Genomic DNA, 72,089 nt, shown 5'->3' with positions numbered 1-72,089 from the left:
GTAAGAAAGGCATTATGCATCACAATGTGCTTTATTGTTAAAGTTCCCAGGGCGTATGTTCCCAGAAGAGTCAGCCATTATATTGATTCATCTCGCTAAAGGACCGTGAAGGTAGAATCAGAGGTGTTCGAGCTCTTACTGAGACTTACCAGAAATAATGTTTCCCATGAACCATTTGCGACTGGACCGAGGAAAGGGGTTAGCAGGGATGGCAGTTATCCCTGAAAAAATTATGAATCAACAACGACTAGCCAATCTCTCCAGTCTAAGAACTGAAAGAAATACACACATCAAAATAGGATTTCCATCACCTCGGTTCCGAGAGTTCGGGGACCTGTACAGAAAATTCGAACAGAGATCAACATAAACGTCATTTCGGACCTTTGTATTTCCCATGAAAATCACACATTGCTTGTTGTACCATCATACTGAGATACCTTAAAACAGGTGGTGGTCCAGGTTGCTGTAGACACCGGTACCTCGGATTCCCAGTAGCATGTTCTCTTGCATTGATGCTGGTCTGTATTCGTCGTGGCATACTATCCACAAGTTCATCAGGGCACTCTTGATCCAGAGTGTCCCATTCCTCAACGGCGATTCAGTGTAGATCCCTCAGAGTGGTTGGTGGACCATGTCGTCAATAAACAGCCCTTTTCAATCTATCCCATTCATGTTCGATAGGGTTCAAGTCTAGAGAACATGCTGGAAAGTGTAGTCGAGCGATGTCCTCATCCTGAAGAAAGTCATTCACTAGATGTGCATGATGGGGGAGCGAATTGTCATCCATGAAGACGAATGCCTCGCCAATATGCAACCGATATGGTTGCACTATCGGCCAGAAGATGGCATTCACTTATAGTACAGTCTTTACGGTGCCTTCCGTGACCACCAGCGACGTACGTCGGCCCGCATAATTCCACCCCAAAACAGCAGAGAACCTCCACATTGGTGCACTCGCTGGACAGTGTGTCTAAGGCGATCAGCCTGACCGGGTTTCGTCCAAACGCGTCTCCGACGATTGTTTGGTTGAAGGCCTATGCGACACTCATCGGTGAAGAGAACGTGATGCCAAACCTGAGCGGTCCATTCGGCATGTTGTTGGACCCATATGTACCGGGCAGCATGCCGTCGTGGTTGCAAAGATAGACCTCGCTAAGCCGTCGAGAGTGAAGTTGCGCATCATGCAGCCTATTGCGGTCAGATTGAGTCGTAACACGACGTCCTGTGGGTGCACGAAAAGCATTACTCAACATGGTGGCGTTGCTGTCAGGGTTCCTCCGAGCCATAATCCGTAGGTAGCGGTCATCCACTGCGGTAGTAGACCTTGGGCGGCCTGAGCTAGGCATGTCATCGACAGTTCCTGTCTCTCTGTATCTGCTCCATGTCCGAACAACATTACTTTGGTTCCCTCCGAGACTCCTCGACACTTCACTCCCTTGTTGAGAGCCCTTCCTCGCACAAAGTAACAATGCGGACGCGATCGAACCGCGGTATTGACCGTCTAGGCATGGTTGAACTACTGACAACACGACCCGTGTACCTGCTTCCTGGTGGAATGACGGGAACTGGCCGGCTGTCGGATCCCCTCCGTTTTATAGGAGCTGCTCATGCATGGTTGTTCACATCTTCGGGCTGGTTTAGTGACATATGTGAACAGTCAAACGGACTGTATCTGCGATACAATGTCCACAGTCAACATCTATCTTCAGGAGTTCTGGGATCAGGCTGATGCAAAACTTTTTTTGATGTGTGTATTTCAAATGAAATAGATTTGAAAGACATTATTGAGAACTCCAGTAAAATAAACGCAAGAAACCATGTATTGTAATAATATTAATAATAGCAATGATCTCGTATTAACGTTTCGAATCTAAGTGATTTTATAACAGTACAAGTTTCGTTTTCAGGCATATAAAGTGAAAGATAATTTTCTGTGCTGTGCTGTGATAGTGCCTGGGAAAACAACAAGCCCCCTCCATGAAAAACACCACACCATAACACCATCGCTTCCGAATTTTGCTGGTGGCACTAAACACGCTCGCAAATGACGTTCACCCTGTCATCGGATCGGTGCATTGTGTACCGTTATTCGTCACTCCACACAACGTATATCCACTGTTCAGTCGTCCAATGTTTACGCTCCTTACACCAAGTGAGGTTTCGTTTGGCACTTACCGGTGTGGTGTGTAGCTTATGATCAGCCGCTCGACCATGAAATCCCAGTTTTCTCACCTCCCGCCTGACTGTCATAGTACTTGCAGTGGATCCTGATGCAGTCTGGATTTACCGTGTGATGATCTGGATAGATGTCTGCCTATTACACATTACGATCCTCTTCAACAATCGGCGGTCTCTGTCAGTCAAAAGATGAGGTCGGCCTGTATGCTTTTGTACTGTACGTGTCGTTTCACGTTTCCACTTCACTATCACATCGGAAACAGTGGACCTATGGATGTAGGAGTGCGGTAATCTCGCGTGCAGGTGTATCACACAAGTGACACTCAATCAGCTCACCACGGAGCGCCCCATTCTGTTCTCTCACGTTGTCTAATGACTACTGAGGTCGCTGTTATGGAGTACCTGGCAGTAGGTGGCAGCACAATGCACCTAATACGAAAAACGTATGTTTTGGGGGTGTCTGGACACATTTGATCATATAGTTTATCTGGAGTGTGGACATTCCCCATGCTACCCTCATCGGTAGCCACCAGCAACGATTCTCCGCCTACGTAAGAGCGGGCATTGTCCAAAATAACCTAACAGGACCTTATTTGCTGCCTGCGCGTTTGCCTTGTCCACGTTTCCCGGTATTCCTGTGAGGTTTTCTGTCACAGTTCTCACAGAATGTAGCTTTTGTTCTCTGCGGAAGAACGTGATTTCATCCCGATGGTTCACCAGCCCACTTCGATGTTAATGTCCACGAACACCTGAACAAGATGTACCCTCATCGTTGGATTGGAAGGGAAGGTCCTGTCCCACGATCAGCGCGATCGGTTAATCTCACACCTATGGTGTTTCTCCTCTGGGCTTGCGGCAAGACGTTGGCGTAAGAAACCTCTTTGGAAAGGGATGAAGACCTGTTTGGCAGGATTGAAGCTGCCTGTTCCAGTGTACAACAGACACCAGGGATGCTTGAGAGAGTGTGGCAGAACTTCATGCGACGTCGCCATGCATGCACTGAGGCTGACGTTGTGCACTATGAACAGATACTACAAACTGCGTTGCTGTTGTGCGGTGTGCGCTGTGTATGTCCATAGCAAAATAAATATGCATTTCCGAACATTGATCCCTATCTCTTTGTAATCGGTTGTGGATCCACTATCATCACCTGTATCAGTTTGAACGCTAAGATTTGAGACACCCTATTTATTACGATTACTAAAATGTAGAGTATAACCATGGCAGAAATCGCCGGATGTGGTTTGCTCTTTTGTATCAGAAGGACGTGCCTGAAAATAAAATGGAGCTCCGTCTCTCTTCTGATTACTTCGCAGGCCAAAACAAAAATCACACTCTGATGCTATCTTCTGTAACTCAAGGACACATGCAGATTTAGGAAAATCCAATATTTTTTCCTTCCGAGAGGTCATAGTTTTTACCTCGTAACCAAGATTTTGGGACTGTCATCAAATATCCAACGAAATTATAGACTGTTGAATGTATGATGTTACTCGTCCTGTTATACAGTGTTCTTTGTCAGGGAACTTTCTGTCGAAGATGTGGCAACCAGAGATGTTTTGGATTTCAAAGGCTGTTGGAAAATCCACTACAAAAAGTGTGCCATTTCTGAAGAGAAAGAAAACAATTTAGAAACGAAAGAATAAAATTTTCTATCATAAACGTTTATCATTTTATCTAATTCCATGAAAGAAAGGGTTAAGTCAAGAGTATTCGACAATAAACTTTCTGGTCAGCCATACGTTCTTGGATCTTAGTTGAAAGACACATAAACCGCCATCGCGGTCATGGTATCCAAACTTTGAAGATCTGATGAAAATCGAAACCTACAATCTACAAGAGCATACGGATTTCTACATAGAAATAATTTCTTCCCTAACTAAACACGAAAGTATCACAGAATAAGAACAATGAAAAGATTTAACAGTATTGGTGTCACATTAATTACTGATTATTCTGTTATGAAAGGTAAACTATAGTTCTTAATAATATTTGTATTCCTTTGAAAAATCATTACAAGAAATTCAAAAAGAAAGAAAATTCAATTTAATTCTGCCCTTATGTATTTTATTTCAGTAGAAATTCTTTGAGAGGCTCTAAATGAATGAACTTTATGGTTCAATAAGATATAGTATAATTACTAAAGGAGAAGATCTCTTCGATTCAATCTCAAATTCTAAATTACCACTCACGTCAAACCACCAAATTACGTGTACACTACCTAATATCGTGCACGGCCACAGAGAGCACGCAGAAGTGTCGCAACACGACGTGGCACGGACTCGAATAATGTCTGAAGTAGTGCTGCAGGGAACTGACACCAGTAATCCTGCAGGGCTGTCCATAAATCCGTAAGCGTACGAGCAGGTGGAGACCTCTTCTGAACAGCACATTACAAGGCATGCCAGATATGCTCAATAATGTTCACCTCTGCGGAGTTTGGTGGTCAGCGGAAGTGTTTAAACTCAGAAGAGTCTTCCTGGAGACACTCTGTATCAATTCTGGACGTGTGGGGTGTCGCATTGTTCTGCTGGAATTGCCCAAGTCTACCGTATCTTCCTTCTTCGTCGGCGTTGTCGTTGTTACCGTGAGACACCGTTATACCAAGAGGAAAGGCGCGTCGATCTTAGAGCATGAGATATGATGACCTTAAGCCATTGACAACACACAACGGTTACGGTAGCACCTGATTCCAGAATAGCTGCAGTAGCGAAGATCTACGAACTATCCCCTGTTGACCAGGTCCCCAAAACTTAACTCGTAACGAGATCCCTTCAAAGCAAATTGTCATAACGATCGTCTATAAAGGCTTCGTACAACGAGAAGAAATGTTACGGTTGATGGAATAATAACAGATACGACCAAACTGTCTTGTCTCTTCTGCTTTATTTAACATAACTTTGTTCACAGTTTCATTTCGCATTCACCACTCATTCACCGAAACCCTTTGATGAACAGTTTTGGTTGCTTAACGTCAACAGTCAATGATAATGATACAGCTTTTCTCCTTTTTATAAATTGAAGCCCGCTCTCCGTGATATAATAAAAAAAAAAACGGTCTCAATACCGCGTCCCTCGTGAGACGCGAATAGACTTATCCCGGAATTGACCGCCCTGTAGGTGTACTCAATTTAATGACCACACTTCGCTGTCCGCTATTTCGCGTAACTGAATGTCCATTTGTTAGTCTGATTATACACTGTAGCTATTTAAAATTCGCCCCTATATTTTTCACAACGCACAATTAGCACTTCGTTATTTATTTGTTTTTTTTTCTAAGAGTAAACGGAAAAAAAGACGCCGTATCATGGGCTTAGTCGACATAAAGCAAAACACCTTAATATGCCCAATTTCACCTCTTCTTATAGGATCAGCTACCTTACTCATTAATTTACTACATATTGTTTCCAATAACACTAAACAGGTATCGCCATTATATTTTAATTGTATTCAAAAGCATGTTACTACTATTATGACCAACCAAATCGTCACAAATCGCGCGGCGTGCGTTTTTAATGATAACTTTACGCTATTCAATTAAATCGCGCGGCGTGCGTTTTTAATGATAACTTTACGCTATTCAATTTCCGTTACAGCTATCTTGACTCGTAATGTTACACAAGTCTGTAAGAATGCATAATAGACACGAATGGACGCAGGTGATCAGACACGATGCTTACGTACGTGTCGCGTGTCACAGTCGTATCTACACGTATCAGGGGTCCCACATCACTCCAAATGCATACGACCCACACAACTGCAGAGCATACGCCAGCTCGAATAGTCCCCTGGTGACTTGCAAGGTCCATGGATTCACGAGGTTGTTTCCATACCCGTACACGACCATCAGCTGGATACAATTTGAAACGAGACTCTCGTCCGACGAGGCAACATGTTTCCAGTCATCAACAGTCCAATACCTGCGTTGACAGGCCCAGGCGAGGCGCAAAACTTTCTGTCGTGCAGTCACCAAGGTTACACGAGTGGTCCTTCGCCTCCGAATGCCCATATCGATGATGTTTCGTTGAATGGTTTGCACGCTGACACTTTTTGCTGGTCCAGCATTGAAATCTGCAGCAATTCGCATAAGGGCTGCACTTCTCTCACGTTGAACGATTCTATTCAGTCGTCATTGGTCCCGTTCTTTTTTCCAGCAGCAGCGATGTCGGAGATTTGATGTTTTACCGGGTTCCTGATATTCACGGTACACTCGTGAAATGGTAGTACAGGAAAAACCCCACTTCGTCACTATCTCGGAGATGCTGTGCCCTATCGCTCGTGCAGCGACTATAACACCACGGCAAAACTCACTTAAATCTTGATAACTGTTCTGTCGTAACACCAAGCGCCGGAACGAAGACGAAGAACGCAAGACCAGAGAAGGCGGCGAAACGACGTCGGCCAGTGGTGCGCTGATTAGAACCGCACCACGACGGGAGCGACACCTGCAAGAAGTGAACATAAGCGCCGCTGCTGCCAGCCTCGGCCGAACATAAGTGGACAGTACAGGCACAGTTGTAGACCCCCACTCGCAGATCAGTTATCAGTGACTGTGTCAAATTGCAGGAAGTTTGCATACAGTCATGGACTGCATTATATTCCATGTCACTCAGCGCTTGTGACAATATTTTGTAAATACAAGTATTGTCAATCTGCTTTATAGTAATAAAAATACTAATGTTATTTGCTTGAATTGTTGTATAGTATTCTGAGAGCGCAGCACCCTTTAGTCTCCCTATACGAGACGAGTGGGCTAGACCCAACCTGCCATTGTAGCAGCAGTAAGCGATCAGACAACTGCGCCAGACGCTTGTTGTCTTATATAGGCTTTGCCGACTGCAGCGCCGTATTCTGCCTGTTTACATATCTCTGTATTTGAATACGTAAACGTATACCAGTTTCTTTCACGCTTGAGTGTATATTTATTACTATGTCTTTACACACGTTTTAATGCCCCCTCACGAATAATTAGTCAGCATCACGTATGCATCTTTGAAGGAGTAGATTTATATATATTTAATCTTCGATTAGCTTCAATTTTATTTCAACATAATCGATCTTGAGGCTTCTAGCCTCATCCTGAGATGTCCCTGGAAGCAGAGAGATAAGGTTCAAATCAAATGGTTCAAATGGCTCTGAGCACTATGGGACTCAACTTCTGAGGTCATGAGTCCCCTAGAACTTAGAACTAGTTAAACCTAACTAACCTAAGGACATCACAAACATCCATGCCCGAGGCAGGATTCGAACCTGCGACCGTAGCGGTCTTGCGGTTCCAGACTGCAGCGCCTTTAACCGCTCGGCCACTTCGGCCGGCAGAGAGATAAGGTTAGAAGCCTGAGGATCTGTGATGTTGCGAAACGTGCGAAAAGCGGCAATTGTCTCTCAATAAGGAAAAGTGTGAGATCATACACATGGGTACAAAAAGGTATCCGTTAAATTTCGATTACGCAATAAATCACACAAATTGAAAGTCTGTCAATTCGACTATACACATACGAAATACAATTACGAACAACTTAATTTGGGACGATCACATAGATAATGGTTTGGGCAGGGCAGGGCAAAGACTGCGTTCTATTGGCAGAACACTTAGAAGTTGTATCAGGTCTACTAAACAGACTGCCTACACTATGCTTGGTCGTTCTCTGCTGGAGTACTGTCATGCTGAATTGGATCCTTACCAGATAGGATTGGCGGAGGAGACAGGAACAGTGCGAAGAAACGCAGTTCGTTTTGTGTTATCGCGAAATAGGGTGGAGAGAGTATCGCGGAGATGATAAGCTAGGGTGGCAGTCATTAATACAATGGCACTTCTCGTTGATGCGAGATCTTTTCGTGACATTTAAACCACCTTCTTGCTCCTCCGAAAACGAAAATACTTCATTGTCGTTATCCTATACAGGGAGAAATGATCATCGTAATAAGACAGATTAGATCTCGTACAGAAAGATTTAATTGTTCATTTTTCCATTGCGCTGTTAGGTAGTGGAACGGTAGAGAAACGACTGCCTGTTATGCTTGAGCAAAACTACCAGCTTGCAACCTGAAGAAAGAACAATTATAAGCTGGCAAGAGACTTAACGCCGACTACAGTATATTGCCGTTAATGATAAATCTACTGTCGTAGTGAAGACCGAAGATTATGAGCAGAAGATCCGGGAACTGTTAGATCCGACGACTTACCGAAAACTAAGCATAAATCCGACGCAGCGGATCATGTGGGATACGAACTGGTTAATCAGGTGTCTACTGTCTAGGAGGACATACAGAGGAACCGGCGCAACACAGAAACCCTACCACCTTGGCTGTCTGTATTACCACAGATCCATAAGAATAATGTTCCATTAAGAACGATTGTTAGCGCTTTTGGTCCACCGACGTACAAACTGGCGAAACACTTGACCTCTCTGCTCCAGCCACAAATGGGGAAGACTGATACATACATGAAAGACTCAGGACATTTCATTGAGTAACTGAAGAAAATAAAGCTTGAACCAAGTGACATCCTGGTCAGTTGTAAATGGTTGAAATGGCTCTGAGCACTATGGGACTTAACATCTGAGGTCATCAGTCCCCTAGAACTTACAACTATTTAAACCTAACTAACCTAAGGACATCACACACATACATGCCCGAGGCTGGATTCGAACCTGCGACTGTAGCGGTCGCGCGGTTCCAGACTGAAGCGCCTAGAACCACTCGGCCACTCCGGCCGACGTCAGCATTAATTTTGTTTCTTTCTTTAACTGAAGTACCACTCACTGGCACTCTGGAGCACATCGGTTCCATTTTCCCGCAAGACATCACGAAGTTCTCTCATGCATGTCTCACCACGATTTATTTCATGTGGAATGTCAGCTTATATGAACTGCTGGAAGGCGTCTCCATGGGTAGTCCACTTAGTCCAGTGGTGGCCAACTTCGTCACAGCGCACAGGCACTGGACATAGCTCCCTGTAAACATAAGGTGTGGTACAGATACACCCCCCACCTCCCTCCATGAACCATGGACCTTGCCGTTGGTGGGGGGGCTTGCGTGCCTCAGCGATAAAGAAAGCCGTACAGTAGGTGCAACCACAACGGAGGGGTATCTGTTGAGAGGCCAGACAAACGTGTGGTTCCTGAAGAGGGGCTGCAGCCTTTTCAGTAGTTGCAGTGGCAACGGTCTGGATGATTGACTCATCTGGCCTTGTAACACTAACCAAAACGCCCTTGTTGTTGGGGTACTGCGAACGGCCGCAAGCAAGGGAAAACTACAGCCGTAATTTTTCCTGAGGGCATGCAGCTTTACTGTATGGTTAATGATGATGGCGTCCTCTTGGGTAAAATATTCCGGAGGTAAAATATTCCCCCATTCGGATCTCCGGGTGGTGACTACGTCGTTATCAGGAGAAAGAAATCTGGCGCTCTACGGATCGGAGCGTGGAATGTCAGATCCCTTAATCGGCCAGGTAGGTTAGAAAATTTAAAAAGGGAAATGTATTGGTTAAAGTTAGATATAGTGGGAATTATTGAAGTTCGGTGGCAGGAAGAACAAGACTTTTGGTCAGGCGAATACAGGGTTATAAATACAAAGTCAAATAGGGGTAATGCAGGAGTAGGTTTAATAATGAATAAAAAAATAGGAATGCGGGTAAGCTACTACAAACAGCATAGTGAACGCATTATTGTGGCCAAGATAGACACGACGCCTACACCTACTACAGCAGTACAAGTTTATATGCCAACTAGCTCGGCAGATGACGAAGAAATTGAAGAAATGTATGATGACATAAAAGAAATTATTCGGATAGTGAAGGGAGACGAAAAGTTAATAGTCATGGGTGACTGGAATTCGGTAGTAGGAAAAGGGAGAGAAGGAAACGTAGTAGGTGAATATGGGTTGGGGGTAAGAAATGAAAGAGGAAGCCGACTGGTAGAATTTTGCACAGAGCACAACTTAAACATCGCTAACACTTGGTTCAAGAATCATAAAAGAAGGTTGTATACATGGAAGAAGCCTGGAGATACTGACAGATTTCAGATAGATTATATAATGGTAAGACAGAGATTTAGGAACCGGGTTTTAAATTGTAAGACATTTCCAGGGGAAGACGTGGACTCTGAGCACAATCTATTGGTTATGAACTGTAGATTAAAACTGAAGAAACTGCAAAAAGGAGGAATTTAAGGATAAACTGACTAAACCAGAGGTTGTACAGAGTTTGAGAAAGAGCGTAAGGGAACAAATTTTTTTTTTTTTTTTTTTGGTCATCAGTCTACTGACTGGTTTGATGCGGCTCGCCACGAATTCCTTTCCTGTGCTAACCTCTTCATCTCAGAGTAGCACTTGTAACATACGTCCTCAATTACTTGCTTGACGTATTCCAATCTCCGTCTTCCTCTACAGTTTTTGCCCTCTATAGCTCCCTCTAGTACCATGGAAGTCATTCCCTCATGCCTTACCAGATGTCCTGTCAACCTGTCCTTCTCCTTATCAGTGTTTTCCACATATTCCTTTCCTCTCCGATTCTGCGTAGAACCTCCTCATTCCTTACCTTATTAGTACACCTAATTTTCAACATTCGTCTATAGCACCACATCTCAAATGCTTCGAATCTCTTCTGTTCCGGTTTTCCCACAGTCCATGTTTCACTACCATACAATGCTGTACTCCAGACGTACATTCTCAGAAATTTCTTCCTCAAATTAAGGCCGGTATTTGACATTAGTAGACTTCTCTTGGCCAGAAATGCCTTTTTTGCCATAGCGAGTCTGCTTTTGATGTCCTCCTTGCTCCGTCCTGCCTAGGTAGCAGAATTCCTTAACTTCATTGAGTTCGTGACCATCAATCCTGATGTTAAGTTTCTCGCTGTTCTCATTTCTACTACTTCTCATAACCTTCGTCTTTCTCCGATTTACTCCCAAACCATACTGTGTACTCATTAGACTGTTCATTCCGTTCAGCAGATCATTTAATTCTTCTTCACTTTCACTCAGGATAGCAATGTCATCAGCGAATCGTATCATTGATATCCTTTCACCTTGTATTTTAATTCCACTCTTAACCTTCCTTTAAATTCCATCATTGCTTCGTCGATGTACAGATTGAAGAGTTGGGGCGAAAGGCTACAGCCTTGTGTTACACCCTTCTTAATACGAGCACTTCGTTCTTGATCGTCCACTCTTATTATTCCCTCTTGGTTGTTGTACATATTGTATATGACCCGTTTCTCCCTATAGCTTACCCCTACTTTTTTCAGAGTATCGAACAGCTTGCACCATTTTATATTGTCGAACGCTTTTTCCAGGTCGACAAATCCTATGAAAGTGTCTTGATTTTTCTTTAGCCTTGCTTCCATTATTAGCGGTAACGTCAGAATTGCCTCTCTCGTCCCTTTACTTTTCCTAAAGCCAAACTGATCGTCACCTAGCGCATCCTCAATTTTCTTTTCCATTCTTCTGTATATTATTCTTGTAAGCAGCTTCGATGCATGAGCTGTTAAGCTGATTGTGCGATAATTCTCGCACTTGTCAGCTCTTGCCGTCTTCGGAATTGTGTGGATGATGCTTTTCCGAAAGTCAGATGGTATATCGCCAGACTCATATATTCTACACACCAACGTCGTTTTGTTGCCACTTCCCCCAATGATTTTAGAAATTCTGATGGAATGTTATCTATCCCTTCTGCCTTATTTGACCGTAAGTCCTCCAAAGCTCTTTTAAATTCCGATTCTAATACTGGATCCCCTATCTCTTCTAAATCGACTCCTGTTTCTTCTTCTATCACATCAGACAACTCTTCATGCTCATAGAGGCTTTCAATGTTTTCTTTCCACCTATCTGCTCTCTCCTCTGCATTTAACAGTGGAATTCCCGTTGCACTCTTAATGTTACCACCGTTGCTTTTAATGTCACCAAAGGTTGTTTTGACTTTCCTGTATGCTGAGTCTGTCCTTCTGACAATCATATCTTTTTCGATGTCTTCACATTTTTCCTGCAGCCATTTCGTCTTAGCTTCCGTGCACTTCCTATTTATTTCATTCCTCAGCGACTTGTATTTCTGTATTCCTGATTTTCCCGGAACATGTTTGTACTTCCTCCTTTCATCAATCAACTGAAGTATTTCTTCTGTTACCCATGGTTTCTTCGCAGCTACCTTTTTTGTACCTATGTTTTCCTTCCCAACTTCTGTGATGGCCCTTTTTAGAGATGTCCATTCCTCTTCAGCTGTACTGCATACTGCGCTATTCCTTATTGCTGTATCTATAGCGTTAGAGAACTTCAAACGTATCTCGTCATTCCTTAGTACTTCCGTATCCCACTTCTTTGCGTATTGATTCTTCCTGACTAATGTCTTGAACTTCAGCCTACTCTTCAGCACTACTTTATTGTGATCTGAGTCTATACCTGCTCCTGGGTACGCCTTACAATCCAGTATCTGATTTAGGAATCTCTGTCTGACCATGATGTAATCTAATTGAAATCTTCCAGTATTTCCTGGCCTTTTCTAAGTATACCTCCTCCTCTTGTGATTCTTGAACCGGGTATTCACTATTACTAGCTGAAACTTGTTACAGAACTCAATTAGTCTTTCTCCTCTTTCATTCCTTGTCCCAAGCCCATATTCTCCTGTAACCTTTTCTTCTACTCCTTCCCCTACAACTGCATTCCAGTCGCCCATGACTATTAGATTTTCTTCCCCCTTTACATACTGCATTACCCTTTCAATATCTTCATACACTTCCTCTATCTGTTCTTCTTCAGCTTGCGACGTCGGCATGTATACCTGAACCATCGTTGTCGGTGTTGGTCTGTTGTCGATTCTGATTAGAACAACCCGGTCACTGAACTGTTCACAGTAACACACCCTCTGCCCTACCTTCCTATTCATAACGAATCCTACACCTGTTATACCAATTTCTGCTGCTGTTGATATTACCCGATACTCATCTGACCAGAAATCCTTGTCTTCCTTCCACTTCACTTCACTGACCCCTACTATATCTAGATTGAGCTTTTGCATTTCCCATTTCAGATTTTCTAGTTTCCCTACCACGTTCAAGCTTCTGACATTCCACGCCCCGACTCGTAGAACGTTATCCTTTCATAGATTATTCAATCTTTTTCTCATGGTAACCTTCCCCTTGGCAGTCCCCTCCCGCAGATCCGAATGGGGGACTATTCCGGAATCTATTGCCAATTGAGAGATCATCATGACACTTCTTCAATTACAGGCCACATGTCCTGTAGATACACGTGTCTAAAATGCAGTGGTTTCCATTGCGTTCTGCACCCTCATGTCGTTGATCGTTGCTGATTCTTCCGCCTTTAGGGGCAATTTCCCACCCCTAGGACAAGAGAGTGCCCTGAATCTCTATCCGCTCCTCCGCCATCTTTGACAAGGCCGTTGGCAGAATGAGGCTGACTTCTTATGCCGGAAATCTTCGGCCGCCAATGCTGATTATTTATCAGACTTTAGGCACTGGCGGGGATCGAACCCGGGACCGAAGACGTTTTTGATTATGAATCAAAGACGCTACCCGTAGACCACGGTTACTTCTAAGGGATGGCTAGAGGATAAATGTAAGGATGTAGAGACTTATCTCTCTAGGGGTAAGATAGATACTGCCTACAGGAAAATTAAAGAGACCTTTGGAGGAAAGAGAACCACTTGTATAAATATCAAGAGCTCTGATGGAAACCCAGTTCTAATCAAAGAAGGGAAAGCAGAAAGGTGGATGGAGTATATAGAGGGTCTATACAAGGGCGATGTACTTGAGGACAATATTATGGAAATGGAAGAGGATGTAGATGAAGATGAAACGGGAGATATGATACTCCGTGAAGAGTTTGACAGAGCACTGAAAGACCTGAGTCGAAACAAGGCCCCGGGAGTAGACAACATTTCCATTAAAACTTCTGACGGCCTTGGGAGAGCCAGTCCTGAAAAAACTCTACCATCTGGCGAGCAGGATGTATGAGACGGGCGAAACACCCTCAGACTTCAAGAAGAATATAATAATTCCAATCCCAAAGAAAGCAGATGTTGACAGATGTGACAGTACCGAACTATCAGTTTAATAGGTCGTGGCTGCAAAATACTAACACGAATTCTTTACAGACGAATGGAAAAACTATTAGAAGCCTACCTTGGGGAAGATCAGTTTGGATTCCGTATACATATTGGAACACGTGAGGCAATACAGATCCTACGATTTATCTTAGAAGCTAGATTAAGGAAAGGCAAACCTACATTTCTAGCATTTGTAGACTTAGAGAAAGCTTTTGACAATGTTGACTGGAATACCCTCATTCAAATTCTGAAGGTGGCAGGGGTAAAATATAGGGAGCGAAAGGCTATTTACAATTTGTATAGAAACCAAATGGCAGTTATAAGAGTTGAGGGGCATGAAAGTGAAGCAGTGGTTGGGAAGGGAGTGAGACGGGGTTGCAGCCCCTCCCAGATGTTATTCTATCTGTATATTGAGCAAGCAGTGAAGGAAACAAAAGAAAAGTTTGGAGTAGGTATTAAAATCCATGGAGAAGAAATAAAAACTTTGAGGTTCGCCGATGACATTGTAATTCTGTCAGAGACAGCAAAGGACTTGCAAGAGCAGTTGAACGGAATGGACACTGTCTTGAAAGGAGGATACAGGATGAACATCAACAAAAGCAAAACGAGGATAATGGAATGAAGTCGAATTAAGTCGGGTGATGTTGAGGGTATTAGATTAGGAAATGAGACACTTAAAGTCGTAAAGGAGTTTTGCTATTTGGGGATCAAAATAACTGATGATGTTCGAAGTAGAGAGGGTATAAAATGTAGACTGGCAATGGGAAGGAGAGCGTTTCTGAAGAAGAGAAATTTGTTAACATCGAGTATTGGTTTAAGTGTTAGGAAGTCGTTTCTGAAAGTATTTGTATGGAGTGTAGCCATGTATGGAAGTTAAACATGGACGATAAATAGTTTAGACAAGAAGAGAATAGAAGCTTTCGAAATGTGGTGCTACAGAAGAATGCTGAAGATTAGATGGGTAGATCACATAACTAATGAGGAGGTGTTGAATAGGATTGGGGAGAAGAGAAGTTTGTGGCACAACTTGACTAGAAGAAGGGATCGGTTGGTTGGACATGTTCTGAGGCATTAAGTGATCACCAATTTAGTAATGGAGGGCAGCGTGCAGGGTAAAAATCGTAGAGGGAGACCAAGAGATGAATACACCAAGCAGATTCAGAAGGACGTAGGTTGCAGCAGGTACTGGCAGATGAAGAAGCTTGCACAGGATAGAGTAGCATGGAGAGCTGCATCAAACCAGTCTCAGGACTGAAGACAACAACAACAACAACAACAACAACAATAACAACAGATACATCGATGGTATCCTTGAACAGCCTCGATGCCTGCCTAAAATTTACCATGGAGGTGCAAAAGGACAAATAGCTGTGCTGTCTGAACGTGTTGGTCACGATGGATGGTGATAATCTGAGACACAGAGTGCATCGAAAACCAACACCAATGGAGAGGGATCGAAACCTGCACAAACTGTCAAATCACAGCGTGAGCCAGGAAAGAGGTATTATTAACACGTTCGTAACGCGAGTTAACACGAATATATGAGCTGCAGCAGCTCCAAGGTGAGATGTAACATTTGGAAAACGTTCTGAGGAGCAATGGATACTCCACCAATTACATAAGAAGTGTCACAGTATCAAACACACGGCGAAGTGACATATCGGGAAAAGAAATGTCGAGTATGGCCTATCTGTCATACATTCCCAGAGTGACGGACAGAATCGGCCGTATTTGCGCAAACACGGCGAAATACTATTTATAAACCAACAAAACAGATAAAAGAGGTCTCAGATCGGGAAAGTAGAAAAGAGACCCATTTGTGGTGTAGGGAACATACGGCATACCACACACATGCGGAAAAGTCTATGCTGGAAAGACTGGACGATCAATCAACACTAGGATCATCGAACATAAGCGGCTATATAGGCTGGGGTAGGTGGAGAAATCGGTCGTCACAGGGCATTCGCTGGGAATGACCGATCACATAGTAAAATTCGTCGACACAGAAGTTCTTGTTGTAGAGAAGAACTATGGCACCTTTTTGTTCAGAGAAGCTATAGAAGTACACAAACATGACGATAACTTCAAAAAGAAAGAAGAAAGCCTCAGAGTGAACGGATCCTGGGTTCTCGCGCTGGCGCGAACGTACGTTGCAGGTAGTAAGGGGAGAACCGCACCGGAAATGACCACGGAAAAGCCCTTGGAGGTTGGCGCGCCAAGTCCTGCACCAGCAGTGGAGAGTAAAGCTTTGACAATGCCAGCCACTCGTGCTGGCGAAACGTCAGAAAAATCGTCAACTAAACGTAGGCCGAAGAACCCGAGTTGGGAGTCAACAAGCAGCTTGTCAACAAGTGGCCACGAAAGGCTGAACAGTTTTGTGGTAGAGAATAAGTCTGAAGGTGGTTCGAAGAACCCTGTACCAGGCACTTCAGTGTGAACTGCAGAGCAGTCATGTAGATGTAGACGTTGCAATAGGGTCATTTAATTGCAGTCTGAGACAATCTCAATCTTGAACTCAACATATCATACAACTGCGTTCCCTAAGTCGACGATGGGAAGTTTTTTAAATACCATCAAAGAAAACAATACTTTTAATAATTTTTAAAGAGAATGTAAGTGTTTCAACTATTTACATGTGTAATATCGATTGTCTGCATTGAAATCCATTAGCTGTATTAGCACCGATTACTGATGACCTCTGGCCGTGCGGTTAAAGGCGCTGCAGTCTGGAACCGCAAGACCGCTACGGTCGCAGGTTCGAATCCTGCCTCGGGCATGGATGTTTGTGATGTCCTTAGGTTAGTTAGGTTTAACTAGTTCTAAGTTCTAGGGGGCAAATGACCTCAGCAGTTGAGTCCCATAGTGCTCAGAGCCATTTGAACCATTTTTGAACTGATGACCTCACCGACCACCCGCCTCTCACCCATTTGGGGTGAGGGGTATGAAGAGACAAATAGAAAATTAAAAATAAAATGGTATTTGACGCTCATCGCCTGACCGGTGCAGCAGATAACACGTCTGTAGCGCCGTACACAGTGACATTAGGGTAGTCTCGGACTGCAGCGTCCGTGCAGCGCCCCGGCCAGGGAGGAGGTGGTAGGGGAGGAGCCAGCCAGCCACGCAGGTAGGTATCCCCTGGTAATTGCCGACGTAAACATGTCGCGGCTAGAGGGGGCGGTCGGCTGTGCTAATGACCTGAGCAGTCAGCGGCTGCCTGCGCTGCTACGTAGTAGCCTGTTCACCTCTCACTGGAGTTGTAATGTCTGCTACTGCCATTACGGAATACGTGGTTAGGATGTAATTCTTCACATCACGTGCTTGGAGGAAGAAATTAAATCTCCCACTTCGCTACTGTCATTTGTTTGTGAAGACAGGCGAAAGTACACTACACTGTCTAAAAGCATACTCATTCTGTGAATCTTGCAAAACAATATTCGCTGTATTAAATTTTTTTTTAGTTACACAAGAATAATGACATTTTATGCCGGGAATTACAAATTCATATTTTGATACCAACTGTAAGCACTGATAGAGGAAATTGAATGGCCATTGCAGTCAGTTACCTTGAACACTGAGAATAACGCCTCATGATGAGAAGCTAGGGCACAACTATCAGGTGTAGACGTGGCGAAGCAAACCGTATAGAGACAAAGTGAATAGCCCTTACTGTCACTATGTTTTGTGCTCGTACCCAACAGGCTACAGCTAACTCGCCACAAGGCTAAAGAAGAAGTTACAGTAGGACAGTGACTATATATTAGAGTGTATGTATAGTTAGTTGCAATGTTCCTTCTGACAGGTACACAGACACTGTAAACTACAGACACTGCCGTATTGTATTTCGTGTCAGACCAAGGCTATCTAGTGAGTAAAACAATGTCTGTGTGTGTGTGTGTGTGTGTACGCGAGCACTATAGGACGTGAACACGAGGGCACTGGAAGCTTGGATCTGTCCTGACGGCATGCCCAAATGGCTAAGGCGAAGTCCGATTTTCGCCGCCGTGCAGGGCAGACATTCTATTGTTTCCGCCTGCGGAGCGCGCGCGCTCGCTGCTCTTTACTTCTTAGCGCCCTCACTTAGCGTCGCTTACGTGTACTAGAACCATAGCTAACTGTTTTCAAAAATCAACACTACGATTCAGCTTCTGCAGTGACTACACCCAACCAAATGCCTTGGAAGTGGAATGCTTCCTACGTGCCGTTGCTGAGGCCCCAGCTTCTGACATCTTGGGCATCCATTTGTCCATATTAAGCAGCATGGTGTATGTCAGTGTGCGAAAGAATACTTCGCTCTTGCCTCGCCGATAGAAATGTCGGTGTAGTCCTTGTCGACCACGGAGGCTTCGAAAGGCCCACCACACGAGTTTTCGGACAACCATTCGAGATCCAGGTGGCTATCCGCCCTTATGACACCGTACATGGCCACACTGCCGAATGCTTGGCGAAATTCCAAAAGTACCCCGTTCTTAATGGGGTATGACAGATCACCATCGATCTCCACTGCCACGTGCCATCTCACCTGCAAATCAGCGGGTGCCACGCGCTCGTCATATACAACGACCAACCCATGATCTGTTCTGGGTGCGGCAAAGAAAGCCACCTCTGGTCTTAGTGTCTTCAGGGATGAATCACCCAATTGCCAGCCGCTACTGTGGCGCCTCCGAATCTTCCGACACCCTTCCGGCCGATTACATGTGCGCCCCTTCACTTATCGTCCCCGTGACGGCATTCCTCCCAGACCGCTGCGACTTCCTCCCATCTTTCAACACGGAGGGACGAACAAGCAAACAACGTTCACCTAAAAGGCACAAGAGGAGGCACATTACGGTCTCGGTACCTCCCCCTGAGGCTCCATAGGGCATCCGGCCCGACGAGCCCTCAGAGAACCTGCACAACGACACGAATAACGACAACATGCCACTGACTGTAGCTGTGCCAGTGCCTACTCTGCTGGCTCTTCCAGGTCCACCTGAACCAATGGACTCCACCTTGTGACTGCCGCCAAGACGTCCTCTGCTCCTACAGATCAGATGGAACATAAGAACACCACAATGACAGCGCCCTCGATGACGTGGAGTGACGACGTCGACGATGCCCTGACCCACGCCCTGGGGACTGATTTACCACAGACGGACACCTACTTACGCCGCCAATAACCCCTTCAGGTGGCGTGTAGCAAGACTCGCCGTTGCCTCGCCCCTCTTCGCTCTCCATAGATGGAGTTCCCATTCAAGGTGGGGCACGGCTCCAAACAAGTAGTGGGACAACCTACATACCGCATTGTTGCCAAATTTATTCAGGATGGCGGAACCAAGATGGCGGCCAGAGATATGGCATCATCATAATGACGTCATGGCGGAAAGTTCAAATTCTGGTGGGAAAATAGATCAACTGAGAGCTACCTCCACTAACCTAACCTCCTCCCCTACCCTAGAAAATGGAGGGATATTAAAGTTTTGATAGAAAAAAGGTCACTGGACTACCTCCACTGACCTAAGTTATCTGACCGCTACCTGTTCTTTCGAATTGGCAGGGAAAAGGACTCAGCCTGTGCTGGGCTGCTGGATAGGATGGGCGTAAGTCCTTATTTTGGATGCAGTGTTTATTTAAAATAATTGAGGCAGGAGCTCCATCCAGTGTGTTCACCATGAGACCAGAGCTCTACTGACCTAGTACACAGTACTGCCACCAGAGGGCACTGTCATCCCACGGCGGTGTGGGGGAAAAATGGCGGGAAGAGAACTCAGTGGGTTCTGGGCTGCTGAATACGAAAGAGTGGTCCTTATTAATTTCAGAACAATTTATTTAGGGATGGTTTTCACGTAGTTTATTTATTACACTGGTTCAGAACAATTGCTCTCACATGCTTGGGGTCACAATACACAGCTTACAGACCTGCAAACATTCATAACCAAAATAATGCATTACACTGATGTGCAGATATGTAACTTGTGAAAATAATGTGTGTATAATGCTCTGCAAACAAATTCACTTATTCTAAACTGACAAATAATTCAGTATACAGCATACAGTACAGCAAACTATTTGTAAATTACCGAAATAACGTAGTACACTGATGTACAGACACGCAAACAACTCCTAAATTATCAAAATAACGCACATAAAACGCTCTGCAGACACACATACTAATTCTAAACTGTCCAAATAATGTAGTGAACAGCATACAGACCTGCAAAATTACTCGTAAATCACCGAAATAATGCTGTACAACGGTCTGCTAGCACGCTCACAATGCTTAAACAGCCGAAAATAATGCAGTACACCAACACTCATCGCACATAAAAACCACTTTCGAACTATCATCAACCACGATGTAGCAGAGAACTGTCACCAACAAAGGTATGAATGCACACACACACCGACGCCACAGTAGAGATGAACGCAGGGGCACAAGCTATTCCTCTCAGGCTGCTGCCGCCTACAGCCTAGAGGTGAAAGTCGTGTCTATTTTCAGGTACACAGAGTTCTGCAAGTGTTAAACTGACTTCACATGTCTATGTTAATAAGAGCCAAGTCACCGTTTGGATGCACATATGTTTACCAGTGGTTGGCACAATGCCTCTCTACCTGCAGTCCAATGCATAGCGGCTCACCCTTGCAGGCACAGCTACATGTTTCTCAATATTATACTGATGTCACAGGGCTATGTAAATAAGAGTTTGTAACGTCTAGAGAAACAAAAACAATATATTATGTAGTAATTAGAGAATTAGATGTATCATATTGTGTCACTGCATAAAATTATGTATTTTTTTATTATTTATTTTTGAAAACGTCTGCGTCGGCGAGTAATAAAACCGACACAGAAGATAAATGTTAAACAGAGATTAAAAAAGGAACTAGTATATAATGCGTGATGTAGATTAATGTCTTTGTCTTCTTAATTTGGAAGTTGTGCGAGTAAGATCTCCTGTTGTTGTCGTAGAGAACGCGAATGTAGCACTCTTTTGTCGAGACTAAGCAATGTACGTCATTACGTGTGAATTCACAAAGGTCTGTAATCACTGAGATATTTAAAGGTTTTAATAGAGTTGTATAAATGAAAACTTGTATTATTTATTGTTAAGCTTGCTTGCATATTATCCCATCCTGTTGAGACATTTTTCAGTTATATAAATATTATCTGTGGTGCTGAGCTGCGTGGAGAACGAAGAGCCGCTGCCGCGGCGTATTTAAACGACGTACAATATAGTCGAGCATACCGCAAGGAAGCGGTAAAATAATAGTAAAATAATATTATTTCTTTTAGTTCCCAGACTGGCAGTGAAGATCAGCAGATTTTATGATGTGTTGCAGATTGACGCGGGCTGCTGATAGGATATAATTTACAGTGCAAATAATTTAATGTACCTTCAGAATCTGATAGGAATCTTGCTGTGCTCCGTTCTGATCTGGCAAACTTTATAGTGACAACGTATTTTTTAATGAGAGTCTCATGTTCTTGGGCTGGTCGTGGTATGAAATAGCATTTTAACGAGAAATAAAATCCACTGCGAACTTGTGTTTTTGAACGATCATACGAACTGTAACATCAGTGTTCATAACAAAGTAATTTCAACTTTTAATCACTGTGAAGTAGGGAAGATATATTGATTCTTAGCATGAGTTGCAGTTACGAAAAATCGTTCCTTAAATTGTAGGCCAGATACAGAACAATAAGACTTCCATATATACATTTTATTCCGCTAAAAGGTAATGATGATAAAGAAAAGCAAAGCACAGCATTGCTAAAAGTATTTCACGTAACTCTTTTCGTAAATGTGTTGTTACAAAGAGAATAAATAAACCAAAGAGCAACAATTTTACAATCCGCGAGAGAGTTGTACGCGAAACTGGCGCCCAAAAACGCGGGGCCCGAATTTGCAGTGGCCACAAATACAAAATTTTATGTATTTTTCTTTCAGTGTTGATTGTTATGTATGTATAGATATATATGTATTTAGCGATGAATGTATCTATGTATATCATGATCAATGCTATGTATTAATGAATGTGTAAACACTCTTTCATGACAAAACGTACTACTGCAAACGAGTCTGAGAAGACGATCCTGATAGTACTGAGAAGCTGTAACGACTACGTAATCCGGGGGCAGCCGAACCCCGAGATAAGATAAACTAAAGGTAAGACTACAGTGTAGTTGTCCTGTTTGTAGAAGTCGAGCTCCAGTGAAGTGATCTCATTTCGCTAGTGGTGTGCATATTGTGCGTAGTTTGATGTTAGTGTTTGTGACAGGACAAAGTTGATGGTAGATAGTAATTTTTAGTGTGCAGTTAGTGTAGATAAATTAACGTATTTTGTGTGCAAGGGGCAAAACTGTCAGACTTTGTGTTTTAGTAAGCAATTTAGGAATATGGTTAAGTTGCGTAGTCAACGTCCGAGCAATATGGATACTGAGGAACAACAATTAGTTAGTGCAGGAAATGTGGAACCGGGTACCTCAAGTAGTACTAGTACTCTCTTTGAGGATATAACATGTGAGAATGTGGGGGCAGGGGCACAGGAAGTGGTGCCACCGCCCACTAGTCCTCAAGGAGATGTAGATAAAGAAATTGTACCACCACCAGAAAAGCAGGAACCAGAGAGTGGTAATCTGCCTGGGAGGTATTCACTTCAGGCTATCTTAGAGCGCGTGCTGGATTACCAGGCAAAGTTTGCGCAACAACAAGCTGAAAAGGACGAAAAAATTGAAACCTTTATTGAACAGCAAGTCGAGCGAGACCGCCAGCAAGCTGAGCGAGATCGTAGGCTAGTAGAAAATTTACTTGCCCAGCAAGCTGAGCGAGATCGCCAGTTAACAGAAAGTTTCCTTGCCCAGCAAGCTGTGCGAGATCGCCGGCAAGCTGAGCGGGACCAGCAACTTGTGCAATCGTTAGAAAACATGAAAAAAGAGATTGCAGATATGAAACAGAATTATGAGTCGATACCTAAGGCCGTGCAGGAGCTGACTGAACAGGTCAACAACCTGCAAGTAGCAAACACTAACAGGGTAGACGAAATAGGTGTATTAGCCAATCGAGTAGAAAAGCTAGAAATAGATTCCACGCAACTTGTAGAGCAGAAGTGGAACGAACAAGCAACTAAAATTGAAACAGAATTCAACTCATGGCTAGAAGTGAAGGAGTGTGAGATTGACAAGAACATTAATTCCAAAGTACAAGCAGCCATAGCAAATAGAGGCTCCGAATCGTTCAGTACCGCAGTAAATAGTCACGTACAGAACGACGTGCAAACCATCAAACAAATACTCAGGGAGGATATTCCGCAGTGGCAAGTGAATATGAACAAACGGATATCCGACCTGGAGAAGGGTTTAGCACAAAGCAGAGAGCATTTCGAACAGGAACCTCTGTCGCCAACAGCCCATGGTTTTGGCAACGCACAAACTTATACGCGATACAACAATGAGGAATCTGTAGTCGATAATGCGAAGAGCTGTAGCTTCGGTTCGGAGCACACAGCATATGTCCCAGGAGCAAAACCATGTAGTTCAAAAATATTAGTGGAAGAAAGTTTAATCAAAAATAGACAATTTCAAACGTTTACTACTGAACGGAAATCAGTACACCCAGTAGTATTCATAAAAAGCTTTAAAAATATCTTGCCCAGTGTGTGGAACGAAACACAGAAAATTCAATACGTAATGTCGTACATTCAAGGTGACGCAGCATTGTGGGCTACAGAAGTAGCAGACAGCTGCATGACATATGAACAGTTCGAAAGGGCATTTCTATCGAAATATTGGTCGCCTTGTATACAAGAGCGGCTAAGAAAAGAAGTATATAATCCCGAACCGTACTCACCCCGTCTGGGGAATTTGAGACGGTATTTTGAAAAATATATAAACAAAACACGCTACTGGGACGAGCCTATATCACCAAGAGACATAATAAGACTACTAAAATCACATTTACCCATTCATATCAAAGAGAAATTAATACACGTACCAGAAAGTGATATGGAAAACTTCCTGTCTGTTCTAGATTCTATAGACTTGATACAGGAAGACGCAAAATCAGCGTGTGATCACTCGCGGAATAATGGGTCAGGATGTAAAAACGACAGAAATAGTAGTGCACAAAACCACAACCATGGAAATGGTGGGGGTGGTAACAAGCGGCAAGAACATTCGCAAAATGGTAGTAATGGTAGAGGCCAGAACGGGTATGGACAAACAACTTATAACAAAAAGCGTCGATTTGACGACCGGTACGAATCCGGAATGTCAGGGACCAACCGCTGGAAAAATGCGCGAGGTCAGTGGCAGAGCAATTATAGTGATAGTAATCGAAATTGGCAGCAAAATCAGCGAAGAAGCCCAGAGCGACAGGGTAATGACCGGTATGACAACAATAGACCACCACCGCAAAACGCGCCTATTGCGCAGCCGTGGCGGCCGACAAATCAGAGTGTACATATAGTGGAGGTCGCGGACAATAGCCGTCCAAGTACTTCACAAGTAACTAATCCAACAAACTAGAATCGGCCTCGATATGCTCTCCATCGATGGCCGAGGGATGGAGTGAGAGCAACACGAGTGATAATAATATACCTAGGATACGTATGCTGCGATACAACGATAGTGTCAGTATGGATAAAGATCTACTGAACGAACCACACGAATGTAAGAAAGATAATAACGAAAATGTGCAAGCTATTATCGAAGAGAAAATCAATGATGTTGCAGTGAATATAATCATCGACACAGGTGCCTCAGTAAGTGTAATGAGTATGGAGTTATTTAAGGCACTGGGAAAAGGACATAGCATTCCGACTTTCCCGGTTAATAATTGTAAGGTGTCTGGAGCCATTAGCGCACAGAGCCAATCAGTTAAGTACCAGGTGCAGGTGGAGATTTGTAAGGAGGGCGAAGCCATAGTGAGCTCGTTCCTCGTTGTTAAAGGATTGAAGGTGGCCTGCATTCTGGGAGTAGATTTTCTCCGTGAGAGGGACGCATTGATCGACCTCTCCTTGGGGAAATTAAGCATAGTTAATAGGGGTAGGAGGATTGAGTTATCTATGATGAAATCGAAGGAGGTACTTGTGCCATGTTGTAATCGAATCAATATCAAGGGTAGCAACCCTTGGGTACTACACCTTGATGATTTGTCACATGCAGCAGACCTCTATTACCCGAATTTAGAGGATCGAAATTTTGAAACAAATGTTGAGGCATTTCAAACCAAAGTGCAGGAATCTGAAGGGTTAAGCGATACACAAAAGCAACAGTTGACGCAGCTGCTATCGGAATACACTATGGTATTTACCGACCGACCAGGAATAGTCAAAGGATACCACTATCACATAGAGGTGATGCCCCATAAAACATACTGTCGCGCAACTTACTCCATCCCTTGGTCGAGGAGGGAATTGGTAGCTAAAGAGATTCGGAAGATGTTAGAGTGGGATATCATTGAGCCCTCCTTCTCTCCATACAGTAGTCCTCTTGTAGCAGTGGCGAAAGCCAATGGAAAAATCAGGCTAGTGTTAGATGCGAGGGACATTAACAAAATTATCATACCTGTCCGGACTCGCCCTGAGAATTTAGATGAGCAGATACAAAAATTTCATGGAGTAGAGTACTTGACCTCGGTCGATCTGAAAAGTTCATATTGGCAAATTCCCCTTACACCGGAATCGAGGAAGTACACAGCTTTCATATTCGGAGGGCGGAGTTACCAATTCAAGGTACTTCCCTTCGGATTGAATGTGAGTGCTGGAGTGTTTATTACTGCACTAGACACGGTACTGGGTCCAGACTTATTAGAAAAAATCACTGTATATGTTGATGATCTGGTAATCGCTACTGCTACTTGGGATGAACATATGGAATTGTTGCGTAGAGTACTAGAGAGATTTAAGCAAGCAGGTGTGACAGCAAACCTAGAAAAGTCAAAATTTGGACGAAATAAAATTAAATTTTTAGGCCATCTTATTACACCACTTGGTATCCGCCCAGACAACAAAAAACTAGAGGCGATCCGAGAATTTCCAAGCCCCCGCACTAAGAGACAATTGAAAGCGTTCCTGGGGCTTACGTCTTTTTTCAGAAGGTTCGTGCCCAATCAGTTGTTAAATGACGCGTCACTACTAAATCTACTACGAAAAAATGTGCAGTGGGTTTGGACTGACAAATGTCAACAAGCTTTCGAAGCGATTAAAACCGCCCTACTGAATGCAAATATTTTGCAGCACCCAGATCTGTCAAAGGATTTTTGTCTTGCGACGGATTCATGTTCCTATGGCCTGGGAGCGTGCTTATTTCAGTGGGAGGAAGGAAACGACCCGACAACAATAAAGATTATCGGCTTCGCCAGTAGGACTTTAACTAGCTGCGAGAGAGCCTACTCGGCAACCGAACTGGAAGCACTTGCAGTAGTCTGGGCTGTAAAAAAAGTTTAATTATTACCTACAAGGGAAGGAGATTAGAGTGTATAGGGACCACCAGGCGTTAAGTTTTTTGATGTCATGCAAACTATTCCATACCAGGCTGAGGAGATGGATGCTTGTCTTACAAGAATACCGGATAAAGATTATGTACATAAAAGGCCAAGATAACGTAATAACGGATGCCCTGTCGCGACTGCCGGTAGGATTACCGGATTTAGCAGAAATGTTAGAGCAATCCGCGGAGTATAAAGTGCTGTTAGTGCGTGACAATACTTACATGAAGGATTTTTTATATATATGTAAAAACATGTTCGAATTACAAAGGGCAGATCCGATGTGGAAAAAAATCATTAATAATATTGAAGAGGGTGTTAACAATAGAGATGAGCAAGGTTTTAAAATAGTGAACCATATTTTGTATCATAAACTTAGTACGAAAGAAGACTGCTGGGCAGTATGTATACCTAACCAGTCGGTAAAAGTTATGATATGGCACACGCACTTGGCATGGGGCCATGCAGGGATTGGAAAGTGTGCAGAGATCATGGCGAGATACTGCTACTTTCCCCGTATGAAACACCAGATTCAGGCAACAGTTAGAACTTGCGTGATATGTCAAAAAGCAAAACATTATAATATTATAATAAATCCACTAAGTTTGAACTACATCCCATAGTTCCACTCAGGCCGCTTCAAATAGTATCTGTGGATGTAGCCGGTCCCTATCCCATGGCCAGAGGAGGTATGAAATATATACTGGCCATGTACGATATTTTTTCCAAATACTTGGCAATTTATTGTATAAAATCAGCTACTGCCAAAACCATGGTCAGGCGGATCAATCAAGAATACTTGCCTCAAGTGGGAAAACCCGAAGCCATAACGACTGATAATGCTTCTTATTTCACGGGTCGAACTTGGAAAAATTACCTACGGGAACAAAATATACAGCATATTCTGGTATCCCGGTTCCATCCCGAAGCAAGTCTAGTTGAAAGAATATTCAGAGAATTGAATAAGTTCCTTAGAATCTACATAGGGAACCGACATACAAAATGGCCAGGGCTAGTACCGAAATTTGTAGAAATACACAATTTAACACCCCATCAAGTACAGGCTATCCACCGGTAGAGATATTGAATGGATTTAATGAGACACCGAATGAATGACTCACGCCTTTGCCGAGACTACCAGTCAAGGCAGAAACAAGGGAGGAAAAGATAAAAAAGATATGGAACAGACTAACCAGCTGTGCGGCAAAGAGGAAAAGGAAGTACGACCGAGGTGTAACTAACGAACAGAAATATAATGTAGGAGATCTAGTACTTATTCGTAACCACCCTAAATCCTCAGCCACCTTAAAACAGAATAGTAAGTGGCAATTGCTATATTCAGGGCCCTTTGAAGTAATAAGCGTGCCACACGAATGTAGCTATTTGTTAGCACATCCCCATACGGGGAAGATCAAAGGATTGTATCCACGTAAAGATGTGAAGTTATTTATTCAGTGACATATCACATATAAAGAGTAATAGTTGTAAGAAGATTTTAATTGTGTTTTAGAATATAAGTATGTTAGTATTAAGAAAGAAATTTGTGTGTAACGAAACTTGGAGGAAGTGGATTCAGAAAGGAGGCAATAGCTTACACAGGAAAGATTTTGTTTACAGACAATTAGAGCCATTTAAAATATTATATGCTCATTAAGCAACGAACAATCTTCTTGTTGATAAAGTGAGGATTAATTTCTTGAATCATTATACAAAGGATTAATTTCCTGAACCATTTTCTATGTGTAGTGTGTAAGTGCAATTAATGACGCAATCTAATATAGTAAGATAACTGTTGTAATTGTATTAGAATAAGGAACCCTGAGAGAGAGAGTCTTGACTAGCCAAACATGGACTTTGTAATATGCAATAATTATGTGATGTTTGCTGCCAGTAGTGATTTGAGAACGACACAAGCCGGTTCCGTGGAAACTCCGCTTTGTATATAACAATGCTTCAATTGAAGCCTGTGTACTTGGTACACGCCCTTGAATATTCATTACGCGATACGCGAATTAAGTCAACCAATGTGGAACCTACACTGTAGTCATATAGGAAAAATCATTAAAAATAATGCTAGTGCTAAATGAAGTATTTATTGAGCAATATGCCCAAGTCAAGCTGTCATGCACATGGTAAAATCTGTTTGATAGATGGGTGATAACCAGGCAAGCTACACTGATAAGAAAATTAAAAAATTTTACAAAAGGGCTATATACGCCTAGTAACAATATGAAAAGTGTGTTGTGATAAGGTAAAAACAAATAGATGCCATGTAGATTAGAGTGAGTATGCGAAGAACAGTTAAAAGGTATTAAAAAATAAACTGTGTGCATAAACAATGGAGGAAAGGACGGAATATTGTGTGTAGCAGGGACAGAAAATGACTGTTGTATCTGCACCAATATATACGTCGATAAGTCTAGTGTTGAGTGACAGACTGTCCTAGTGCAGTGCTCAACGAACAATAGACAGTATATAAAAACAGTAGTTATTGATCCGTTCGGAGTCGATTTAAACGAACATCGCTCGATGGGGACATTTAGTATGTGTGTTACGAAACATTTTCATGTGTTGAAAGACGCTCTGGCAGTGTACCAACCGTGGAGTGAATGAAAATGTGTAGTACAATGTGCGTGTGACGAACCTTGAATACCAGTGTCACAATGCCACAAGAAACCTGTTATCACGCCAAACCATCCTGTGCATACCAGTGAAGCGACGGCTTACTGAACAATAAACGCTTTTAACAAGTTGCATCTTCTTCCACAGCTAGTAATCTGTGTCCTTAAAGACAGTACACCGATGTGGAATGTTTGTTTCATGCGCTACGACGGGGAGCCATGCGGAGAAGCCGAGACGAGTGCCGTGTCGCCAGCCAGCCGGTCACGGTAAACCACTGCCACTCGCCGACATCGGCGAATGGTTCAGCGCGGTTCGTGACTGCTTGGGCGCCACGTCAGCACGACGTCGCTGTTACTGAGAGCCGGTCGTCGAACCCAGCGGCCGTCGGCACGCGGCGTTCCAGACGACGCTACTCAACAATTGCTTCGCGCCGCCAGCTCCGTACAACATTGTTGTCATTCAAATGAACTATCAAATACGTGTTTAATGCACTAACATGAATAGGGTTTAGTGGACACGAAATGACGTGACAAACATTTTTTTTTTCTTCAGTTATTCAATACAGACTCAAAGTATTCATTGGTTCAGTGATATATAGATATAATATGTTTTCGTCATGTTAATGAAGTATACTCGCATGAATGCTAGACATTTTAAACCAATTGTCGCGAGTAAATGCAAGGACGATTCATGATACTACTGTAAAAATGTGTAATAAGTGACTTTCATTACAATCCAAAACACAAATATTATATGGGTAACAAAGAGACTAAAAGTTTAACATGATCTCACAAATAGCCTTTGTTATATGTGAACATTGGATAGAATCTGAACTTTTTGTGATCAAACTGGGTATGAAAACAAACCAGGCGAGATGACCATGGCTCCGGCGCAGTTTTCCCAGGTTTTCTGATCGCACGTAGCCCGAATGGGGGAGCCAAATAAATGTAATGACCCTGGGACTAGGTTGACGGTCACCTCGCAAAGTGTAAGAACAGTATAAAAAGTGTAATTAAACCTACAGTGTAAAGGAACTAAGAAGTGTAAAGTGAATGATCCAACCAAGGTAACAGACAATAACCAAACAGACGTTAGTGGCAGCATATTGCCGAACATTTCCAACGTTAGTCAATTGCTGCCAGGGGGCATTGTAACGTCTAGAGAAACAAAAACAATATATTATGTAGTAATTAGAGAATTAGATGTATCGTATTGTGTCATTGCATAAAATTATGTATTTTTTTATTATTTATTTTTGAAAACGTCTGCGTCGGCGAGTAATAAAACCGACACAGAAGATAAATGTTAAACAGAGATTAAAAAAGGAACTAGTATATAATGCGTGATGTAGATTAATGTCTTTGTCTTCTTAATTTGGAAGTTGTGCGAGTAAGATCTCCTGTTGTTGTCGTAGAGAACGCGAATGTAGCACTCTTTTGTCGAGACTAAGCAATGTACGCCATTACGTGTGAATTCACAAAGGTCTGTAATCACTGAGATATTTAAAGGTTTTAATAGAGTTGTATAAATGAAAACTTGTATTATTTATTGTTAAGCTTGCTTGCATATTATCCCATCCTGTTGAGACATTTTTCAGTTATATAAATATTATCTGTGGTGCTGAGCTGCGTGGAGAAAGAAGAGCCGCTGCCGCCGCGTATTTAAACGACGTACAATATAGTCGAGCATACCGCAAGGAAGCGGTAAAATAATAGTAAAATAATATTATTTCTTTTAGTTCCCAGACTGGCAGTGAAGATCAGCAGATTTTATGATGTGTTGCAGATTGACGCGGGCTGCTGATAGGATATAATTTACAGTGCAAATAATTTAATGTACCTTCAGAATCTGATAGGAATCTTGCTGTGCTCCGTTCTGATCTGGCAAACTTTATAGTGACAACGTATTTTTTAATGAGAGTCTCATGTTCTTGGGCTGGTCGTGGTATGAAATAGCATTTTAACGAGAAATAAAATCCACTGCGAACTTGTGTTTTTGAACGATCATACGAACTGTAACATCAGTGTTCATAACAAAGTAATTTCAACTTTTAATCACTGTGAAGTAGGGAAGATATATTGATTCTTAGCATGAGTTGCAGTTACGAAAAATCGTTCCTTAAATTGTAGGCCAGATACAGAACAATAAGACTTCCATATATACATTTTATTCCGCTAAAAGGTAATGATGATAAAGAAAAGCAAAGCACAGCATTGCTAAAAGTATTTCACGTAACTCTTTTCGTAAATGTGTTGTTACAAAGAGAATAAATAAACCAAAGAGCAACAATTTTACAATCCGCGAGAGAGTTGTACGCGAAAAGTTCAGTCATCCCCTGAACATGCTACAGAAATGTGTTTCAGTGCTTCTCAGAATAGCGCAGGGTGCATTGCTTCCAGCAATCCTAATGCCACATGTGAGACATCTCTGTCCCCACACGTGTTTATCTGCCCACAATGGCTGATGCATAGATGGGAGATGTGTGTGTAGTGTGGCTGGAATTTTCGGTGTCTGGTAAATTGTATAATATTTTGGCAAACCATGTGAAATTACGTATGTTCTTGCAATCCCAGAGTCTAGAGACGTGTGTAGAAAGCAAGCCTGCAAGCAGGTCAGGGTCAGGAAACAGTAATGCCTTTGTGCTGAGGGTAGCTGCCTGAGACTTTGTACAACAGTCTTCGGTATATTTATGAATGTCTGGTGGTCGCTACTGTGTGTCCTATCATGAAGGCGGTACAGATTCAGCATATCGATAGCCGTAAGGGGAATGAAGGAACTTTTTTTTACATGGAAAATTATGTGCCCTATAGGTATTCAGATTCGTTCCAGAACCACGGCTATCCAGTACATTGCTCGGTGTGAGACTGCAGTAGCAATTCTAACATGTAACTGTATTTACACTGATAAACATGTGCCTGGCCCCAATATTTTTGTGAGTAAGCACAACAGCAAGCACGTAGGTTGGGTCTGGAAACAGCATCTTAGTGGACGCCTTTGTTCCGAGCTGGGGCTTGTCCATCCTTTCTACACCCTTCAGAGAGTCCAAGAAAGTTTTCAACTTATGATAAGGCTCGCAGCTCCCCCTGGACGGTAAATAGTGAATTAATACCCAGTTTGCATTGAGTTGCCTTTGGGAGTGCGTGTCTCGTGTGCATATTCTGCGGAAATTAGAGAAGATTCAGTATGACGGTTGTATGCGCTGGGTGTATTGACACCGTTCAGACACCTACCAGTCAGATACTCCTGGGGTAAGGGGCCATTCATGGCCAGTTGGCCTCTCTCTGGCTGACACATGCTTCTGTGGCTGCTGTCATGGGCTGCGTTTTTGGAGGCAATTTCCTCCATCGGCGCTGCGCAGTGGCAGGGTGAGTATGTGGGATGTATTTGATGATCTGTAGACCACTTTTGCAGGGTTTAACGGATAGTGCTTCCACAGAAATGATATGGGCATCAGACATCAACCTTGGACTACTATAGGAAGTACACTTGGCCATACTTCCAGATGTCGTAGGATGTAGCAGTTATCCTTCTCCTGGTGACCACCTTGGATGTGGCATAGTCATCTCCACCCCAGGAGGCTTTCCGGTGGCTTACATCATATGCGCTCCATCTGCCAGAGGCATGGCTGTCACCGTAGTAGGTATGTGTATTGTCGACATCTATGCTCCGTCAGGCTCCACCAGCAGAAGCGACAGGGCCCTCTTCTATTAAGAAGAAATCGCACCCTTTTTTCTTGGATGCTGCGACCATTACTTGCTAGGGAGTGATTTAATTGTGTCCAGCACCCTGAGGATCAAATGTCCCTCTACAACACCTGTCAAGAACTGCCCCTTGTCGTCCATGATCTGTTGGTCCACGACCCTTGGTAAGTTCGGCACAGCAACGCACCTGGACATACTTACCGGATGAGTCACTCCTCGAGCTGTCTTGATAGGATAGGATTTACGTCTGTCTGGAATTCACACCTGCAGTCCAAGGTGCAGAACTTTGGCCCTTGGCATTTTCGGACCACTGTGCCTACATCTGCAACATTCACCTTCTGCAACAAGTGGTCTGATGCAGTCGTGCTCCGTGGAAGCTAAACAACTCCCCTCTCCATTATCCCGAATGTCTTTAACGCATTACTGAGACATGGGCCACCTGTGAATGTCGCTTGCCGAAGTACTGCACAAGCTGGACTTGGTGGCTGGGATGTTTTAAACCTGCCATTCGATGTAGCTAGCTTCAGTATGGCAAGGAAGTAGCTGTGTGGCCCCGGCACACCATTGACTATTTCTATGCTGTTCTTTGTGGCCTCTATGCCCAGCTGCCCACCCCTGAAACCCAGAGGGAACGCAGCAGCATTAAGGCGCAAATTGTAAAATTAAAGCAATAACAGCTCTCGGTCGCAGAAATAAACTCTTTTGACACAGGTTTCGACACTACTAAGAGTGTCTTCATCAGAAGTAAAACATTCAAACTGGCCTAGAACAAAAGTACAAAATTTTAGGAACAATGACTATCGGTAAAAGAAAACAGTACTTATATGTCACGTATAAAATAAATATCTTTGCACAAAATTTTAAAATAGAAAACATGGAAGAGAAGCCACTATGGGCTGCTCACACATGTCGAGCTACAGTAGCATCGGACTGAGTCGCCCACGTTAGCAATTGTGGGCAGGTGAACATTACACCAAGAGTGCCATCTAGTAGCCGTAAATACAAACAGGCTACTTAACATTCAAAATATAGACACACGAACATTATGATGATCATTATTTAATGCATGAAGTAGGAGGCAGTATTTTATCTGACAGCATCAGACATGGTAACATTTTGTCTACACAAGAGCTTATACGTACAGTTTAAAGGCTGAAAACGCCATTACAGAATTGCAAATGGAGCTGAATAACACGAGTAGAAAAACAGTACAACAGGAAATGTAGTTAATATAAACCACTCAATGAACAAAAAATTGTGAATCTACTTAAATAGAAATAATATTTCAGTAACTGCACGAGGGAACACGAAATCAAATATCGAGTAACGTGTTTATAACGTTGAAGATACTTTTATTACGTACTTGTAGCTGCTTGTTAAGAATGAGGCCATCATTTCGAGACAGATGTTTAAAAATTTCTAATTCTTCGAGGACATCTAATCTATGCCCTTTCTTGTCAGTGTGCAATACGTTGATATTGTGGAGAGCTTTGCCTGACCTGTAATCAGAAGGATGAGCCGTGCTGCGGCTCGCGTTGGTGCCGTTGCTAGGGTGGCATCCTTTAATTGGCATAGTTACGGTTGTCGACTTCTTCTTGTGTTCGTTGGCGCCACTCCATTTGCAAGCGTTGTCTGTCTGCTAGTGGCAGTAGTGGCGGTTATCGATATCTGGTAACAGTGGTACGATCTTTGGGGCGCCGTTGTGGTGTTTCTGTATCATGTGAGTGGGCAGTTCGGTTGGGGATGGACGAGCAGCCAGGTTTGCGCAGTGCCAGAACACGCCTCGACCACTGGTGGCATGCGTGCACTGTTGGGTGGAAGGGCTGTAGTCGCGAGGGGTACAACCTCATTGTCAACCAGACCCAGGAAATGTAAGCTGAGTGGACCTTAACCCAGATAACCCTGACGTCCTTCTGGAAGGACGACATAACTCACTGTAGAAATTATTTATTTTTGCGAATAACGCATTGTTGCAACGGACTTTGACGCATTGTTATATGAAGTAGGCATAGTCAGTTGCGCGCTGCGACAGTCAGTTTGACGCTGTCGTTCATAGTGAGTGAGAAACTGTGTCTTGAAAATAGGGCCGATTTTACCATGGACGAACTGACTGACCTTGTCGTCGATGGGTATGTATATTTTCTTTCATATTGCGTCAATAATTCTGGAACTTGTCATATAATATCTTAAAGAATTAACCTATATTATTTATAGGCTCATATTACGATTGAAAGTTTTCGTCAGTTGTAATTCAATAATGTTTTCAACAGTCCTTCCAGAAGGACGTCAGGGTAATATGTTGTCATTTTGTATTCACAGAAAACGATGTACACTTATGGAACTCTTGGACATGTTAGAATCAAAAGATGAGGAAATACCTAATACTGGTGTGAATGTAACATTACACCCTCCTATAAATACAACCGATGACATAACAGATGAAGATTAGGGTGCTGAAGAAAATCCAAGTGTAGATAAATTACCAGCAAGTCAGCTCAATGCTACTGTGCTACATGACCTAAAAGAGAGGGGCGTGGAAGCAACAGGAACAATAAGAGGAAACAGAGTTAAGGATTGTACTCTATCATTCGTAGATAAAATGATAAAAGAAAATAGAGGATCATATGAAATTTGTTCTGACTCAGCATCCGGGATTTCCATTGTACGCTGGAATAACAACAATGTTGTTACTGTAGCCACCAACTTTGACAGAGTGCAACCACTATGCTCTGTAGCAAGATATTCCAGGGAACAAAAGAAAAGGATTAGCGTACTTCAACCTAACTTACTACACTCCTACAATACTTATATGGAAGACATAGATCGAACTGACCAAAATGAATCCCTATATAGATGCTCTATATGAGGGAAAAAGTGGTATTTCCCGATCATTGCACATTTTATATATATTACAGAGCAAAATGCCTGGGATCTTTACAAGCACAACGAATAACCCATAGATCATCTGACATTTAGTCGTCGAATTGTCACTGCAATTCTTGAAAGTATCAAAAGAGTCACTACCAGCAGAGGATGTCCTAGTAAGACGGCAAAACTAGATTCTAGATTTGATGGAAGAGAACATTATGTTGCTGAATTACCAACGGACGAGATAACAAAAAAGAAGAAGCAGCTGAAATGTCGAAGTTGCCACAAAAAACTACTACTATGTGCGTAAAATGTGACGAACCACTTCATGTTTGTTGCTTTTTGTCTTATCCTACTATTGCATAAAATATGTGTATAGGTTATTTTCTTTGTTTTTTGTATTTATTAGCTGTTTTAGCCCATAATTGAAATTTATTTATGTTTATTTGAAAGTATAAAAACCAAAACAAGTTGATTGTGCAATGTCATATACTTTACAAAACATGTTCCCTTATTGTCCTGGCGTCCTTCTGGAAGGACGCCTATTTTTGGAAATACTAACTAAAAATAAATACTCAAAAATGTTTTTACTTTCTTCCTTACAACCTTGTGAATAAATGTAGATAAGATATAAATCAATTTTTGAAAAACAAATAATTCAGGACTATCTGGGTTAATTCAAGTAGTGAAACCTCCACCATTGTGAGATCTCCCCGTTTGCTTGCATGTTGCTGCTCACATTGCCGCCGAGGCAAAGAGCAGCGAGTGGAAGTTTTGGGGAAGGCGAGTCTAATTAGCCTTCTTCCACTTCTTATTATTAATTGTGGCATTCTATGTGTTATTATTTCCGAAGTTCAACCAGTGCCTAGTGGCTGTTAACGACCCAGGTACCTGTTCCGGAGCTTAGTGTATGTTACAGCTGTGTACTTTTCCTCGCATTGCCACTGCTGTCCGGTAAGGCGTGTTTTTCAACAGCCTCCGTGATTTGTGGGCGGGGTGATTCTTTTTTCTTCTTTCTACTGTGGTATTAGTCGTTCCGCTCTAATTCTGGATGCTCTGAACACCGAAGTCTGAAGTGCTGACTGTCGGTTCCAGCTTGGGTGTGTTATTCCAGCGTTGGATTGGTCATTGGACGTTAGGTAGATTCGGCAAATGGTTATTGGTCTTGCGTTTAAACTACCACTAGTCTGAGTTACCATCTCATAAAGTGAATGCAATGCTTGGCTGCCTGTCTCATCAATTGTGAAGTTTTGATGGACTTTTCCCAGGTCGATCCTTGGAGCAACGTCCGCCCCCCACCCTCCCTCCATCGTGGTTTGGTCACATTTAATGATTGCCTTTTTTTAATAAAAATCTTTTAATAACTATATTAGAACAAATAAGCCCTCTGTCACAAATATTATGTCAAAATTGACCACGTTTCGACGCTACTATGAGCTACGTCTTCAGAATTAGACTAACTGTTCTAAAACATACTAAGTATATAATACATTAATAAAATTAAAGTTTTTACTGACTGAAAAAAGATGCAGTACTTACGAGTCACGTATTAAAAAAGATCTAAGCCGGAAAGGCGACGTCGTGAATAGTTGTAAGGAAGATGGCGAGCCGCTAAGGGCTGCTCTTACTTTAGTGAACAATGGTTGCAACTCTTATTAATAACTGTAATTTCAAGTTAGAAGATGTGTAACTGGTCCTTAACAGATTGCTATTCAGGCCTTCATCCGTGAAACAGTTTTAAATTATTACTATTGGGGCCTTCAGCCGAAAGAAAGTTGAATTAGTTGTCATTAAGGCCTTCAGCTGTGAGTGTTACTGGTCTTAAAATTTTAGTTAGACGATTGTATTCTAGCAGTGAGATTTTGATAATTGTTCTTTTAAAGATATTTTAATAACTGTAATTGTAAATTGAAGAAGTTAACTGGTTCTTAAGAGATTTGTTGCGGCCCGTCGATGGTCGAACCTGGGACTCCAGACAGCCAAGCTGAAGCCGGGACCCACAGCGCCGTATTTCGTCAGGAGGCCGAGCAAGTTCAATAGCGTCAAGGGCAGTGCAGAGTGACACAGCGGTATTCGGTAGCATTGCTTTATTCACATAATTTACAGTACTTTGATGGGTGCAGCGTAGTGTCGGCGTGCTGCCGCTAGCGCTGTTCCGCAAGTCCACCTGACTGAGCAACTCCTGGTATGCCAATGCCGCTGCTCCATCAGCAAGGCCATTCAGCTGGGAGTCAGCCGCGCTCTGCCTGGTCGGCACCCACCAAAGCATCTCGTAGCTGCCCGCAATTCAGGAGACTGTTGCAATCCCGGTCCCCGCAGCCCTCCACCCCGTTTGGCCTGCTCTGTCCGACTGTGGGACGAAGATGGTTGTACTGGTCACCCGCGGACCTCATCCACTGCTGCTCCCAGGACAGGACTGGACTCGAACCCGCATCCTCCTGAATGTGGTGCCGCAACTTGCCGCTAGTGGTGCTTGCCAGATGGCAGCACCCGCTGTCGTCTCCGGTGTTGCTGCAGCGTTGCCGCACCTCCCACAGCGTACGCCTCGCCCAGACCCCGGTACTAGAGATGGGTCGAACTCGTTCATTCCCGTGAACTACTTCATTCATTTCACTCTTTGCCGTGAAGCGTTCAAATGAAGTAGTTCATTCACGAAGTACGGAAGCCTGGCGAAGTTGCCCGGTTCGCCGCTCAGCCGCGGCTACGCTCGTTTCGCCTAACTCGTACAATAAAGCTTCGTAATACTTCATAATTTTACCAACAGATGGCCGAACTATGCAGTAACGTGCACGCAACGTTTTACGCTTGTACAGCGTCTGAGTTAACTTAAATAGAGCATGGTCGAAGGGGACAAAGGAAAGATAAACAGAGAAGCCTGTCACATATTAAGAAGGTATTACATTTAATCTTGCTCGACATTTTCTCATGAAGCGCCAAAAAAGTCTTTATCTGCCAAGTGAAACATTATTTGTTGTATTCATGGGCTGAAAACTAGGGCTATCCACGAAATGCAGTCCAATTTTATGTTCCTTTTAAAATTTAATCCAAAATAGAATGTGTATGTTTACCACTGTCACAAAGTCTATATATCTACGTTATGTAATTATTCAGAAGTTTTCCTGTAGATATTATTTTTGTTGAGAATAATAACCCTCCAGATTCAAAACAGTTTAAGCTGTCACCTGCAGTCATTGGTACGATTTCAGTTAAAATCTCTCTTTCAGTGTTATTAACAAAACTTTTATTTTCATGTTGGCTGTGCGTGCTCACACAGCCAGCCTCTTCGTTTGTATCTGTAATATTCATTGGTCCGCAAGCGCTGCCAACGGTAGGCTACCGGTAGACGCGAAGAATAACTGAACTGCACAAACAGTCACGGTAATGATGTCAGCACTGCAGGAAGCAGCTGACGCTGCCTTCCCCTCGCCCCTCACCACCTAAACCCCTCGCAAACCTATCGTTTCCTACAAACGCCGCGCGATTCGTCGACAGGCAGTAGAGGGGGAACTGAAGTGAAGGGGGAATGAGTGACGTAGCGCCGATGTAATGGGATGAGGGAGAGGGGAAGAGAGTGAGTGAACTAGAAAAAAGTATGGAGTGTGTCTGTCATCTGTAAAGAGTTTGAAGTACCAGTTCATTGAAATTGAGTGGTTAGTTCACACTCCACTGGAGTGAAGCGTTCATTTGAACGACTCATTCACGAGCTCCCCATCACTACCCGGTATACCAGATGGGAAGTGAACGTGGCCCATCCTGGACCCACTGCCGGCCGCTGTCACTGCCCTCCTTCAGGCAGACTGTGCAAAGTACCCGGGTGCTGTTCCATGGCGCCCCAGTGTTGTGTCCCTGCCTCGCTGTTGCTTCACTCCAAACAAACCGTATGTGCAATTCGCCGCTGCAGTTCCATGCCCTGTTTACTCGCCCTGGCCTGCTGGCAGCCGACTATTACCACATACTGCCAGCGGCCCCAGACTTCATCGCCCAACCGCGCCTTTACTGAATTTTAACAAAAAATTCCTCTTTCCCATGACTAAGACTAATACTAGAGCAGCAGACTGCTATTCAGGCCTTCAGCTGTGAAACAGTTTTACATTATTACTATTGGTGCCTTCAGCCGAGAAATAGTTGAATTTGTTGCCATTTAGCTGTGAGTGTTACTGGTCTTAAAATTTTAATTAGACAATTGTTCAAAATGGTTCAAATGGCTCTGAGCACTATGGGACTTAACATCTGTGGTCATCAGTTCCCTAGAACGTAGAACTACTTAAACCTAAATAACCTAAGAACATCACACACATCCATGCCCGAGGCAGGATTCGAACCTGCGACCGTACCGGTCGCGCGGTTCCAGACTGTAGCGCCTAGAACCGCTCGGCCACACCGGCCGGCTAGACAATTGTGCTAGTAGTGAGATTTTGATGATTGTTCTTTTAAAAATGCTTTAATAACTGTAGCTGCAAGTTGAAGAAGTTAACTGGTTCTTAAAAGATTGCTATTCAGGCCTTCAGCTGTGAAACAGTTTTTAAATTATTACTATTATTGACTTCAGCCAAGATATAGTTTGAATTTGTTGTCATTAAGGCCTTCAGCCCTGGGTGTTATTTGTCTTAAAATTTTAATTAGACAATTGTATTCTAGCAGTGAGATCTTTAGGATTGTTCTTTTAAAAATATTTTAATAACTGTAATTGCAGGTTGAAGTAGTTTAACTGTTGCTATTCAGGCCTTCAGCCCTCAAACAGTTTTCATATTATCACTATTGGGGCCTTGTTGTTGTTGTGGTCTTCAGTCCTGAGACTGGTTTGATGCAGCTCTCCATGCTACTCTATCCTGTGCAAGCTTCTTCATCTCCCAGTACCTACTGCAACCTACATCCTTCTGAATCTGCTTAGTGTATTGATCTCTTGGTCTCCCTCTACGATTTTTACCCTCCACGCTGCCCTCCAATGCTAAAATTGTGATCCCTCGATGCCTCAGAACATGTCCTACCAACCGATCCCTTCTTCTAGTCAAGTTGTGCCACAAACTTCTCTTCTCCCCAATCCTATTCAATACCTCCTCATTAGTTACGTGATCTACCCACCTTATCTTCAGCATTCTTCTGTAGCACCACATTTCGAAAGCTTCTATTCTCTTCTTGTCCAAACTACTTATCGTCCATGTCTCACTTCCATACATGGCTACACTCCATACAAATACTTTCAGAAACGACTTCCTGACACCTAAATCTATATTCGATGTTAACAAATTTCTCTTCTTGAGAAACGCTTTCCTTGCCATTGCCAGTCTACATTTTATATCCTCTCTACTTCGACCATCATCGGTTATTTTACTCCCTAAATAGCAAAACTCCTTTACTACTTTAAGTGTCTCCTTTCCTAATCTAATTCCCTCAGCATCACCTGACTTAATTTGACTACATTCCATTATCCTCGTTTTGCTTTTGTTGATGTTCATCTTATATCCTCCTTTCAAGACACTGTCCATTCCGTTCAACTGCTCTTCCAAGTCCTTTGCTGTCTCTGACAGAATTACAATGTCATCGGCGAACCTCAAAGTTTTTACTTCTTCTCCATGAATTTTAATACCTACTCCGAATTTTTCTTTTGTTTCCTTTACTGCTTGCTCAATATACAGATTGAATAACATCGGGGAGAGGCTACAACCCTGTCTCACTCCTTTCCCAACCACTGCTTCCCTTTCATGCCCCTCGACTCTTATAACTGCCATCTGGTTTCTGTACAAATTGTAAATAGCCTTTCTCTCCCTGTATTTTACCCCTGCCACCTTCAGAATTTGAAAGAGAGTATTCCAGTCAACACTGTCAAAAGCTTTCTCTAAGTCTACAAATGCTAGAAACGTAGGTTTGCCTTTTCTTAATCTTTCTTCCAAGATAAGTCGTAAGGTCAGTATTGCCTCACGTGTTCCAACATTTCTACGGAATCCAAACTGATCTTCCCCGAGGTCGGCTTCTACCAGTTTTTCCATTCGTCTGTAAGGAATTCGCGTTAGTATTTTGCAGCTGTGACTTATTAAACTGATTGTTCGGTAATTTTCACATCTGTCAACACCTGCTTTCTTTGGGATTGGAATTATTATATTCTTCTTGAAGTCTGAGGGTATTTCGCCTGTCTCATACATCGTGCTCACCAGATGGTAGAGTTTTGTCATGACTGGCTCTCCCGAGGCCATCAGTAGTTCTAATGGAATGTTGTCTACTCCCGGGGCCTTGTTTTGACTCAGGTCTTTCAGTGCTCTGTCAAACTTTTCACGCAGTATCTTATCTCCCATTTCATCTTCATCTACATCCTCTTCCATTTCCATAATTTTGTCCTCAAGTACATCGCCCTTGTATAAACCCTCTATATGCTCCTTCCACCTTTCTGCTTTCCCTTCTTTGCTTAAAACTGGGTTGCCATCTGAGCTCTTGATATTCATACAAGTGGTTCTCTTCTCTCCAAAGGTCTCTTTAATTTTCCTGTAGGCAGTATCTATCTTACCCCTAGTGAGACAAGCCTCTACATCCTTACATTTGTCCTCTAGCCATCCCTGCTTAGCCATTTTGCACTTCCTGTCGATTTCATTTTTGAGACGTTTGTATTCCTTTTCGCCTGCTTCATTTACTGCATTTTTATATTTTCTCCTTTCATCAATTAAATTCAATATTTCTTCTGTTACCCAAGGATTTCTATTAGCCCGCGTCTTTTTACCTACTTGATCCTCTGCTGCCTTCACTACTTCATCCCTCAGAGTTACCCATTTTTCTTCTACTGTATTTCTTTCTCCCATTCCTGTCAATTGTTCCCTAATGCTCTCCCTGAAACTCTCTACAACCTCTGGTTCTTTCAGTTTATCCAGGTCCCATCTCCTTAAATTCCCACCTTTTTGCAGTTTCTTCAGTTTCAATCTGCAGTTCATAACCAATAGATTGTGGTCAGAATCTACATCTGCCCCAGGAAATGTCTTACAATTTAAAACCTGGTTCCTAAATCTCTGTCTTACCATTATATAATCTATCTGAAACCTGTCAGTATCTCCAGGCTTCTTCCATGTATACAGCCTCCTTCCATGATTCTTGAACCAAGTGTTAGCTATGATTAAGTTATGCTCTGTGCAAAATTCTACAAGGCGGCTTCCTCTTTCATTCCTTCCCCCCAATCCATATTCACCTACTATGTTTCCTTCTCTCCCTTTTCCTACTGACGAATTCCAGTCACCCGTGACTATTAAATTTTCGTCTCCCTTCACTACCTGAATAATTTCTTTTATCTCGTCATACATTTCATCTATTTCTTCATCATCTGCAGAGCTAGTTGGCATATAAACTTGTACTACTGTAGTAGGCATGGGCTTTGTGTCTATCTTGGCAACAATAATGCGTTCACTATGCTGTTTGTAGTAGCTTACCCGCACTCCTATTTTCCTATTCATTATTAAACCTACTCCTGCATTACCCCTATTTGATTTTGTATTTATAACCCTGTAATCACCTCACCAAAAGTCTTGTTCCTTCTTCAGAGAAATAGTTTTGAATTTGTTGTCATTACGGCCTTCAGCCGTGGAACTCTCCTTAATTTACTGTCACCTTTTATTTGTTGCTGTTTGCTAATAAAGTGTACGTGATTTAAAAATAAACTGTTGTTGTTGTTGTGGTCTTCAGTCCTGAGACTGGTTTGATGCAGCTCTCCATGCTACTCTATCCTGTGCAAGCTTCTTCATCTCCCAGTACCTACTGCAACCTACATCCTTCTGAATCTGCTTAGTGTATTCATCTCTTGGTCTCCCCCTATGATTTTTACCCTCCACGCTGCCCTCCAATACTAAATTTGTGATCCCTTGATGCCTCAGAACATGTCCTACTAACCGATCCCTTCTTCTGGTCAAGTTGTGCCACAAATTTCTCTTCTCCCCAATCCTATTCAATACTTCCTCATTAGTTATGTGATCTACCCATCTAACCGTCAGCATTCTTCTGTAGCACCACATTTCAAAAGCTTCTATTCTCTTCTTGTCCAAACTATTTACCGTCCATGTTTCACTTCCATACATGGCTACACTCCATACAAATACTTTCAGATATGACTTCCTGACACTTAAATCTATACTCGATGTTAACAAATTTCTCTTCTTCAGAAACGCTTTCCTTGCCATTGTCAGTCTACATATTATATCTTCTCTACTTCGTCCATCATCAGTTATTTTGCTCTCCAAATAGCAAAACTCCTTTACTACTTTATGTGCCTCATTTCCTAATCTAATACCCTCAGCATCACCCGACATAATTCGACTATATTCCATTATCCTCGTTTTGCTTTTGTTGATGTTCGTCTTACATCCTCCCTTGAAGACACCATCCATTCCGTTCAACTGCTCTTCCAAGTCCTTTGCTGTCTCTGACAGAATTACAATGTCAAAAATAAACTAACCAACAGTAATCGATTACGGCCCCGTCCACAATCGTAACCCAGTTCTGCCTTCCATGTTACCAAGTCTCAACTGGTCTTTCTCTCACCCACAACCTCCGGGGTGACGTCAACCAGCCAAAGCACGGTAGCACGTAATCGGGCTGCTAAGTCCGGACCACTACCTTCAACAGCCTCGTGTGTTATCGCCAGCTCATAAATAATGTGGTCCTTCCTCAACAGGCCGATCCCGGGGCAATGCTTGACCGCCATTAGAATAGGTCACCTAAAACAGAACACAATACCAAAGACAAATATCGTATAACACTGGCACAGTTGCAGTTCAAACCAACAGTAACTGAAATGGCAATATTACAATCGTAACCACGCTCTGCTACCATTTGAGAGCTGGTACCAAGGAAGGCAGGATTATTACGATTGTGGACGGCTGTCAAAATTGTTAAGGCTTTTTTGACCACTTGTTGACAAACTGTCTGTTGCTGTCTGTCTCGGCTTCTTCGGCCGACCATCGTTTGATGATTTTATTCTGGTTTGTGTGTATCTGTCAAATTAAGTTATTTTTTAATTGTGTTCAATAATCAAAAATGGTTCTAATGGCTCTGAGCACTATGGGACTTAACATCTGTGGTCATCAGTCCCATAGAACTTACAACTACTTAAACCTAACTAACCTAAGGACATCACACACATCCATGCCCGAGGTAGGATTCAGACCTGCGACCGCAGCGGTCACGCGGTTCCAGACTGAAGCGCCTAGAACCGCACGGCCACACCGGCCGGCGTTCAGCAATCGGAGGACATACACTCCTGGAAATTGAAATAAGAACACCGTGAATTCATTGTCCAAGGAAGGGGAAACTTTATTGACACATTCCTGGGGTCAGATACATCACATGATCACACTGACAGAACCACAGGCACATAGACACAGGCAACAGAGCATGCACAATGTCGGCACTAGTACAGTGTATATCCACATTTCGCAGCAATGCAGGCTGCTATTCTCCCATGGAGACGATCGTAGAGATGCTGGATGTAGTCCTGTGGAACGGCTTGCCATGCCATTTCCACCTGGCGCCTCAGTTGGACCAGCGTTCGTGCTGGACGTGCAGACCGCGTGAGACGACGCTTCATCCAGTCCCAAACATGCTCAATGCGGGACAGATCCGGAGATCTTGCTGGCCAGGGTAGTTGACTTACACCTTCTAGAGCACGTTGGGTGGCACAGGATACATGCGGACGTGCATTGTCCTGTTGGAACAGCAAGTTCCCTTGCCGGTCTAGGAATGGTAGAACGATGGGTTCGATGACGGTTTGGATGTACCGTGCACTATTCAGTGTCCCCTCGACGATCACCAGTGGTGTACGGCCAGTGTAGGAGATCGCTCCCCACACCATGATGCCGGGTGTTGGCCCTGTGTGCCTCGGTCGTATGCAGTCCTGATTGTGGCGCTCACCTGCACGGCGCCAAACACGCATACGACCATCATTGGCACCAAGGCAGAAGCGACTCTCATCGCTGAAGACGACACGTCTCCATTCGTCCCTCCATTCACGCCTGTCGCGACACCACTGGAGGCGGGCTGCACGATGTTGGGGCGTGAACGGAAGACGGCCTAACGGTGTGCGGGACCGTAGCCCAGCTTCATGGAGACGGTTGCGAATGGTCCTCGCCGATAACCCAGGAGCAACAGTGTCCCTAATTTGCTGGGAAGTGGCGGTGCGGTCCCCTACGGCACTGCGTAGGATCCTACGGTCTTGGCGTGCATCCGTGCGTCGCTGCGGTCCGGTCCCAGGTCGACGGGCACGTGCACCTTCCGCCGACCACTGGCGACAACATCGATGTACTGTGGAGACCTCACGCCCCACGTGTTGAGCAATTCGGCGGTACGTCCATCCGGCCTCCCGCATGCCCACTATACGCCCTCGCTCAAAGTCCGTCAACTGCACATACGGTTCACGTCCACGCTTTCGTGGCATGCTACCAGTGTTAAAGACTGCGATGGAGCTCCGTATGCCACGGCAAACTGGCTGACACTGACGGCGGCGGTGCACAAATGCTGCGCAGCTAGCGCCATTCGACGGCCAACACCGCGGTTCCTGGTGTGTCCGCTGTGCCGTGCATGTGATCATTGCTTGTACAGCCCTCTCGCAGTGTCCGGAGCAAGTATGGTGGGTCTGACACACCGGTGTCAATGTGTTCTTTTTTCCATTTCCAGGAGCGTATTTGTGCCCGCATTTCGTGGTCGTGCGGTAGCGTTCTCGCTTCCCACGCCCGGGTTCCCGGGTTCGATTCCCGGCGGGGTCAGGGATTTTCTCTGCCTCGTGATGGCTTGGTGTTGTGTGCTGTCCTTAGGTTAGTTAGGTTTAAGTAGTTCTAAGTTCTAGGGAACTGATGGCCATAGATGTTAAGTCCCATAGTGCTCAGAGCCATTTGAACCATTTTGACATATTTGTACCCTATCATTTCATGATAAGCGTTATGTATATTCTTCAGATGCTATTCGTCTTGTTTCAGACAAAGAAAATTCTGCTTGCTTTGTTAAAGTTATATCAAACCATTCTTAAATTGCATCGCTTCTTGACTCTAAGAACATGCATCACTGCCACCTGAACGCGTTTGAAATATATGGTATATTCTATATTTCGAATGTGGAGCTACTAATATAGTTCGATATATAGATTTTGTTATTTATCTTTCTTCTTTCCTCTTCTTTTCATATCAAAGATAATTGAAATAAAGCAGGTTTGTGTTTCTTTCTATATAAGTTTTGTAACTATGATTTTTGGAACTATTAATTTTTCATTTTCTGCTGTTGCATGCTTGAAATATGTCTAGGTGCATGAAGTTCTAATTTTGCTTAGAAATTATGTCTTGTAAGTTACGTAATATTCGGCAAGAGACAAGCTTAGAAATCTGTCAAAAGGTGGTAGTGTGAAACGATAAAAAAGGAGTCTGGGGAAAAAGCGTGAGGGAGGAAATGGCTCGTATGTAGCAAGAGCTTCGAAACGCAGAGCCGGACGGTTGGATCCTTTTTTTTTTTTTCTTTTATTGAATTTCGATTCCCCCCAAAGGTGGACGGGCTGGCAGCAGCTTAGTACGCTGCTCTTCAGCCGACAGAATTTTTAAACCAGAAGAAGAAAACAATAAACAATAAAAGCAGGCGATAAAAACGGTGACTTCAATTGTAAAATTATGGAAGGTAAAACATAAAACAAAGGGGCGATGCTAATAAAATACACAGGAAACAGACAGGTAAAATAGTAGACAGACAATTAAAAGAACACGGCGACAGTCTGGTTTCTGTTCGCAAGCGATATAAAAATCACACCCAGCGATAGTATGATTTCTGTTCGCAACGCTTCGGAAAAGACGCACAACACTGAACACTCACTTAAAACACTGCACTAAAAAGTTGGCACGAAGACGTCACACCACAGGCAAGAGCAGATGGGGGAGGGGGGGGGGGACTGGACAGATGAGGAGAAAAAAAAGGGGAAGGAGAGGAAAAACGTATTTGGGGGGGGGGGGGGGGAGGGGAACTGCTGGATCCTGCCTACTCGTAAAATATTGGGTGCCTAGGAAACCTGCTTTCTGGGATCGCTAGACACTTTAAGCAAATAGTATTAATGAGTTTTATTACAAAAGGAAATGATTACAACACTTAACGCTGTGTCTAACAGATGTGTCGCAAGCAAAGGGCAACAGACAAAATAAACAGTGTTCTTCAGTATATTCAAGACCTAAGTCGCTGGTCTTGTAGTGCCTGATCTTGACGCTGCTGTAAATGTGGGCCGCGAACAGTCGGCGAGGCCCTTATGCCCTCTTCGCATAGAGGTAGCTGCCGTCGCGTTGTCCTCCTGGAGAGGTGTCGGTCAGCGTGCAGTTGGCTGATGTCCAGAGACCTCTCTGCTCTCTCGTTTCCCACTGCCGTGCCGGCGCTTGACTTTACGTCGCAAAATCCACCCCCCCCCTCCCCCCCCGAAAAGCGGACGAACCGTCGTCGTATAGGGAGAACCACAACGGCGGGGGAGGCAGGAGTGTGGATGCTACTCGGAAAACGACCAGAAGGGTTGGTGTCCTCCTCCTGAGACCCAAACATGTAGAAGGCACCGGCTGCTGCGGTGTGGGCGGGTCCAGCTCCATCAGTAGGACGTGAGGAGGAGGAGGAAGCGAAGGCACAGTCTCCAGTGGGACGTCCCGCGGTGTCTTGATGTTGCTGTGGCCGCGCTGTCCTCGGCATCCGTGAATCTGGGAGAAAAGATACAGAAGGGTCACTGTATAACGCCGGAAATGCATATCCTCCTATTTCCATCTATTGTACTATAAATTTGTTTTCCTTATTTTTGTTACCTGAATATATAACAGTTCTGTGTATTCGTATATTGTAATTGTTTTACTATTTGTATATATATATTTATGCATTTATGTCGATGTATAATTGGTTTGTTTCGTAAATATTATTTGTATTTTTATGCTGGGTCTTGCCTAGGGAAAACTATCGAACGATTACATCGATAGGTCATGTGAAGAACGAAAGTGTTTAGGATCTTTGGTAGTGTTAACTCTGCCGCGTGGAGCGCGTGCTGAGCAGAGGGTCTCTGGCTGGGATAGTGCAGTGGAGTAGGTGTGTTGTGTGACGCTCCCGCGAGTTGCCGCGCTTTCGGGGTTTGGCAGCATGTAATTGCGCTCGACTCGCGATGATAGTTTCTGACATGGTGTCGCGGACGGGAAGCATCAGCTGGCGCACATCAAGAGCCCGTTTCGGCTGGTGACCGTGTCGAGAATAAGGCGCGCCAACATCCAGCTTCTGCAACAGCGACGGCCGACAATGACTGACTGTCGCCACCTCCTCGATCGACGGCTTCAAACCTTCAATCAACCAACAAGGGAGACTGGAAGCACGTAAAGTTTTAGAACTGTATGGCAGACCTCAGCTTTTCAAACTGTACCATTTTCGTAACTATAATTACAGCAACTTAGCGTGAACATTTGTTGCTCATTGTCCCAATTGCATTACCAAGCAGGGTCCCTTCCTTTTCCGGAATCAACCCGAGTGTCGTTGAAATTCAGACGCCAGCATTAAAGTACTATAATTCGATTTCAATGCTTTAATTTCAAAGTTCAGTTAAAGTATTCATAGCTGGCCACAATATTTAGGTTACACAAGCACAAATTAAGAGTGCGAGTTTTGTTACCGTATTTTAGCTTACCTGTGACTGCAGCTCAGCTTGGTACGTACTAAATTTTACTATTGTTCAGAATCGTTTAATTCAAGTTCAAAGTTAAATCTCTTATTTCTAAATTGCATAGATTCAAGTAGCTTTTGAAATGATTGTTGAGGTAGTCCAAGACTAGCCGTATTTTACTGAATTTCGATGTGCTTCAGAAAGAAAGCTCACTATTAACTTCAGTCACTAAATTAACTTTCGATTTTCCTGTTTTATTAATTCTTTTGCTAAATTAAGTCAGAGTGTAGCGAAATTTATTACTTCTGACAAACTTTCAGTTTTCACACTGCACGTGTCAACCTTCAGTTGCCACGCTTCTATTGCTAATTATATGTGTAATAACCTTTCTTTTTCAGTTACTATAGTAATTGTCCTTAGGACTGGCGACCGTAATTTCCACCAAATCTCAAATATCTAATTACCGCTAGTTGATTGTTAACGTAACGGCCGCACATTTACTTTCTTTATTAACTTTACCCCTTTTCCAAAATTAATTTCCACCAGTTTCATTTGCATTTTTCCTTTCATTTAGATGTGATCCTTCCCTCCCTCTTTACCGACAGATTAACTTCGGTGACGATTGCTTTTCCCAAATTTCCATTAGGTACACCTGGTATAATTTTTCACTGTCATTAAGGTCGATAAGTGAGGGGGAGGTTACAACTGTGCGGATGACAGTGGCGAATTTGATTGTGAAGTCGGCGCTGCAATCCGACCGGGCCTGAAATGAGATGCGTGCATGCGCCAAGTCGACGAACGGTCTCGCCCCGCGCCCACCGTCTGCTGCCGCTAAAAACCCTCTAAAACACAATATCATGAGGCGCTAGGTGATACTTGCGGCCTTCCTTCGGCGACGGATGCTGAGGAGGGTGGAGCATTGTCCGATGGCGGCGGCCGTGAAGCGATTCCGCCGGCGATGGTCCATATCTCGTGAATGCGAACGATAGGAGGTGAGAGACAGTTGCAATGCTTGATCCCTGGTGTGTGCTTGAAGGTACTGACAAACGTTCCGCTTCACCGTTTCACTGCGGAGGGAACGATGCACTAGTTAGATGCTGTATGCTAATTGTGTTCACAGAATCTATGAAATTCATTTGACATCAGCTGAAGGCCGTTGTCCGACACTATGACTTCAGGCACACCTTCGAAGCAAAAAATACGAGGACAACGCCTGAAATGTACCACGCGAAGTTGTCGAGTTGATTGGCACAGCAAAAGCGAACTTGCTATAAGGGTCTACCACAATCAACCAAGGAGTGTTCCGAAAAGGTCCCGCAAGGTCTTTGTGCACACGTTGCCGCGGTGATTGCGACTTAAGCCAAGTAGAGAATTTTTGTGACGGAGCGGACTGATTTTCCGCACATGGGTGACACTGTGACGTCATCTCTTCTATTTGGACGTCCATGCTCTGCCAAGTACAGCGTCGACACGCTAACTGTTTCGTGCGGACAGTCTCCCAGAGTCCTAGGTGGTATAACTTGTAACGGAACATATTAAAGGCTTTACTTTACCGAAGTATGCGATACCCTCCAAATTCAACCAGTTTAACAAGTATTTATGATTATAGAAAAGTTATTGTGTATGTTAACAATGATTGCATAACATGTCTCCATAAACAGTCAACCCATTAAATTATACTGAATAACTGACCCACACAAAAGTTAATATCACTTGATCACTGATACAGCAAATGTCATCATGTAAAAACACTGAGTTCATCTTAAATAATTAATATGAAGTACGAAAAATAGTGGACAACTTAGGTATTTTGTATCTCCTTAAATAAAAATCACCCAGTGAAAGCTATTTGTTCACTAGGAGCGTTTTCACTCAGTATTCACGTAAGCGATCCTATTTTAGACGAAAACCAATGTAATTCTTAATAATTCATGTTATTTACTTATTTATGCAAATTAGAGAAGTCAATTGACAAACTTATAAAAAACGGCCTTTTTGTAACAAAGAATTATTCTGTCAAGTCAACAAATCTGTCTGTCATTTTAATAACATGTTAAATTATGTCACTCGATGCAAATTAATAACTTTTCTGTACAAATTATGATAACAGATGTACATGTGACTTATAAACTATATCTCTTTTTAGTAGTTCTTTGACAATGTTATAAATACGAGCAGCAAGAAGGGTCGAAAAGCAGTCGGAATGTCACTTTGGTAAAGTGTGTTTGTGTGTTATTGTTTGAGGTGGATAAACAATGCAAAGAACATGTAACGGAAGTACTACTATGTGTTGAGTCATGGTCTTTGGTGGACAGTGGAATTAAGATGGCCACCAGAGTAATAAATATTTGAAGTTTACATATTTGTTGGTTTCGCTCGTTCTTTATCATCAAAATCACATAAAAAAACACGGGACCTCATGTTTTTAACCCTAGACAACCAGATTTAGAGCCAGCATCAGCATCGAGACACGGCAGCGATCCAGCAAGTACCAGCGATTACCACAACACAATGCATTTTAATGGCGCCAACCTAACATCAAGTGCTAACAAGCTCCGTAAATGGGAGTGAAATAGTGCGATTATAGCAATTAGCTATATCTACGACTAGGCGACCATTACAAACTGCAACACTTCTTTTTGTAAAGCTTTAGGGATCAACACAGGTCTGTCATTTTGAACAAGAATCACACCGTTCTGTATAGCGAGGCTATGCCGACGTGCAAGGATTCGGCGCACTACCGAGTTCTTTATGCTAGACTTGGCCACTGTTTCTATTTTTCGATACAGTGTATCGATACGTGGAACTGTTTCAGTGTTTCGGAACGGTTGTGGTTCACTGTTTCGAAACAGTGGTGTTTCATTCCGCCCCTGTCTCGGACCAGATTCGATCTCGAGCCAGAAACAGAAACCCTATCGTTTCAAGATAAGGCTGTTTCAGTCCACCTGTGCCTGGAACGGACTAATTCTATCGAAACAGTGATGTTTCATTCCACTCTGTGTCGGACGAGATTCGGGCTCGGCACAGGTACTGAAACACAACATACCACTTCATGAAACTCTTTCAAGAGTGTCGAAATCTTTTTGACAAGCAATAGCATGAAGCTTAAGATATCCGAAAATAAAGCTTCGTTTCTAGCTGACTGTCCTGTTTCGAAATGACGTAACATCTGATTTATAAACACTAACCAAACAATAAAACAACGCATACTATTCACATTCAAAATAATAAATATGTGAAAATCATTCAGTTAAATTACAATTTTTTATAACATACGCTTCTCTGTTCATGTACAGTAATCATATTAAGAAACGCAAGTAAGCCTAGAACATTTTGAATAAAAAAAAGGCGTAGAGTGACAGTTATTATACATATACATAAATTTAATGTAGGTATAATTGCAAGCAATCTGTTTGACATATCACTGATAGTGTAAAGGTGAACGGGTAGCGCTGGGAAGCATGGTGTACTTATAGTAACGGTTCGAAACGCCTTGAAAGACAAATTTTTTTCTGTTATATTTCGTTATTTATTCGAATTATTTGTGAGTCTATAGTCACTGTGCCTATTATCCACAACGATTCCCTTTGTGTGCATGGGAATTTGCAGGATGGGTATATTCCCATACTAGCGGAATGTGGGAATCCCAGTACCATATCGGTTGTTTCTGCAGTTCGCTCCCACCTCCAGTTCCGTTCGTGGTGGTTCTTCTGTCTTCAGCTATGGCTGTCCTCAGCTAATTGAAAAGTATGAAAGTCACACGACACGAAAGCAGCGTATTTGCTGCATGAAATCCGAAACTGCCAAGACGCTTAAGTGATAGTTTCATACTTTCTGCGATATGATTAGCGCTCTCGCACCTCATTTGTGTTTATGTGGACATACCTATACAGTAGACATTCAAGATGATAAAATGTCTAGGTTTATTAGATTACAATACACTAACTGTTCCACTGTTTCGAAACAGCGTATCGAAACATTACATTGTATTGATTCATTTGTTTCGAAACAGTTACGCGTTTCAGTTTGCCCATCTCTACTTTGTGCTATGTAATGGGCAGATGCTCAAATCTGAATCAACTTCCGTAGCCCGTGAAGGATCTGACACGTTTCAGTGATCCTTATTATAGATGTGACAATGCAATCCAGCATTTACGTCAGAACTTATATCACAGTGTAACGTCCCTAAATAATGTAATATGATTGTAATATTCCGGCTGCGAGTATCAGCGATGATGGCAACCGTAATTTGACACGACAACGCTCTTTTCTCTGACAACAACGCTCTTTGCTGAAAAAAAAGAGGAGCATCTATGTTTTCTTGTAATTGTTGGAGATAAGAAATGCCAATTGGACATTGTGCCTTTTTAAGGCCAGATAAGTTTGTATACAGAAACAATTTGAAGTGCCGAGGTCAACATGTAATCACGATTGTCAAGAATAAAAATTTAATTTGTGGAAAAAAGGAGGTAAATATCGTATACGAAACTTTATCCGATGTTGGATCCTCGGACCTTCATAAAAAACTCTTAGTGTGTTTAGTAACATAGCGCATAGTGATTTCTTCGCGAATTAACAGTACTGGGCGAATCTGCTACTATCACGGTCCGAACGATGCGCAATATTTCTCCGTCAGCTTCTGCGTTCAAGGCGTTCCCTAAGCGACCAGTTTGCTAGTCATAAGATATCATACTGCCACCGTTGTTCAATCTTATCATTCTGAAAGTGCTTCCAGAAAAGAAAATCTAACGGCCACTGTCAATATTGTAGCTGCATAGGATGACGGCTTCTTCATCACGAGTTGTAGCAGTTTTCTGCGACCTTGCCTGGCGTTCTCTGAGAACAGGCGAAACAGAAACCTCCGACCGCCATCCTATACCTAACCCGTTCTCTCCTGGCAGCATTCACGAAGAAAACGCATTCATCTATAGTCAATTTTTTTCACAGATTATTTCTATTAGACAGCTAAAAATTTTATGGTGTATGCATCTAGGCAAAAAATTTAAAAGAGAGTTTTTAATGCAGTACCCGTCTTATCTTTGTCAAAGACAGAAGTCAAAGAGCAAGTTAATTAATTTGTAATTTTTGTTCTTGCGTAGCAGTTCCATTATAACGGCCAATTGGAAGCCGTGAAACTGCGTCCGCATTACCATGTTGAGCTTCGGACGATACACACTCTCGTACTGATATTGAGACAATAACAAAGCCCATTTTTGCAATTTTTGGGAAGTTCGTACAGGAACCGGCTTCATCGGACGAAATAAGGAATGCAACGGATTGTGATCCGTTACTAAGCAGAATTTTCTCCATACAAATAGTGGTGGAATTTGGTGACACCATACACAGTAACCAATGCCACTTTCTATATTTGTGAATAGTTACACTGAGCTTTGGACAACATTTTCGATGTGTAAGCATTAGGCCTGGCTTTATCACCAAATCTGTGCGAAAGCACTGCACCGATACCGCAAGAGGAAGCGTCAACTTGCAACACAACTCGTTTGTCAGAATCAAAGTAAGCCAAGCATCGATCACGGAGCAATGCAACATTTTAATTTTTTAAAAGCTTCTTGCCAATAATTGGTCCAAACAAAGGGGACATTCTTGCGAAGCAAGCGATGCGATGGAGCTGCGATTCGTGCAGCGTTCGGTATGAACCGAATACAATAGCTCATTTTTCCTAAGACTGAAGGAAATTCTGTGACATTGCGAGGAACTGGCTGGTCTCGTATGGCTAACAAATGCGACTGAAGAGGATGTGCACCTTGACTGTTTATGACATGACCCAGATACTGCAACTCAGGTTTAAAAAAATCACACTTGTCCAGTCTACACTTTAGTCCTGCATCAGATAACAGGTGAAACACAGCACGCAATTTTGCAATGTGTTCTTCAGCTGTATGACCTTCTACTACAATATCGTCCAAATACACTCCTGGAAATGGAAAAATGAACACATTGATACCGGTGTGTCAGACCCACCATACTTGCTCCGGACACTGCGAGAGGGCTGTACAAGCAATGATCACACGCACGGCACAGCGGACACACCAGGAACCGCGGTGTTGGTCGTCGAATGGCGCTAGCTGCGCAGCATTTGTGCACCGCCGCCGTCAGTGTCAGCCAGTTTGCCGTGGCATACGGAGCTCCATCGCAGTCTTTAACACTGGTAGCATGCCGCGACAGCGTGGACGTGAACCGTATGTGCAGTTGACGGACTTTGAGCGAGGGCGTATAGTGGGCATGCGGGAGGCCGGGTGGACGTACCGCCGAATTGCTCAACACGTGGGGCGTGAGGTCTCCACAGTACATCGATGTTGTCGCCAGTGGTCGGCGGAAGGTGCACGTGCCCGTCGACCTGGGACCGGACGGCAGCGACGCACGGATGCACGCCAAGACCGTAGGATCCTACGCAGTGCCGTAGGGGACCGCACCGCCACTTCCCAGCAAATTAGGGACACTGTTGCTCCTGGGGTATCGGCGAGGACCATTCGCAACCATCTCCATGAAGCTAGGCTACGGTCCCGCACACCGTTAGGCCGCCTTCCGCTCACGCCCCAACATCGTGCAGCCCGCCTCCAGTGGTGTCGCGACAGGCGTGAATGGAGGGACAAATGGAGACTTGTCGTCTTCAGCGATGAGAGTCGCTTCTGCCTTGGTGCCAATGATGGTCGTATGCGTGTTTGGCGCCGTGCAGGTGAGCGCCACAATCAGGACTGCATCCGACCGAGGCACACAGGGCCAACACCCGGCATCATGGTGTGGGGAGCGATCTCCTACACTGGCCGTACACCACTGGTGATCGTCGAGGGGACACTGAATAGTGCACGGTACATCCAAACCGTCATCGAACCCATCGTTCTACCATTCCTAGACCGGCAAGGGAACTTGCTGTTCCAACAGGACAATGCACGTCCGCATGTATCCCGTGCCACCCAACGTGCTCTAGAAGGTGTAAGTCAACTACCCTGGCCAGCAAGATCTCCGGATCTGTCCCCCATTGAGCATGTTTGGGACTGGATGAAGCGTCGTCTCACGTGGTCTGCACGTCCAGCACGAACGCTGGTCCAACTGAGGCGCCAGGTGGAAATGGCATGGCGAGCCGTTCCACAGAACTACATCCAGCATCTCTACGATCGTCTCCATGGGAGAATAGCAGCCTGCATTGCTGCGAAAGGTGGATATACACTGTACTAGTGCCGACATTGTGCATGCTCTGTTGCCTGTGTCTATGTGCCTGCGGTTATGTCAGTGTGATCATGTGATGTATCTGACCCCAGGAATGTGTCAATAAAGTTTCCCCTTCCTGGGACAATGAATTCACGGTGTTCTTATTTCAATTTCCAGGAGTGTAATTTGAACAGTGTGGTGCCTGAGCAGTCAGCTGTTTCAGATACCATTGGAAAACTGGTGGGAAAGGATGAATTGCCAAAAGGCAAATACAGATATTTAAATAAGCCGAAATGAGTGTTTACAACACACACTTTTCGAGGTTCCTCATCGAACGGTATTTGAAGAAATGCGTCGCGCAAATCAGTTTTCGAAAAGTAGCGACCAGCGCCTAATCTGTCCATGAGGATGGATAAGTATCAATCACAGTTTGTGAGTTCACTGTACATTTAAAGTCAACACAGAGGCGAATGCGAACTGAAGGTTGGGAAAGCAAAACCAGAGGACTTGCCCACTGACTATCTCGTATGGCCGCAATAGCCCCACTGTCTTGCAATTCTCTAAGTTCAGCAGCGACTTTGTGCCATAGTGGAATGGAAACAGTTCTGGTGTGGCAAAATTTCGGCTGAGCATTGGCTTTAGTAGTAATATGAGCAACAAAATGTTTAGCCTTGCCTAAACCTTCAGAAAAGAGTTCAGAGAATTGTTTCAGTAAGCTAGCTACACTCTCGTTGGCACTGAATGCAGTCACTGACAACACATCGCATCAGTGTAGCAGAGTGAAAGTCACAGTTCGCATATGCGAACGATACGTGGCAGACAAATTACATTTTCCGAGAACGGGAATATACGAGGTGCATTCAAATTCTAAGGCTTCCGATTTTTTTTCTAATTAACTACTCACCCGAAATCGATGAAACTGGCGTTATTTCTCGACGTAATCACCCTGCAGACGTACACATTTTTCACAACACTGACGCCATGATTCCATGGCAGCGGCGAAGGCTTCTTTAGGAGTCTGTTTTGACCACTGGAAAATCGCTGAGGCAATAGCAACAAGGCTGGTGAATGTGCGGCCACGGAGAATGTCTTTCATTGTTGGAAAAAGCCAAAAGTCACTAGGAGCCAGGTCAGGTGAGTAGGGAGCATGAGGAATCACTTCAAAGCTGTTATCACGAAGAAACTGTTGCGTAACGTTAGCTCGATGTGCGGGTGCATCGTCTTGGTGAAACAGCACACGCGTTGCCCTTCCCGGACGTTTTTGTTGCAGTGCAGGAAGGAATTTGTTCTTCAAAACATTTTCGTAGGATACACCTGTTACCGTAGTTCCTTTTGGAACGCAATGGGTAAGGATTACGCCCTCGCTGTCCCAGAACATGGACACCATCATATTTTCAGCACTGGCGGTTACCCGAAATTTTTTTGGTGGCGGTGAATCTGTGTGCTTCCATTGAGCTGACTGGCGCTTTGTTTCTGGATTGAAAAATGGCATCCACATCTCATCCATTGTCACAACCGACAAAAAGAAAGTCCCATTCGTGCTGTCGTTGCACGTCAACATTCCTTGGCAACATGCCACACGGGCAGCCGTGTGGTCGTCCGTCAGCATTCGTGGCACCCACTTGGATGACACTTTTCGCATTTTCAGGTCGTCATGCAGGATTGTGTGCACAGAACCCACAGAAATGCCAACTCTGGAGGCGATCTGTTCAAGAGACATTCGGCGATCCCCCAAAACAATTCTCTCCACTTTCTCGATCATGTCGTCAGACCGGCTTGTGCGAGCCCGAGGTTGTTTCGGTTTGTTGCCACACGATGTTCTGCCTTCATTAAACTGTTGCACCCACGAACGCACTTTCGACACATCCATAACTCCATCACCACATGTCTCCTTCAACTGTCGATGAATTTCAGTTGGTTTCACACCACGCAAATTCAGAAAACGAATGATTTCACGGTGTTCAAGTAAAGAAAACGTCGCCATTTTAAGTATTTAAAACAGTTCTCATTCTCGCCGCTGGCAGTAAAATTCCATCTGCCGTACGGTGCTGCCATCTCTGGGACATATTGACAATGAACGCGGCCTCATTTTAAAACAATGCGCATGTTTCTATCTCTTTCCAGTCCGGAGCAAAAAAATCGGAGGCTTTAGATCTTGAATGCACCTCGTACTGTCCATTATAAGCCGTCAGTTGCGTGCTAGTTTTAGACAGGCGTGGAGAGCCTAACAGCTCATTTATGTTACGATTCAGCAAACTGAAGTCTCACACGTTTTCCACTAATATGCAAATAAACAAAAACTTGGTTGGGCTTCCGTACCACTGAAGAAACTATTCACTGGCTAGTTTTGCTAATGACTGCATCATGCTTGGAATACACTGTGTTTATTACGTGGGCCCTTTGACTAGATTTTTGTGAGTGGACAGACCTCTAAGTTTGTTCCGTTACAAACATATGGATTGTACGTGGCCTTGCTTTCCACAAGCATAAAACTGTGCTTGTATGGACGGGCAGTCTTGGCGTTGGTGCCATGAATTGCACCGAGGGCATGACTTAATTCCGTTCGCTTGTTTACAAGGCTGTTTACACTGCTAAGTAGGCTTACGCCATATGCAGATGAAATTGTGGGGGATTACCAAGCTGGCTTTTGGAGGAACATATCAACTATAGACCAAATATTCACCCTGCGTCAAATTTCCGAAAAGAAATGGGAATACAATAAACCAGTTCATAATCTTTTCATAGATTTTACAAAAGCATGTGACTCAGTATTGCAACCAAAATTGTACAGAATTCTTTTGGAACTTGGAATACCAAAGAAGTATGTTAGAATTATAGAAGCGAGTTTGAAAAATACAAAGGGTAGAGTATGTGTGGGGAAATCGAGTCAGAAGAATTTGTAATAAAGAACGGACATAAGAAGGGAGATGCCCTGTCTCCGCTACTTTTTAATTTAGTCATAGAATGTATTGTACGAATTGCAGCAGATAATTCAGAGTGTGTGGAGTTAAATGGAAATATCAAGATATCAGGGTATGCAGATGATCTAAACATCATTAGTGATAGGAAAGAATCTGTAACAGCAAATGCGAATGCGTTAATCAAGGCTAGTGAAGATTTAGGTCTAAGGATAAGTGAAGACAAAACTAAATACCTGGCTACTACTAGAATGCCAACAGCAGTAGATCAGGAAATGTTAAGAGCTGGAGACATGCAGTTTGAAAAAGTGAACACATTTAAGTATCTAGGGGTGGACATCACTTCGAGAAATGAGATAGAATCCGAACTGAAGGAGAGATTACGGGCGGGAAATGCGTGCTACTTCTTACTGAATAGATTACTTTCATCACGGATATTGTCTAGGAATTTAAAAATTAGAATATACAAAACTATTATTCCACCAGTTATGCTGTATGCGTGTGAGACTTGGTCTCTCACTGTGCAAAATGAAAAGCCATTTCGAGTATTTGAAAACAAAATTTTGAGGAACATTTTCGGAGCAAAAAGGGATGACATCAGCGGAGAGTGGCGAAAATTGCATAACGAAGAGGTTCACGAACTCTATTCAAGCCCTGACATAATCAGTATTATTAAATCGCGTAGGCTGCGATGGGCGGGTCACGTAGCTCGATTGGATGAGGTCAAGGCAGCGCGCAGAGTACTGGTAGGGCACCCAGAGGGAAAACGTCCTGTGGGGAGACCGAGTCGTAGATGGCAGGACAATGTGAAGGCTGATTTGAGGAGCCTAGGTATTGAAGGTGAATGGAAGGAAATAGCCCAAGACGGGGACAGATAGCGAAAATACGTTGCTGCGGTAATGGACTCTCGAGTCCGGTATGACCAGTGAGTGTGTGTGTGTGTGTTTACACAGTATGGTGCACTCGGGCTGTCGCTGGATAATGGGCCAGTCACTGTGCAAGAGCCGACTCAACCCGACAAATTGGTGGCTGCTCAAATTTATCAGCCAAGATGGCACTTGAATCGTACTGATCTAGTATTTGCACTAGGGGCTGAAATCTGGGATCTGACTGTTTCAAAATCAGTTCTTTAAGTTTGACATCAGTTACATTATACACGATCACAGCAAGCAACATAACATCTGAATATAAAGCATCGCAGGCACATTTGAATTTGAAATTCCTAGTCATACCCTGCAAATCTGCTACCCACTCACGATAAGTTTGCTCTGACCTTCCCTTACAATTAAAGAATTGGTACCTAGCTGCTGCCACATTACATTTTTGGTCATAATTGTTAATTAGTGAATCTACAACCTGATCATTGAAAAGTACACTCGGAGTGGCGTTAGGGAATAATTTCTGAATGAGGCGAAACACTGCACTTCCTACTGTTGATAGAAAGTAAGGTAGTTTCACCGTACCTGGTATGTCGTGAGCAATTATGTGAGCTTCAGACCGTTGCAACCATTCGAGCCACTCCTCTTCTTTTTCATTAAGCTGGCCAAAAGGCGGTGTGGGACTCAGAGATACAGTAGGCGTCGTCTTATGCGCTGCATTAGTGCTTTGGTTGGCCAGGAGCTGCTGTCCCGTGTGGAGCAGCGAGGCAGTTTGTTGGGTCTGAAACTGTAGCTGTGTTGCATCTATCGCTTGCAGCTGTGGCGCCTGAGCAAGGGGTGGGATTGGTGGGTTGCTATTCGTGGGAGAAGCTAATGCGATAAACAGACAAGACAAGCAATCAAAATAAGCATACAAGTAAAGAAAATTTCTGCAACGTGCAACTGAAAACACTGATTAGCAAAAACCACTAGAAGAGGCCCTATTAAAGCAAGTAAACACACCCCTGCACAGAAAAGCTAATGTTGAATTAAAGCGCCAGCAAAACAGAAAATAAAATCAACGGCTGTCAGGCACTGCGTTCTTCGTAATATATGTCACCAATGTTGAATCCTGCCTGCTGATCAAAACTGCGGTACCTAGGCAAGCTGCTTTCTCGGATCGCTAGACGACAACTCAAGCAAACTGTATTAATGAATTTTGTTACAAAAGGAAATGAATACAATACTTAAGTCTGTGCTAAACAGATGTGTGGCAAGCAAAGGGTGACAAAAAAATGAGCAATGTTGTTCAATGTATACAATTCCTAAGTTGCTGGTCTCGAAGTGCCTAATCTTAATGCTGCTGAAGGCGTGGGCCGCGAAGAGTCGGCGAGGCGCTTATGTCCTCTTCACATAGAGGGCGCTGCCATCCCACTGTCGTTCTGGAGAGGGGTCGGTCAGCGTGCAAGTGGCTGATGTCTTCTTTAGAGCCCTCTCCGCTCTCTCGTTTCCGATTGGCGTTCGGGCACTTGACTTTCTCTCCTCAAAAAGGATTGTCATCATTTTTCCACACAAACGGCTTATCATTTGAGGTCGCGCTCCCTCTGTCCCCTTTGTCCTTAGTACACTCATCCATGGCAGCTTTCGGTACTATCTGTGGTACGCGGTGTTTACAAACTTTGCCCTTGGGCACCCCTTTCAGCTTGGCACCCCAATTGTCGGCTTGTGTCGCTTGGGCCTTAGACCTTGTGACTGTGAAATTAAAATATACCGTATATACAGTATGAACTTTAATAAAGGGGACAAAGTGGAGAAAGCGATTCATGACTGGCAATGGAGGAAGAAAGATTCTATGAACATGTGTCTGGAAATGGATGGCGAGCATGCAACGACGATAGATCGTCCCTGCGCGCAGTACAGAGCTGCATCACATCCACGTCACAACAGATGTCCAAAGTGGTCTCCATGAGATTGCAGGTGATACCAGTAGTTAGCGGCTGTCATGCAGGATGCACATTATCGTACATTGGCTTACACTATGTTGGCACGTCACGGGCCTGGAGCGTTTACTCGGGTTTGTTTCAATATTCAATAGAACCAACTCCTCCAAATCTGATGTACACACAGTCCACCGCTTTCCGGCAGGTTCGTCTTTCTGAAAGGTCAATGATCACACAAACGCTCAAAAAGGGCTAGAAATGTTTGATGTGGTTGGTGTTTCTGAGAGTACTTCTTTTGGTACAGCCGTGATGCCTCTGACTGTTTCCATCTGCTTGGCCGTGCATAAACACCATCCCGGCTTGTTTCCGACGTGAATACCACACCATGCTGCTACTTACCCTATGCTGCGTCACAGGAAACACACGGCACATGGTCAGAATAACTGTCAGTCGTCAGCGCCGTCCAACATGGCAGCGTTAAATATAGGGTGGAGAAAAACTGTGTCACGAAATTTTATCCCTGGATGGCTGATGCCAGTAGGAACCAACATTACTAATATTGTGTAGGTCGACAACGCACCATTTTTAAACTATGGAAACTTAGCATTAGGCACTCCGATTGTCCTTGGGATTGCCCTGTTGCCGTTCGTCTCTTGACGGGCACCGCTATGGTTGTCACACATACAAACGTCCCTCGCTCCGTCACTGCCCCAACGTGATACGCACACGTGTCGAATAGGTCTCGCTGATTGTCTCACCTCACGCCAAATGCATTCACACGTAAGCTTCGCTTCCGAACACATACACGTCACCTACAATTTAGTCATACAGCAAGCATGGCGGTACAGTATTCGTTTGAAGAACAACGAGATATGGTTTTTGTTTATGGACTAGCCGACGGTAATGCGTATGAAACTGGACGGTTGTATGAGGAACGGTACTCAGCAAGACGCCACCCACACCCGCAAACGATTACAGCAGTTCACCGGCGACTTGGCGAAACAGGCTCGTTAGCGCGATATCATGGTGGTGCTGGAAGACCTCGAAAACGACGGGATGCTGCATTTGAAGAGACTGTTGTCTAGCGCTTCGAGGAAGCATCTACGACAAGTTCGAAAAAATGTCCAAATATGTGTGAATTCTTTTGGGACTTAACTGCTAAGGTCACCAGTCCCTAAGCTTACGCACCACTTAACCTAAATTATCCTAAGGACAAACACGCACACCCATGCCCGAGGGAGGACTCGAACCTCCGCCGGGACCAGCCGCACAGTCCATGACCTACGACAAGTACTCAAGCGGTTGGACACGACATTGGGGGGGGGGGGGGGGTCACTCACCAGTTAATCTAGGAGGTTTTGATGGATGACGGCCAGCATCCATTTAGTTTCCACCCTGTCCAAGACCTGAATCCAGTGGTGGACTATGAACACAGGCTAGAGTTTTGCCGGTGGTTCCTGAGACGTTTTGCACGAGATCATGTCTTCCCCACCATTGTGTTGTTTACCGACGAGTGTATCTTCCATCGGAATGGCCTTTACAGTACGCGAAACGTTCATTACTGAGCAAGGGGAAATCTGGTCGTCACGTACGTCCACGGACACCAGGGACGATTTTCGCTCAACATTTGGGCTAGCGTTGTGGGTGACCAGCTGATTTGGCCGGCCCGTCTACCTCGTCGATTTGCCGGATCATATTACCTTTACTTTTTGCAAGAAACTCTACCTGGCCTGCTGGAAGATGTTCCCCTGGACATGCAGTTATGCATGTGGTTGCAGCATGTTGGGACGCCCGCACGTAACAGTCGTGCTGTGCACGGATATTTGAATGAACTCTTCGACAACCGGGTAATTGGAAAAGGTGCTCGTAGGACAAGGCCGTCGCGATCACCAGACCTCACGCCACCGGGATTCTTCAAGGTTCCAGTTCACCCACCCGGACGCGATCCACATAGAAATATGAGGAATTAACGGATCGCATTCAACTTGCCACCAATCACATCAGGGCAATGCCAGGAATCTTTGAAAGAGTCCGGAAAAACACTGTTCGACCTTACCAAGCTTGTGTCGCGTCAGAGGCTCGCCAATTCGAGCACCTTCCTTAAGTAAACAATGACCTATACACAAAAAAGGCCCTTTTCAGGGTCGACACAATTTGTAAAATACTTTCCGTATGCGAAATAACAGCTGTTGACGGGTCTGTTCCCGGTACGTCTTAATATGAAACTACAATGGATAGTCGGGTTCCTGTAGGATTTGCCCCAGAGACGAAGGCTGGCACGCTACCACCGAGCGTGCGGGCCGCCTTGGATACATCGCGATCTCCGGCAGGCAAAGCATTCGCGGCCATGTGATGTCCACAGCATCCGGCAACAGGGCAATCTCGCGGCCAATCGGAGAGCGTGGCGTCAAGGTTTCGCAGTTTAAAAATTGTGCGTTGTCGACCTACACAATTTTAGTAATTTTGGTTCCAACTGCCATCAGCTATCCAGGGTTAAAATTTCGTCACACAGTTTTTCCCCACCCAGGCGAGGATAGCCAATGATTTCTTTTCTTCCGTGCAGATGCACCCAGGTTCGCACTCTTACGGTAATCTACAATCTGCCGCGAGTAATGAGATTAATGAGCAAGGGGTGCTACATTGGTAGTGTGTGGATAGGTTGAGAATTTGGGTGTGACGGGAGGCGTGCAATGGAAGTCTCTGCAGTTGTGATGGCGCAGTGGTCAGCTTGTCTACCTAGTTATCAGAAGAACGGGTTCTAATACCCGTCTGGCACAGTCTTTCGACTTTCTACGTTGATTTAAATCAATGCCCAATCGCAGACAATGTCTGTAATCCCCTTTCGTGTCTTAAAATATAAGTGCTTTTGTCATGCACTGCCATCGCAAAAAAATCCTGTAGTGTTAGAATGCGCGGACAGTGAAGTAAAGTTTTTTCTCAGAAGCGTGTTTTCGTGCGTGTATCGCGCGGATTGTGAACTTAATGACATGTAGATCAATTTCCGTCACAAATTATTACATCTGTAATTAATACTCCGAGAGATGCAAAATCGGAACATGAAAAGACAAGTTAAGAAACTTGTCTGCTTTTGAAGCGCAGCAGAGACTGTGTACAAATAAGCATAAGGTAATGGAATGTTTTTTGGTGTGTAGCGAAAACACAAACGTACTGAAGTACTGAAGTCCATTAATATCGAAGAAAGAGATCGCAACGCCTGCTGAACAGTGTTCCCTCTCCTTGCGGTGATGTTTTCTCTTACAGTCACCGAGCGAGGTGGTGCAGTGATTGGCACACTGGACTTGCATTCCGGAGGACGATGGTTCAAACCCAGGTCCGGCCATCCTGACTTATTTCCATGATTTCCCTAAAACCGTTCAGGGAAATGCCGGGATGCTTCCTTTGATAGGGCCCCCTCCTTCCCTAATCCACGCTTGTGCTGCGTCTCTAACGACCCTGTTGTTGACTTGACGTTAAACACCAGTTCTCCTCCTTCTTCTGAAACTCCAGTCCACATGCCTCCCCTGTTGGAAAACGAATAATATTTCTCTACCCGAAAAGGTACATTAGTGGCATTTCACGTATCTACAGGTTGCATGAAATGTTCTCTAGTATCAGGTTAACTGAGCTATTGAAGGCCAGACGATTTTTGGGTGAAAACTTCGATGTTTTACTGTTTCTTTCATACAAAACACCGCCAATTCTGCTACTCGGAAGTTACAGTTCCGACATTCACACAATCACAGGCACTCTTATTTAGACAGCTGATGGTATATAGTCGAACCTGTTAGCGGGAGGATTAAAAATGGTTCAAATGGCTCTGAGCACTATGGGACTTAACTTCTGAGGTCATCAGATCCCTAGAACGTAGAACTACTTGAACCTAACTACCATAAGGACATCACACACATCCATGCCTGAGGCGGGATGCGAACCTACGACCGTAGAGGTCGCGTGTTTCCAGACTGTAGCACCTAGAACCGCTCGGCCACTCCGGCCGGCGGAGGATTAAAAAGAGATTGTCTGTGACAGAAAGTCATTTCAAATATTCCACAACTCTATTCCTTCGAACGTTCATTTCTCGGTTCCGACTCGCACAATACGCCACGCGGATTTTACTTAATTGGAAATTTGTGGTAAGTTCCTATGGGACCAAAGTGCCGAGGTCATCGGTCCCTAGGCTTACACACTACTTAATCTAATTAAACTCACTTACGCTAAGGACAACACACTTATCCATGCCCGAGGGAGGACTCGAACCTCCGACGGGGCAGCCGCGCGAACCGTGACAAGACGCCACAGACCGCACGACAACCCCGCGTCGCTTTAGTTAATCCAAAAGTCACAGTTTACACATAAATCCCGGAGTTTGGTGTTTCCGACTTTCCCACTCGTTCACGTTCACTTTAGGACAGCCCGCAGTCACGTTAAACCTATAATTTCACAATATTATCACATCTGCTCAGAGCTCCTAACACGCACTTCCTGCTATGATGGTGTTGGAGCTCCGGCCTCAATTGAAACATCACCAAGCAATTCTTATCAATCACAAAATATACGCAAACGATTTGTCTTCCGACTGGCCGAGGAACATCATAGCTAATCTGGTGTCAGTATTAAACCACACTATCATGCTTCTTTTACACTGGACCAGTCATAACATAACAGTTTTTATCAGCAACTTATTACAAGAACAAATTTATAAAAACCACAAATAACAAAATAACTATCTCTTAACTGAATTATCGTAAAATGCTTTTCGTTTCCCCAGTACCATATCTGGCGAACTCCACAAAATTTCCCCTCAGTGTATGTCTGACTCATGCTCTCTAGATACACAACTCTCACTAACATACCGTATACTCTGTTAAAAGTTCATTTATTATACTACTTTTCATTCACACTAATAACTAAACGTATTAAATCGTCAATAATCAGTAAACACATAAGATTCACAGAAGATAAAATTTCATTTCAAAAATACTTTGATTTTCACTACTTAAGACTCCATAGTGTGTATGATAGCGACAGCTTTCGGCCACAGTCGTTCCTACCTGAAACCGCTGCTGCACGGTAGCTCACATCTACTACGAAACAGTTGTTACTCATTGTCTGTACGAAGTTGCTTGCTACCGCTAACTGTTATAGGACCGATGTAAAGGCGCTACGCCCCAAAATATATAAAAAATTACAACGTTTTGATTAATGACAAATATTCAAAATGGCACTGCCATCGGAAAACCTCACGTTGTTCTCAGTGAAGCAACTTTGGTTTACATTGAGGAACAGAGATACTTCAGTCAACGAGGAGGCTGAAAATAATCCACTTTCTTCTGAAACTACATACAAGTTGCCTTTTTCAAGAGGAAGATCATAAACGCAATTTTTAGTAAGGATTACACTACCGGTTTGTGGGCTGCCAGAGTGGGATGATGCCATGCCATTTTCCACAGCTAAGCGTTTCTTCGTCTGACATTATGATTATTACGGAGGTCTCGTGTCTAAAACACTTTCAGAAAGACTTATCGGTCCGTATTAAAATAACTTTTTTGCTGAAGATACTTTTACGAGTTCTCATCGTTGTTACCTACCTTATATAATTTATATCCAAGGCGGCTTATATCACGTTTTCAGTCATTTAAAGCCTTTTAACATAAATTAATTTATTTTATTGAGTGATTCTTATAGCAAAATATCATATTTCGCAAAATATTTATCTTTAGACATTCCCTTCATTCTTCTAGCATTTACGTGGGCTGTACAATAATTTGCAACGATTTAATACCTTTAACTTACGTTTTGTCAATCTTTCACCTCATAATTGAGTATTTGCGGTGCCTGTGAGTGTTCTTTTCGCGTGTTTCTCGAAATTCCATGTCGAACTGGCCTGTCCTATTTTGTGCAGTGCGATAGTAAAATAAGCACGTAATGTGATGTCAGCCATTAAATTAACTGACTACTACCAATCAAGAAAGAGAAGGTGTGTTTTCGTAGGATCGGCATTGAGACTCTGAAACCTTCACATCTGACAGATGTGTGTTGGTTGGCGTTTGTTTACATGTCTGGAAACAGAATGGTTCAAATGGCTCTACGCACAATGGGACTTCGCATCTGAGACCATCAGTGCCCTAGACTTAGAATTACTTAAACCTAACTAACCTAAGGACATCACACACATCCATGCCCGAGGCCGGATTCGAACCTGGAACCTGAGACCAGTTCCGAACTAAAGCACCTAGAACCGCTCGGCCACAGCCGGCGGCCTGGATTCATCATTCTGTAATATTCCAAAGCCGTTGTGGCATGTTGCTTTACTTTTAGTGAATATCAGTAATATTTTCAGTATGAATTAGTGTAATAGACAATGAATTCTGGGAACAGCCAAAATCATATATTTTACATGGTAGAGATCTTACGGTGTTTTCATCAGAATAGTATCGGCTTTCCTCCACTTTTAATATCTTTTTGGGTCAAATTCTGTTTCAGTTTGGAAGCTTATCTATTTTTATCAATACATTTCTGGCACAAACGACATTAGGGAGATTGCTGTTTCGCTACACGATGTCCGAGTTGGTGGAGCGCAGAATCATGAGTGTGTATATAACTCTGTACAGCACTGTTACAGACGTTCCAGTCACGTTAATGTGACCGCCGCTTGCGTTAGACGTCAAAGTGAAGTAACCTGCAAACGTCAAAGTGCAGGTGGACGCACTAGCACTGGAGGAGAGGAGGCGAGGGATGCGTAAAAACAGAGCAGTAACTGTCGAATGCGGAAATTGAGCTATGTATATGATGTCCAGAAGGGCTTTCGGCTCAACGATGGAAGAATTTCCGAAACTGGTAAGTTTTTAAACCATTGGCGTGCCGCCATGATTAAAGTACTGTATATTGTGCGTGGCAAAATGGCACAACCAAAAACTGGTGATGAGGCAACAGTAATGCACCGCGGGCCATAGATGACAGGGATGCACCTCTGATCAGCAAACGTTGCTGCTGACAGGCCTCCGGAGGAGGCTGCTGGTTCAGGCATGCGTCCATGCTGACTGCTGTTCATCTGCGGCGAAGGCTGCAATTTTCAACCCAATACCGCAACTGGACGTCAGGTGAAAGATGGCCGTTGGCCTGTCCAGCGTGGAAGTTCTGAAAGCAAACACACTGCAACAATCGTCGGAAAGGCCAGTGCCGAAGACCGGGCGGGGTGGCGCAGTGGTTAGACACTGGACTCGCATTCGGGAGGAGGACGGTTCAATCCCGCGTCCGGCCATTCTGATTTAGGTTTTCCGTGATTTCCCTAAATCACTCCAGGCATATGCCGGGATGGTTCCTCTGAAAGGGCACCGCCGACTTCCTTCCCCTTCCTTACCTAATCCTATGAGACCGATGACCTCGCTGTCTGGTCTCCTTCCCCAAAAACAACCCAACCCAACAACCCGTGCCAAAGGGGGGAGCGTTATAGTCTGGGGAATATTTCCATGGCATTCCCTAAGTAATCCCGTGGTTCTCGAAGGCACAGTTGATCAACATACACTATGTTATCAAAAGTATCTGGACTCCACAAAAAAGATACATTTTTCATATTAAGTGCATTGTGCTGCCACCTAATGCCAGGTACTCCACGTCAGCGACCTCAGTAGTCATTAGACATCATGTGAGAGCAGAATGGGGCGCTCCACGGAACTCACGCACTTCGAACTTGGTCAGGTGACTGGGTGTCACTTGTGTCATACGTCTGTACGCGAGACTTCCACACTCCTAAACATCCCTAGGTTCTCTGTTTCCGATGTGATAATGAAGTGGAAACGTACCGCACACGTACCGCACAAAAGCGTACAGACCGACCTTTTCTGTTGCCCGACAGAGACTGCCGACAGTTGAAGAGGATCGTAATGTGTAATAGGCAGACCATCACACAGGAATTCCAAACTGCATAAGGATCCATTGAAAGTACTATAACATTTAGGCGGGAGGTGAAAAAACTTGGATTTAGTGGCATTCTCTAAGTAATCCCGTGGTTCTCGAAGGCACAGTTGATCAACATACACTATGTTATCAAAAGTATCTGGACTCCACAAAAAAGATACATTTTTCATATTAAGTGCATTGTGCTACCACCTAATGCCAGGTACTCCACATCAGCGACCGCAGTAGTCATTAGACATCATGAGAGAGCAGAATGGAGCGCTCTACGGGACTCACGCACTTCGAACTTGATCAGGTGACTGGGTGTCACTTGTGTCATACGTCTGTACGCGAGACTTCCACACTCCTAAACATCCCTAGGTTCTCTTCAAAATGGTTCAAATGGTTCTGAGCACGATTGGGACTCAACTGCTGAGGTCATTAGTCCCCTAGAACTTAGAACTAGTTAAACCCAACTAACCTAAGGACATCACAAACATCCATGCCCGAGGCAGGATTCGAATCTGCGACCGTAGCGGTCTTGCGGTTCCAGACTGCAGCACCTTGAACCGCACGGCCACTTCGGCCGGCTCCTAGGTTCTCTGTTTCCGATGTGAAAATGAAGTGGAAACGTACCGCACACGTACCGCACAAAAGCGTACAGACCGACCTTTTCTGTTGGCTAACAGAGACTGCCGACAGTTCAAGAGGATCGTAATGTGTAAGAGGCAGACCATCACACAGGAATTCCAAACTGCATAAGGATCCATTGGAAGTACTATAACATTCAGGCGGGAGATGAAAAAACTTGGATTTAGTGGTCGAGCGGCTGCTCATAAGTTGCACATCACGCCAGTAAATACGAAACGACGCCTAGTATGGTGCAAGGAGCGCAAACATAGGACTACTGAAAAGTGGTAAAACGTTGTGTGGAGTGACGAATCGCGGTACACAATGTGTTGAGATCCTACGACAGGGTGTGGGTATGGCGAATTGCTCGTGGACGTCATCTGCTAGCGTGTGTAGTGCCAGCAGTAGAATTCGGAGGCGGTGCTGTTACGGTGTGGTCGGGTTTTTGATGGAGGAGGCTGGCATCCCTTGTTGTTTTGCATGAGACTATCACACCACAGGCCTACATTCATGTTTTAAGCACCTTCTTGCTTCCCACTACTGAAGAGCAATTCGGGGATGGAGATTGTATCTTTCAACACGATCGGGCACATGTTCTTGGCGGAGTGGTTACATGACAATAGCATCCCTGTAATCTACTGGCCTGCACACAGTCCTTACCTGAATGCTATAGAACACCTCTGCAATGTTTTGGAACGCCGACTTCGTGCCTGGCGTCACCGACCGACATCGATACCTCTCCTTAGTGCAGCACTCCGTGAAGAATGGGCTGCCATTCCCCAAGAAACCTTCCAGAATCTGATTCAACGTATTCCTGTAAGAGTGGATCATCATGGTTAGGAAGGGGGGGGGGGGGGGAGGCAACACCATACTGACTTCCACATTACCGATGGAGGGTGCCACGAACTTGTAAGTCATTTTCAGCCAAGTGTGCGGATACATTTGATCACATAGTGTAAGGATGAACCTATCTATGGAGATCATGTCCAGACATACAGGAAGTTTTTTTTCATGAGCATGACGCACCCGTGGTCTAGGGGTAGCGTCTTTGATTCATAATCAAAAACGTCTTCGGTCCCGAGTTCGATCCCCGCCACTGCCTAAATTTTGATAAATAATCAGCATTGGCGGCCGAAGACTTCCGGCATAAGAAGTCAACCTCATTCTGCCAACGGC

The sequence above is a fragment of the Schistocerca cancellata genome, chromosome 5, assembly GCF_023864275.1.
Source record: "Schistocerca cancellata isolate TAMUIC-IGC-003103 chromosome 5, iqSchCanc2.1, whole genome shotgun sequence".
Taxonomy (NCBI): domain Eukaryota; kingdom Metazoa; phylum Arthropoda; class Insecta; order Orthoptera; family Acrididae; genus Schistocerca; species Schistocerca cancellata.
The sequence above is the reverse complement of the archived record's forward strand: the minus strand, read 5'-3'. Positions refer to the sequence as shown.